The sequence below is a fragment of the Akebia trifoliata genome, chromosome 4, assembly GCF_017979445.1.
Source record: "Akebia trifoliata isolate Shusen 1 chromosome 4, ASM1797944v1, whole genome shotgun sequence".
In the NCBI taxonomy this organism is placed as follows: Eukaryota; Viridiplantae; Streptophyta; class Magnoliopsida; order Ranunculales; family Lardizabalaceae; genus Akebia; species Akebia trifoliata.
This window is the reverse complement of record NC_141378.1, coordinates 23119396-23191484: the sequence shown is the minus strand read 5'-3', so window position 1 is coordinate 23191484 and position 72089 is coordinate 23119396. Positions and strand designations below refer to the sequence as shown.

Sequence of the window (72089 nt, the reverse complement as noted above, 5' to 3'; positions counted from 1 at the left end):
AAGCGGGCTGTTCGCAATGAATCTGATGTTGAAAATCAGAGAAAAAATGATTTTTTTTTAAAAAGGTTGGCTGATTTTGGGTCATTTAAAATGAAGGTGAAAGTGAAAAAAAAAATTTTAAAATTATTTACATATATCTTGGGATGAAATAGGTATTTTGCCTATTGTTTCGATCGACGATAACTTGACCGTCCAGACTCCAAAAGTGACGAATGAATACTCTATTTCGCTTAAGTTTTTATTCTAGATCTAATGGTGTAGTCAATTTCTACAAATTTTATCTCTAACAAAAGTTTACATTTTGTCCTGAGGTGACCCCTAAAATTGACGTCATTTTCATTTTTGACGATAATTCAACTTTTATTTTTCAAAAATGACAAATAAATAATACATGTTCGATAATTTTTCGTTATGAATCCAATGGTGTAATCGAATCTTAATAATTCTTGCTCTACCAAAAAGTCGTTATTTTAGTCTGGTCCGACTCGATAATCGAGGATTTTTACAACTTTTCTATTTGGACTCGCATTTGAGCGTGCTTACAAACTAAAGTATATTTTTTGATCATTTTGAATCTAGTAGTGAGGTTGAATTCCATTAAAAATGATCACAAACATCCTAAAGTTCTACTCCTAAATCCCACTTTCAGGATTTTTTCAAAATTTCATTATTTATTTTTTCTCGAGATACGAATCAAAAACTCAAGGTTTTACATTCTCCCCCCCTTAATAAAAATTTCATCCTCGAAATTGAAATCATACCTTATCAACTTTGTTGCCATTCCACTAACACGACATGTATAATTATCTTATATTCTTAATTCTAAGCTAATCTCATTTATAACTCATAACCTTATGTCACCTATTTTTCATCAATCCAATACGACCATTAACTAATCACTCCAAATCATTCTCATATTCCAATTGATTCATTATTTGTATAATCCTAAGATAACAATCAATTCACCTTATATCACTTCCTTGCTAATATCTATCAATAACAACTCTTTCAAATATTCTATATTCTTTATATTTACTTCTCTCACCAATTACACCGTCTATTATGTTTTACTCATATTTTTTCTAATTATTACTCCTCATTGCATAGACTTACCGCAAACACATCACTACTATTTACATACTATTTAATACTCCTTAATAAAATAATACACAACCTCTACACTTATTATATCCCTACTATAATACAAATATCTACTAACACTAAATTCGCAAACTGCATTAAAATCTCTATTCCCAATACACCAATATCTTTATATTCAATGCAGTATTCCATTTCTGCTTACCGTGACATCTCCTCAAGGCCTTTGTCATAATTTTCATGATTTAAAACATTAATCAAGAGGGTAAATCTTACATCAAATAAATTGTTTCGCAACTAACCACGTATGAAGGGCCTGGCAAATACTTCTTCAACATGGACACGTGGAACATCTGGTGAACTTGCTCAAAATCTGTTCAACTACTTCAAACGGCACCATAAGCTCACACGCTTTCTTTCTATAGTCCCAAAATTACAGTATTGACTAGTTATTGTTTAAATATCATTGTAATATCAATTAAACCTTATTCATGTAACTTTGTATTTTGTTTGAATCATACATATTTCCACTTATCATCCCATATTGACAGTACTACAATTAACGTTTACAAATCTCACAACTATCTCTCATGACTTTCAATTCATAAGCAATATTGCTATCTTACTTTCTTCATCTATTTCTCACAATTTCATTAAATCACCATTAATGCAGCCTTGTCACAAAATCATTCATTCTCGCATTTTACATTGACCTACTTGCTTTCAAAATACCTTTTCTATATAACTCTTCCCTACTATAATTCTAATCTTTTTAATGCTACTTTTAGCTTATCCAATTGTCAAATCCAACATGTTTCACTATTCATAAATCTACCCCTTAACTCTCCTAATGAAATTCATCATTCACACGTCGAGTTTACCTCCAAATATTCATTTATTTTGATCGCCTACCAAATTTTAATTTTAGATTGCATACCTATACTCTGTAGGTTCTTACTTAATATTTCTGAAAAAATCTCCTTCTTTCTTCATAAGGTATCATCCTAAACATCACTTACCAACAAATATTTTTAGTCTTTACGCACGCAAACCCAATATCATATTATTACTACGTTATAAATGTACTCATCCCCACAACACATATTTCCCTATGTAATGTTCTTTTCTACCCTACTCTACTGTGCATATCTTGTCAGCATTCTTTGTCTCCTACTACTCAACAACCTTTTGTCAATTATACTTCTAGTGGCGTAGACAATTTTATTACTCAGCCTATCTCGACAATTTCTAACTTTAGTAAGTGTGCATAATCTTATCAGAAGCATATGATTTAAAGGAAACAACATTGGATAGAAGTCCAATTTTCTAACATCATAATTAGAAATCGTACCTTCCAAAATTTTGTTGGAAACAGGTACTTTCTTCTAGGTTACCACACCTGCTTGAGAGTGTGATAGATGGCATTCTCTCAGGATATGTCCCTCCTGACCACACGCGAAACATGTCGATGATTTTTTCTTCATAGATTTATGTGGAGTGGGTAGTTGGTAAGCTGGAGCTTGTAATCTCTAGACCTATCTCGTTGGTACTCTTAGCCCCACTGGCCTCATTGAAGTCCCAATTGTTCTCTGACTGGTAATGAGGGAATCTTACACCTCGATAGTGAAGTAGCTCTATATTGTAGGTAAATTAATCCAAGGGTGGGTGGCCTCAAATACATCGGCCTTTTGGCCTGGTCTGATTTGAAAGGAAGAGAGGTCAAGGGTTGACTGGTCTGTCCCTGGGACATTTGTAATTCCATTCCCTCTCGTTTTCTACTACTAGTTCGGTCCACTTGCGATGGTGTAGGCATGTTATCAATCCTGTTAAAATTCGATGGCTTTATTATTTCTTCAATTGGCCCATCCAACATCCTTCTGAGCCATGCATCTTTTATCAGTCAACGTGAACCCGAGCATTGCTTTCCTTTATGCCTCAACTTCCCACATTCATAGTATGCTACTACTCTTTTTTTGACTGGTTTAGGAGCATATGTTGTTGTTCTCTTACAAATTCTTTCATCTCTTGAACGGGTATTTATATAGTCTCGTTTCTTATGCATGGTTGTTTTTCCCACAATGTTGATAGTTTCATAATTGTTTACCTCTTATTGGATCCTAACTGCTTTTCTTCTACTAGACTTTGAGACGGTGCTTGTACTGTCCCTATTTCTTTTTCTAGTCCTTCTTGTGGTGGGATATTTACTCCTTGATCCTTTCGAGTTTATCCTTAAAATAGTGGTCGAGCCTTTCTTCTATCCTCTCTAATCTTTTTGTTAATTGACCCACCATGATCATTTGGATTCAAACATCTCCGATTGTCTTATTTCTGTACGTGCTTGACTTTAAGATAACTCAGACACTACTTCTATAAATCGTTCTATCTTGGTGAGTTTACTAGACGCAGGTAGATCTTCCCAACCAGTTTGACTCCTTATTACGAGTCCATTTGCACCTATATTTCCTTGCATCTTTCCTAACCTGCAAGTCCAGTAATCTTCAATTTATCAGAAATAAGGCACTTCTTAGAATAACGCCAACATCATTCTTATGGAAGTCTTAACTACTAGTATAATAAGGAATCTACTAATGAACACCATTTTTATTACTGACAGAATTAACTTTTACCATCTGTGGCGCCCCGCCAAATACTAACACAAGTCCCCATGTCAGATCTCGAGGTACTAGGTAGCACCTCAAAATTTCGACATGGTATCCTCTGTTTATGTTAGCATTCCAAGGCGTTTAACCTGTACCTGATAAACGACATACAATATTACATATAAACAAATAAAATATAAAACTAACGGAAGTCAATATACGTCTAATAATGTATGATAGATCAGAGTACGGAAGAAAAAAATTAACAAAATTCCTAATGCTCAAAATAAAAATCAATATTACTCTTGGACGAATCGACACCACTAGGGGTAATAATCCTAGTACTCACCAGGTAATGGACTCTGATCCACCAGATGGTCCCCACTAGCTGATTTTACTCCCACCTTACCAACTACAATATCTGAAACAAAAAAAAAAGGAAGGAACGGGTGAGTAACAATGGTTACCTAGTAAGGAAACAAACAATTTTTTCTAATAACCCCTCCTAACATGAACGAATAAACATACTGAATCATTTTAAAATATATAAAATTTTACAGAAGAAACTACGATTAACTGATACATATAGCTAGGGATGGGCAACTAAACATTTTAAAACTGACATTACATCAACCAACAGTACTCACTATAGCATTTTCTTTATATAAAAATCTAACTGACCAAATAGAAACATTAAACATGCATTTCATTTTATATATCAAAGTAAGACAACAGATACATAATACATTATGGTGAAGCATTAGAATTAAAGAGTTGGGATTCACGACTGGATTGCTCCCAGTCGGGATATAATGTTACAATTCTTCTTTAGCTTTTTGTTCTTGATTTTGTGGTCGGTCGCTACACTTACCATGCATGGTTGACCATTTATCCTGCTCAGGCTAACCGTTTGACATGATCGTAAGCAATGGGTCTCTTTTCGATCTGTTAGAACGTTCGACTACTATATTATTAGTAATCAATGACTAATCATCTTCGTCTATGCCTATCTGGCATGCATGTGATTATCAAATATACAAACCATTCGTATATGAACACCTTTATATTACAAGTTCACTGGTAAAAATAGAGAGGAATAAACTCGGATTCCAGTTGTGACTCCACTCTCATACGCGTCCCATACCATGTATGAGCTTGGTGGTCCCTACCGTACATCTCAGGATAGTACATCAGTCCGGATGATATGACGCACTATCGTTTTAGGTATTCACAGACTCTTTAACAGCTTACAAAATAGCTACATATATATTATTTTCATTTGAAAATAAAAGAAAAATTAACAATACAAGGTTAATAATGGATATCCAATTTCCTACCATGCAACTGTGGCCACCTGATCTAAAATAAATAACAGAACGGAAAAGTAAATAGTGCCTCGCACTAACAGAAAGTAAGTAAACATGCAACCAGTAGTATTATCCTTGGATATCTATTCACCAACATGCACATAACACAACAATGTAAAATGCAAACATCACCCCTCGGGTGTGACTTTGACATTTTATCGTTTCATACATTTTTTCCCTTTTTTCAATTTTTTCACAATTTTCAATCTCTCAAATAAAATATCCACTTTTTGATATTCATCAACTCAATATGAGTTCATTGAATATTAAATCATTTTTTCAACTATGTAATTCATTTTTATCAATAACATTGAAAAAGTAAAAAACTTAAACCAAAACGGGATTCGAGTAATGTACAAGACCCAACTGATGGAAATAACCCGATGAAATATCCTACCCACGTATAATTTGTTATAAAATATAGTTAAACATATCAAACATGTAAGTTCTGGTATAAATTTGAAATAATCAATTGAATTTGATATTTTTGAAAACTCACCACAAATTTTTAATGAAATCTTATATGTAATTTTCACAATTTACGATTACTAATAGAAATTGAGAGTTTCTTACAATCTCTAGGTGATGGAATTGAAATACGTGCGTAGAAATCGAGGTGATCTGCACAAAAATCGAGATGAATCAAATTTTAAAGCAGTTAATTTTTGAATCTGACCAGGTGATTTTGAAGATATCGATGCCATCGTCATTTTTCCCTTCTACGGTAGAAGACGGTTTGACCCCGTAATAGGCGAAGTCCGAGGTCAATGTTTCGAAACTCCTGTATATATATACGGCTAATTTTTGACGATACGAGGTGAAAGAGAAGATGAAATGAAGAGATATTGGGTAGGTTTTATAGATGTCGAGGCTGCAGACCTTTTTTCCTTCTGCGTTGGTCGTCGAAAGCGGGCCGTTCACAATGAATCTGTGGTTGAAAATTAGAGAAAAAATGAATTATGTTTTTTTAAAAAGATTGACTAATTTTGGATCGTTTCAAACGAAGGTAAAAGTGAAAAAAAAATTTATTTATATATATCTTAGGACGAAATCTATATTTTGCCTATTATTTCGATCGACGATAACTTTACCGTCCGAGCTCCAAAAGTGACAAATGGATACTTTATTTAGTCTAATTTTTTGTTTCGAATCAAATGGTGTAGTCAATTTTTTCAAATTCTGTCTCTAAGAAAAGTTTATATTTTTGGCCTGAGGTGACCCCTAAAATTGATGTTATTTTCATTTTTGACGATAATTTGACTTTTTATCTTCGAAAAATGACAAATAAATAGTCCATGTTTGATAAGTTTTCGTTACGAATCCAATGGTCTAATCAAATCTTAATAATTCTTGTTCTACCAAAAAGTCATTATTTTAGTTTGATCTAACTCGGTAATCGAGAATTTTTATAACTTTTCTATTCGGACTCGCATTTGAGCATGCTTATAAACTAATTTATATTTTTTGATTATTTTCAATCCAATGGTGAGGTCAGATTCCATTAAAAATGATTATTAATATCATAAAATGTTACCCCTAAGTCCCACTTTCAGGATTTTATCAAAATTTCATTATTTATTTTTTCTTGAGATACGAATCGAAAACTCAAAATTTTACAAGATAGACAGTATGTATCATCTGAGGTTAGATCGAAGGGCTTGTAGCTCGTGGTGAAAATTACGTCGGTGAAAGCTATTCCGACAATGGGGTAATTGGGTGGTTTGACTTGGATGGGATGGATGAGAGATATAGGGTCAAATGGTAATTAGGTGTTAGAAACCATGTTTAAGGTTGATGGAGGTTGACAGGTAGGTAATGGATTAGTGGTGACATTTGGTGATGTTGGGTTAGGGATTGTGACCTTTTTGTTGTCAATAAAGTTTTGAATGACATGGCGTAAGGTGATACATTGATCAGTATGATGGTAAGGATTTTGATGGAATTCGCAAACTAAGTTCGGGTTGGATCGGGGTAAGAAGCCCTTTTTTCAACAGTTTTTGAAAGGCTACGGTAAGAGTCATCCCTAAATTAGTAAATTGATGCGGAATTCGCGGTTGACTTGGGTGAGTTTGATTATTGGTCTGGCCTGGAGCCTGAACTGGGGTAGCTAACGTGTTGACTATGTAAACATAGTTGGTATTATGATGAGACTATCGTTGTTCTTCTCACCGGAGTTAATATAATCTTAGTTTTACCTTACTTGTGGGGCAAGTAGGGGATCGAACCCAAGAGAAAGGAGGAATAGAGCTAAGCTAAGAAGATAAAATTCAAATTAACTAAAAGGAATTAAAACTGTTTTTCTTTGTATTTTTGAACTTATAAGAAGATGTAAAATTGCTAGAAAATAAACTAAAGTAAATGAAATTAAAAGCAAGTAAACTTATGAATTAAAACACCATTGGAGGTGGATCTACCTAAAACATGTTAATGAGCAATTTCTAGTCTCTAGCCTTTTTATAACTCAATCATAAGGGCTTGATGTTAGCTCCTTAGATCGGAAAGTTTTACAATTAAAATGAAATAAAGGAACAAAAACAAAGTAGAATTTCTTGAGAACTTCTTACTACAAATTATCTAATTTAAGCATACTTTATCTTGATCTAATCTAAGCATAAAGTATCTATATTAAGAATAAAATGTGCAAGAAACTTAAAGAGAATTCATAAGCATTTTAAATAAAAGAATGGCATAAAATTAGAAATAACACAAAAACTTGCTCTAGGCTTTTCCACTCTCCAATGGAGGGGAACTTAGCCTAATGTCATTGCAAGAGAGGGAAGACAAGAGATGAAAGAACTTTTCTTCATTTCATGGAGAAAATTACAACTTCTTCTTCTTCTACTTCTTACAAGACTAGTTAACCAAAAGAAAATAACTAGAAAATGAAAATACAAAAAATAAGAGAATAGGCAAAGAGCCTTAGATTAAAGGAGTCTTGGATAAGAGAACCAAGATGGGATCCTTTCTCTAGAAATGAAGGCTCTATTTATAGAGAAAAATGTGTGTAGAAGAGTCTAAAAGTAGCCTCCACTTTTCTTTGCATAAAAAGAAAAAAAAGGAGAATATGAGTTAAGGATTAGGGCATTCCAAAGGATTAGGGCATTCCAAAGTGGGCCCAAATGCTTTTGCCTTGAGATTTTGATTCCAAATTGTTGATTTTCTGCACAAGAAACACACGTCATTAGATTTATCTAGTAAATGAATTTATTTATATATAATTAAGCCTAATTAACATGCAACGTGGTGGTTTGAGGCTTATCATGATTATTATCTTAATATAGAGAAATAGGTACAAAAATCAAGATAAATATCCGGAAAATGTGCGTATAATTGAGTGTTTGGAGACACTCATCACACCCCCAAACTTACCATTTTCTAGTCCCTAGAAAATAAAACTGCCACTTTCGTAGGCACCTCGACTGCATTTAGCGAATGCAGCAAGCCCTTGAACCTCTAGGTTACCCCTAGTGGACGAGTTTGACTCGTGAGGGTTTGCAGAAAATATACCCACAAAATTTGAAGACAACTTTGAAGTAAAAATAGTCAAAATCAAAACTTATATTGAAAAGCACAAGTTTTTTTTTTTTTTTTGTCAATCAATTAGAAGAAGTACTTGCTTGGTATAGAGTCCCAACCCTTATTTCTCTACGACAAAACTTAGACTTAAATTGACCTTTAAGCGATAGTGATTCTAACTCAGAAATTTAAGAGATTCGATTTCCCCAAAATGAGTTTCAACCTTCTAACTACTCAAGAATAACTGGAGTAACTTAGGGTTTAATTCTAAACTTAGCATCCTGTCTGGGGTAGTGAGAAGTGTGGATATTCACTTTAATACCTCTAAGGGCTTTATCTGTGATATTCCAGTATACTCACATTTTTACACTTGATGGCTTTCACCCTACTAAAACTTTACATAAACTTTTGGATCTTTGACTTTTTCTCTTTTTTTTTTTTTTTTTTTTTTTTTTTTTTTGTTTTGTTATATATTACTTCTTCACTATTTTTCTAAGAAAAGTAGGCAGCCCTTTTCAAGGTACCCAGTCTAATTCAATGGTTGCTGTACAAGGTGTATACATCCAGTTCTGTGTTTTCTTCTAATCAACCAACCAATTGAACAAGGAAGTCAAAGTTCATCAAACCTAGTTTTTCCTTAAACTCTAGGTAGAAAGAAGGTAACAAGCTCTTTTAATACAATCTAGACTCTTGGTAACCTTATTAGAAGTGACTAAACCAAAAGATAACTTTGCTCTAATTTTTGCCTAAGAGAAACATAAATGGGGACTCCAGATCATAGCTTCCAATGAAAGACTGATTAAATATTTTCACTAAGGGTATGTTTGATTGCATGGAAAGTCACTTTCCATGGAATTTGAAATCCATGGAAAATTAGTAGTGGAAAATAGGTAGGGTTGGAAAATCAAATTTCATTGTTTGATTTCACTTGGATAAAATCATGAAAAAAATATGAGAAAAAAGAAGAAAAGGAGAAGGAGGAAGAAGATGAGAGGAGGGGGAGAGGAAGAAGAAGATGACGAGGAAGAGGAAAAGGGGAGGATGTGGCGACGGTGACGGCGAAGGCGACAGTGGCGGCGACGACGGCGACTGTAGCGGCGGCGACGGCGACGGTAGTGGCGGCGACAAATGAGGTAAGTAAGGAAGATGGGGGGAAAACGTGGTGGTGGTGGTGGTGGCAGAGGAGGTGAGGGATGGAGAATAAGAAGAAGAAGATAGAGATAGAGAGAGAGAGAGAGAAAGAAGGTGGTCGGAGCCGACGGCGACGATGACGGTGACGATGACGATGACGGCGATGTTAGTGTAATGGTGGTGGTGGTGGTGGTGATAGTGGTGGTGGTAGGGAAGAATTGAGGATGGAAAATAGGTGGATTCATTTTCCCACCCATATAGGTGGGAAAGTGAAATCCATGATTTAGTGGACTTTTTGAATGGGGTGGAAAATGATTTCCATTTCATGTGCAATCAAAACACTTGAAAAATGTCATTTTCCATGGAAATTGATTTTCCACCCTATTTTCCATGTGCAATCAAACATACCCTAAGTGCTTAAAAGATACAAGCTAAGACTTTGAGAAAAATACAACAAAGTTGCCAACCAAATATTTTTCAATTTTTTTTGTATAAAAGAAGAAAATAATAAGTGGAAATCCAACCCATACACCCCCAAACTTAAACATTATATTGTCCTCAATATTTCAACATATACATGCAAAGGTAAAATTGAAATTGACAAAATGAAATGAAGTGGGTTAGATAGCACCTGAGAAAGACCTTATAGTCCTGTTGATATTTAACACAATGTCCCTTGAAGTGCATGGATTGCCTCCCAGAAGCGCTAAGTTTAACGTCTTTAGCTAGACGAAAACATAGTTAATTTTGATAGACGGGATCATCGAGAAAAAGAACTTCCTCCTGCGGAACATACTCGAGAAACGGTTTGAGACGTTGGCCATTCACTTTGAAAGTGGATCCGTCCTTAGGATTAAGGACTTCAACAGCACCATGGGGGTAAACTGTTTGGATAATATATGGGCCAGTCCATCGAGACTTAAGTTTTCCAGGAAAAAGGTGGAGTCTATTATCATACAACAAAACTTTTTGATTAGGAATGAAATTCCTCCTAAGAATGTGCCTATCGTGAAAGAATTTGGTACGCTCTTTGTACCTTTTGGCACAATCATACGAGTCATTTCTAATCTCTTCTAACTCGTCTAGTTGTAACTTTCGCTTCTCACCGGCTTTATCAAAATCAAAGTTGAGGCGTTTGATCGCCCAATATGCACGATGTTCTAGTTCTACAGGGAGATGGCAGGCCTTGCCAAAAACTAACCGGTAGGGAGACATCCCTATGGGTGTCTTGAATGCAGTCCTATAGGCCCAGAGTGAATCACTCAATCTCAAAGACCAATCTTTCCTTGAAGGATTGACTGTTTTTTCTAAGATAGTCTTTATTTCCCTGTTAGAAATCTCCACTTGTCCACTTGTTTGTGGGTGGTAAGGTGTGGCAACCTTATGCGTTATGAGGTATTTCTTCATCAACGCAGCAAATATCTTGTTGCAAAAATGCGAGCCACCATCACTTATGATAGCTCGTGGAGTACCAAATCTTGAAAAAATCGTCTCCTTGATGAATTTTATCACAACTTTGTGATCGTTAGTTCTACATGCCACAGCTTCGACCCATTTTGACACATAGTCAACGGCAAGTAGGATGTATTGGTAACCCTGGGAGATAGGAAATGGTCCCACACGTCAAAAATTTCGATGATCAGGATAGGATTTTGAGGCATTTCATTTCTCTTAGAGATTTTTCCTAATCTCTGACATCTATCACAAGATTTGCTAAACTCGTGGGCATCACGAAAAATACTAGGCCAGAAAAAACCGCATTGTAAGATTTTCATGGCGGTCTTCTTACCACTGAAGTGCCCTCCGCAGGCATGATTATGGCAAAACTCTAGGATACTGACTTGCTCATAGGTTGAAATACAACGTCTAATGATTTGATCGGGACAATACTTAAATAAGTATGGTTCATCCCAGAAATACCATTTTGTTTTTGACAAAAGACGAAGTTTCTCTTGACTAGTCATTTTGACTGGGAATTGACCTGTAACTAGGTAGTTGACAATGTCCGCATACCATGGAGCATTGGCTTGAGAGATTTGCATAAGTTGCTCATCGGGAAAGGATTCAGAGATGGGTAAGGATTCCTCGGATGGCTTGTTAACTATCCTAGACAAGTGATCAGCTACGACATTTTCTGCCCCTTTTTTATCTCGGATCTCGAGATCAAACTCTTGTAGAAGTAGAATCCAACGGATTAATCTTGCTTTAGCATCTTTCTTTGATAGAAGGTACTTCAATGCTGCGTGGTCTGTGTAGATCACAACTTTAGATCCTATAAGGTAGGGGCGGAATTTTTCAACGGCATAGACCACTGCTAGCATTTCCTTCTCCGTTGTAGAGTAGTTAAGCTGAGCATCGTTAAGGGTTTTACTAGCATATTGGATAACATGAGGTTGTTTTTCAATTCGCTGACCCAAAACAGCGCCTATTGCATAATCTGAAGCGTCGCACATAACTTCGAATGGAATGCTCCAGTTTGGAGGTTGAATAATGGGTGCCGAGGTTAACTCGGACTTGAGTTTGTTGAACGCAGAGAGACATGACTCATGAAAAGTCGAAAGGAACATCCTTTCCCAATAGCTCACATAAAGGCTTCGAGATTTTCCCGAAATCTTTAATGAATCTACGATAAAAACCCGCATGGCCTAGGAATGACCTAATTTCTTTGACCGTTCTAGGAGGTGGTAATTTTTCAATTAGACCTACCTTTGCCTTATCTACCTCAATCCCTTTAGCAGAAACAATGTGCCCTAGCACAATCCCCGATGTTACCATGAAATGGCATTTTTCCCAATTGAGGACTAGATTGACCTCTTTGCAACGTTGAAGGACCAAAGTCAAGTGATGGAGACATTCCTCAAAACTTGGTCCGAAAATTGAAAAATCGTCCATGAACACTTCGAGATATCTTTCTAGCATGTCAGAAAATATACTCATCATGCACCGTTGAAAAGTAGCGGGTGCATTGCATAATCCAAAAGGCATGCGACGATACGCGAAAGTTCCAAAGGGACAGGTGAACGTTGTTTTCTCTTGATCGATTGGAGCAACAGGTATCTGGTTGTACCCGGAATAACCATCTAAGAAGCAATAATAAGAATGTCCTGCTAGACGCTCTAACATTTGATCAATGAAAGGTAAGGGAAAATGATCCTTAGGAGTCATCGAGTTGAGTTTCCTATAATCGATACACACTCTCCATCCATTTTGGACTCGAGTGGGGATTAATTCGTCGTCTTGGTTCACTACCACAGTGATACCAGATTTCTTAGGAACTACTTGTATAGGACTCACCCAACGACTATCAGAGATAGGATAGATAATACCCGCATCTAGTAATTTCATCACTTCCATCCGAACCACGTCTTTCATGACAGGATTTAGTCGTCTCTGAGGTTCTAAGGAAGGTTTAGCAAAATCCTCTATACGAATGTGGTGCATCACCACAGATGGACTAATTCCCTTGATGTCAGCTATGCTCCAACCAATAGCTTCTTGATGTTCCCTTAATACTCCTACCAACTTTCCCTCTTGGACTACATTGAGGTGAGAGAAAATGATCACAGGCAAGGTTTGATTCTTGCCAAGAAATGCATATCTCAAGGTCTCTGGAAGAGACTTGAGTTCTAATTTTGGAGGCTCGACATGAGAAGGAACAAGATTGGATGTGCGCACAGGAAGACTTTCAGCTTTTGCGTGCCACCGCACAGAATCTAAGAGTGGAACGGATTCAAGCAAAGCATTGACTTCGCTTATAGACTCTTCTACGTCCAAGTCAAGGCCAAAATGAGCCAAACATTTCGTTAGGGGATCAGAGTACCCTAATTCTTGATACGTTTGATTGACTAGCGTATCTATCATGTTCACTTCCTCCATACCATCATCTACATCAATTCCTTGGAAATTGTGGAAGACGTTCAGTTTCACTTTCATATCCCCAAATGCTAAAGTCATAATTCCGTTTCTACAACGAATGACTGCGTCAGACGTGGCTAAGAATGGACGTCCTAAGATGATAGGAATATGACTGTTCGAATTGATGACTGGCTCTGTGTCTAAGACAACAAAGTCAACAGGAAAATAGAAATCTTTGACTTTAACTATCACGTCCTCAACTATACCCTTTGGAATTTTTATGGACCTATCGGCTAGACTCAACGTGATATCTGTGGGTTTCAAAACCCCCAAACCTAATTGTTTATAAACCGAATATGGTAAAAGGTTCACACTGGCCCCTAAGTCTAAGAGACATTTTTCGACCACTTGATTTCCAATATGAATAGAAATTGTCGGACATCCAGGATCCTTAAATTTTGGTGCAATCGTTTGTTGGATGAGTGACGAAGCTTGGGCTGCCATAATAGCTTCCCGAGGAAATGGTGTTTTCCTTTTAGCTGTGGTCAAATCCTTTAAGAATTTCGCATAAGAAGGTATCTGCTTAATGGCATCTAGGAATGGGATATTGATATGCACATTTTGGAAGACTTCTAAGACACCCTCAAACTGCTTACCTTTTTTAGAATCTCTAAGGCGATGGGGAAATGGAGCTTTTGGAATTGGCAAAATGATAGGAGGATTTTCCAAATCTTTCTTCTTCTCTGTTGGAGACTCTATGACTTTTTTGTGAACTTTGTCCTTTTCTAAGACCTTTTCTCCCGTGTCAATAGGTTGGACCTTGTTGTCCACCTTCTTTCCCGAACGCAAGGTGTGGATAGCCTGGACTGAGTCTTGTGGAGCTCCAGAATGGCTTCCTACTTCGTATTGACCTTTTGATCCGTTTGGAATCAAAGGTTGACCTCTAGGGTTAGGGATAGTTTGACTAGGAAATTGACCTTTCTCTCTCCCACTCAAGGAAAGAGCTAACTGCCCCAACTGAACTTCCATCTTAGCTATGGATTGCGCAGTGACCTGGTTAATCTGAGTTTGATTTTGATGGGTTTGCTGTTGAGTTTGGATGAACTGCTGTTGCTGCCTCATCAACTCGGCAATCATAGATTCTAAAGACGACTGTTGTTGGGCAGGCTGTTGGTAATTGGTCATGGGATATGGTATGATGGCTCTGCAATCGTAGATTGTTGGGGTTGATAAGGGACTTGAGGAACAATGGCTTGGTTTGTGGAAGAACCAGATTGCCTAGAAAAACTCCTATTGTAACCTGACGGACTACTAGATTGAATAGGTTCGTTCTGTCTGTATGAGAAATTAGAATGAAACCTATTATCTGGGTGATACGTTTGGCTAAAGGAGTTTGGAGTTTGCTTCTTAAAAGCACTATAGCCATTAATCGCATTTGCTTGTTCAGCTTTGATTTGAGGCAAGGTGGGACAACACTCGACCAAATGGTCATTGTCGTCGCATATGACACACAAAGAACTCTGTTCGACAGTCACTTGCGAAATTGTACGAGGGTCTAGGTGAGGTTTGGATGCTGAGATGGTAAAGGCATCTAACTTCTTCGTGAGATTATTCATCCCACTCACTAGACTACACATGACATTTTTGAGATCAGGGTCTGCCTTCATCTCATACATGCCTGTCTTCCTAACCGGATCGTCTCTATCAAATTCTTCTTGGTTAGTACTCCAGTTTTGAGCACTCTCAGCTAACTCTACGAGGAAATCGTACGCTTGGTTGGGAGTCTGGTTCATGAACTGACCCTTATGCATTGACTCGACTAAGGTACGTTGATTCATTGTTAATCCTCTATAAAAACTTTGCACCAACTGTGCTTTGTCAATGCCATGGTGTGGGCATTTGACCAATAAATCATTGAATTTTTCCCAAGTTTGGGAAAATTCATCATCAGGACGGGCTCTAAAATTTCTAATAGAGTCCTTCATTTTCTCAGTTTTGGCCACGGGGTAGAATTTGGCTATAAATTTTTTTGATAGAACATCCCAAGTAGATATGGAATTGGGTGTTAGGGAGTTCAACCACGCAGCTGCATGGTCTTCCAAGGATAACGGGAACAGAATAAGCTTGATACTCTCCTCATCTAGATTCTGATTTCTAAAAGTTTGACATATAGTCAAGAATCGATTAAGATGGGTGTAAGGTTGTTCACGCTCTAAACCGTGGAACTTAGGGAGCATATTGATGGTGGCAGCCCTAATTTCAAACTGAGGTGCATTGTTCAACGGTAAAACAATGCATGTGGGAGGAGATGCGGAAGCTGGAGCGAAGAGCTCATTGAGAGTTCGCTCTCGATCACCCATCATAACTACTGATGGTGTCTTGCGTATCCTACTGATGGTACGTTCGATCTCAGGATCAAATGGTTCTAACACGTTATTTTGTGAACGTCTACCAAGCATACAAATCACACAGTCGATCAAACAATCACGAAAAGAAAAGACTGGACCTAGATAGGTTGCCTAAAGCTAGACAGCTCCTAACTGGGTAGAAATAACGCAACTAGCCTTCCAACTCGGTTCTATGAAGTCAAGTTTGAATCATTCGGATCTCCAGATCGGAGGAGGCGCATAATGCATAAGCAAGAGCACGCTTAAATACCTTCCTTTCTTGAATAGACTGAGTCTATCCCCTCAAAGGGCAAGATCTTACTAGATACAAAAATGACCAAGAAGCGCAATTGGCACAACTTGAAGCGGAATTTCTCCTATTGAGCTCGTGGGCCCTATAGTCAAGTCTAATTGATTTTAATTAATTTGATTGGATGACTAGTGAATTGATTATCCTAATTAGAGCAAGGAATTGGTAATGACTTCCAATCCTTATCTTATCATGCCATCCCTAGGAGAGGGGTGCTCTTTACTACCTAATTAACTATTCCAAGTGTGTGCAAATTGGAAAAATAACATACAAAGGCAAGGAGTAACCCACTAGCAAAGAGAGGCGTGGGTGTTTCGGGATTACCTCCCGTGCTAGATGGGGTGAAGACGGTTTGAGTCGACTTAGGCCACCAACTCCAATTTTGGTGTGCGAACCTAAGGAGCCGTGACGGTATTGTCCACCCGTCGTCCTTCCTTAGTCTATTACAATCCAAGCCTTCTTGGATAATTAATAAAAATTACAAGAAATCCTATACAAGAGTTTCTAAAACAGAAAAATAAACCTAACTAAAGATTAAAGAAAATTGAAAGAAAAAAGAAAAAAGAAAAAAAAATGTTCACCTACAAGAAGCAAAACAGAAATGTTAGCAGAAATGATAGTAAATGGACTCAAAAACAGAATCTGACTAACCGCTATCTTGCTGACTTTGTCACATTTTATAGAAAATTTCGTTCTACCCCAAATCGATATACACTAATAGATAATCGGAGATCGGAGTAGAAAGTTACAGTTAGTTTAAGTTCTGCTGTCAAGGGTTAAAAAGAAAACGAAAATGACTTTTTTTTTTAATGTTTTTTTTTTCTTCTTTCTTCTCTCTTAAAATCTCAAGAACACTTGAACTTATAGAAAGAAACCAAAAGAAAAAAAAAGAAAATAAAATAAAAATGAAAAATAAATAAATTTTAAATCAAAACTTACTACTACTACCTTTACCTTTCCCCGGCAGCGGCGCCAAAATTCTGATGAGACTATCGTTGTTCTTCTCACCGGAGTTAATAATAATCTTAGTTTTACCTTACTTGTGGGGCAAGTAGGGGATCGAACCCAAGATAAAGGAGGAATAGAGCTAAGCTAAGAAGATAAAATTCAAATTAACTAAAAGGAATTAAAACTGTTTTTCTTTGTATTTTTGAACTTATAAGAAGATGTAAAATTGCTAGAAAATAAACTAAAGTAAATGAAATTAAAAGCAAGTAAACTTATGAATTAAAACACCATTGGAGGTGGATCTACCTAAAACATGTTAATGAGCAATTTCTAGTCTCTAGCCTTTTTATAACTCAATCATAAGGGCTTGATGTTAGCTCCTTAGATCGGAAAGTTTTGCAATTAAAATGAAATAAAGGAACAAAAACAAAGTAGAATTTCTTGAGAACTTCTTACTACAAATTATCTAATTTAAGCATACTTTATCTTGATCTAATCTAAGCATAAAGTATCTATATTAAGAATAAAATGTGCAAGAAACTTAAAGAGAATTCATAAGCATTTTAAATAAAAGAAAGGCATAAAATTAGAAATAACACAAAAACTTGCTCTAGGCTTTTCCACTCTCCAATGGAGGTGAACTTAGCCTAATGTCATTGCAAGAGAGGAAAGACAAGAGATGAAAGAACTTTTCTTCATTTCATGGAGAAAATTACAACTTCTTCTTCTTCTACTTCTTACAAGACTAGTTAACCAAAAGAAAATAACTAGAAAATGAAAATACAAAAAATAAGAGAATATGCAAAGAGCCTTAGATTAAAGGAGTCTTGGATAAGAGAACCAAGATGGGATCCTTTCTCTAGAAATGAAGGCTCTATTTATAGAGAAAAATGTGTGTAGAAGAGTCTAAAAGTAGCCTCCACTTTTCTTTGCATAAAAAGACAAAAGAGGAGAATATGAGTTAAGGATTAGGGCATTCCAAAGTGGGCCCAAATGCTTTTGCCTTGAGATTTTGATTCCAAATTGTTGATTTTCTGCACAAGAAACACACGTCATTAGATTTATCTAGTAAATGAATTTATTTATATATAATTAAGTCTAATTAACATGCAACGTGGTGGTTTGAGGCTTATCATGATTATTATCTTAATATAGAGAAATAGGTACAAAAATCAAGATAAATATCCGGAAAATGTGCGTATAATTGAGTGTTTGGAGACACTCATCATATTAGGTTTGGGAATATATGGTTTCTTAGACTTATTTCCGAGGGGTTAGAAAGAACTACAAAGGCAAAGGCGTCATCAAGTTGGCTTTCGACTTGTAATAAGGACTCAAAAATAGGGAGATATTGGGTGATTAGGTGCTGAGCATATCCTTATATAAGGTTTTTCAAGATAATTGCCACTTGTTCCTTTTTCTGAGAGTCGATCCCACATTTGGGTAGCCTTGGCTCTCCAACGGTCAATGAAATCGGTAAAAGTTTCCCCATTCTTCTGTTTAGTTAACTCCAAATCCCTTCTTAAAGTTTCAATCTTGGTACTATACCTATACTGATGCCAGAAAGTCTTTGACATTTTCTCCCATATACCTACTGCAGTTGGATCTTAAGACATCAGCCATTGTAGAGCTGATCCTGATAGAGTCCGTTGAAATAACAATGTCATATGTTCATCGCTAAGCCCCATAGTGCGCATGTTAGTGACATACACTTTAAGATACGTTTTTGCACAACCTACCCCACTGAACTTCTCCATTTCAGGCATCACAAACTTCTTTGGCAAATGGATTCTAGGGATACGGTTCAAAGCCTCAATGTCTACTGTAATTTCATCGATACCCTTTATACTTTTCAAAGTTGACTCCAACTGAGACATCATGTTTGCTAGTATCAGATTTCCATCAACAGGTTCTTCATCTCTGTCAAGTTCAAAGACATCATGTGCACTCCTCGTTGCATTTTCTTCTACCATTTTTCCTTTTGGGTCATCAAGGGGATTGCTCGTTGATTCTAAAATCTGTTCTAAAACTTCCACTTTACCTTTTATACTATTGATATCATTTGCAAAAGTTGCTAAAATCTTATGGATCTCTGTAAGCTCGGACTCTAAAGCCACTTCTGATTGTTGACTTGGCACTAACGTTCTTTCTAACCGACTGGATTTACGACTCCAACTAGGAGGTGGACGCTTGAGTTTGGGCGCAATGATAATCCTATATGACCCCATCAAAGATAGATTTAATCAATTTAGTGTTACCCCCTTGATAACATTTTAATGAATCTTTGAAGTTGTGCACCAATCCATTAAATAATCCATTCATGCAATGTTCATTCTAAATAAATGTTTATCCAAAAGAAAAATAGTTTTACTAAAAGTATTGAAAATTGTTGACAAAGAAATATTCATTGAATAACATCTTTTTAACTTAAACTATTTTTTACATGGACATTTGGCCTTGTCTTGATGGTCATCAAGATTGCTGGAACTATCAAGCTTGATCCTCCTATTCTAGCAACTAGCTCTTTGAATTATGTTGGTTCGTTTGGATACCCTAAGGTGCACTTGTTCCAAGCCTTCTCAATGAGATGCACTAACTTTTCAGTTAATGGCTCGAGAGGGAAAAAAGCTTTGTGTTAAGGTAAGGATAACTCTATAGGTACGTCGTACTGCTCTAAGATCAATGCAGGTTTGTAGAAAGAGGTTTCTTCTTGTCCGATCAAATTGACATAATAGGATCCTTTGGTTCCAAAAATAGGGGATCAGTCATCCACGAAGGGCATCTTAAACTGATATGACGGGCAAGGTGAGAATCCAACCATTTGCTCCAAGCCTTGACTGAATTGTGACACACTAACATGTTTCTTTTGAAAAAGTATTCTGGCCCATACTCGAGGTTTAAAGAGACATCTACAATTTTGAGACAGTCACAAAGTCACATATAGAGTAGGTGAGGGCTTCCTTTGAAGCTTTTCCTCTCACAATTCTTTATGGCATTTAAACCTAAGAAAGTTTCAGCTAGGATAAGAGATACAGGGTTGACTTTCCTTGAGAGTTGGGAGGCTATATCTATGAAAAACTCAGGGACAGTTTGACCATCACTTTTGGAGGTCAGTATGTATTGGGCTAAGATTCCTAAGCACAATCGATAGTTTCTAATGGCTCGTCAGGCTTCTGGTTTTACATTGACGGGATGACTGCGAGAACGAAATGAGCCCAGTAAAGGCACTAAGTCCAATCTCCCCTTATGGACTAGGGAATTGACTTATTCTTTTGAAATGTTCAGCCCTGTGGCGAGGTCACCAGAATATCCTGTCTTCAATGAGGGTCTGACTAGAGATCCTGAAGGGGATATTCCCATAATGCCACAATAATCCTCATGAGTGGGGCACAAGTACATACGTCCAATATGGAATATGTGAAGGTAAGGGTTCCAACGCTTAACCATAGCACATAATAGGTTCTAGTCTATTTCAAACTCGTAGAAGTAAAGAGTACATCTCAGCATGAATTTTCCAAAGTAGATCTTGTCTACAGGGTGCATCCCTATGACGGTTATTTTGATTAACTGGTCGATCGGGTTATTCCTGGTTTGACACAAAAGGGTATCTTAGTACACTTCCAAAGTCCATGTAAAATATCTTTTTAAGTCATTATTCAAACGAATCATATCCTTTATTTTATTTTTTTGGGAAATTCTTTTCTTTGGAAAACATTTTCTTTTGGAAAAGATTCTTACTGAAAAATATTATTATTATTATTATATTTAAAAGAACATTTTTTTCCTGGAAAATACTTTTTTTTTTGGAAAACATTTTCTTCTTTTAAGATGGGTTGGAACTCGAAAGACTTTGATTTCCATTTTGATGTAAATGGCTTGACCCATCATGATCGTTGGATCGATAAGGACTAGGTCATTATAAATCATTGTTAAAAATAGATTCTTTATTGGGTCGGTGCGCCCATTTTAATTTCAAGTCAGGTTAAATAAAAAATCTAGATTCTTGAGGACAATCATACATTTTGATCTCATCATTTTCATATATTCATCATTTATAAGGTCCTATTTAATAAACAACTCAGGAACACCCACGATAAGTTCGAGTCGTGACCTATAGGGGAGGTTTCTAGACTCTAAGCTTTCTACGTGCAATGCATTCTTATCTGACCACCCTTGCCCAAGTACACCTATATACCTCTCGAGCGTACTCAATCAGACGGTATGTGATGACTTGATTTGATATACCGTATAGATGATAATTTAAAACTTCAACTCACTTCTCTAAAGCCAAAAACAGCCAGTTTAATCCCCAGATCAGAGGTGGCGTGTGATGCTTGAGTAAAGCCACTCTTTAATCACCTATTTTCTAGAATAGACGTAGTTTATCTTCCTAGTACCGTAATACATCGGAGCAAGATCTCGCTTAGACACTGGTTTTGATCAAGAAGTGCAATTGATGTATTTATATTATCTTTGATATACCTATGGGTACGAGTCTAGAGTTGTAGCTTTCATAAATGGTTTAGCATCCCACGAGGGAACCGAACATGTTCTAGTACTACGTTGGTAAACGGGACATGTGACTGTGCAGCTTACAATAGGTCAAAGGCTTAGGTCACTCCAGCCTGGGTGCATCGATATAACTTTCAGAGTCACCTGATCAGACAGTACTGATGCCCCAGTTTAATATACCTTAAGGTACGTGACTGGAGTTGTGGTTTTAATGAATGACGTCGCATCTCCGAAGAGACCGGACCATGCATTAGTGCCACGTTTGCTATATTGGGACATGCAAGCGTGCAAAACAGTAAACATGTTTGTGGTGTGTGCAATGCAGGGTAGGGTGTGCCCGGGGCCTTTTTCAAACAAATGGGCCCATGGGCCAGATCAAATCAATCACAATATGGATCTCACATTAATATTAATTAAAGTACACAATTCATAGCATTGAGATCAAAATCAAAACAAGCATATCCAAAATGTATCTGTAGAGATCATAGCATTTTAGATGAGCAATCAATGGGTACAACACAAGGAATAATAATCAAATCCAACATTGAAACAAGCGATTTATATATATATATTTTTAAATCTAAATAAAAGGATTTTTTTTATGGTTCAATCAAGGGTCACTAAATATGAGATTTAAATGAATATTGAACTAAATATGGAATGATAATTGTGGGAGACAGGGAGCGATGAACATTCTTTTTTTTTTTTTTTGATTTTTTTTTTTGAAAGAAAAGAAAGAAAAAAATTATAAAAGAAAAGAAGCTAAAGAAACCTACTATTACTAAACAAATTGATTTTTTTTAAACAAAATAATGTACCATAAAATCATAAAACAAACCAACCTAAGGTTCATTACCTAGAGAAACTATGGAGCAAAAGCTAATGATCTTATGAAACCGATTCACATCTCCAAGCAAATCAGGAACCTTTCTCCAACTACATTTCACTTCGTCAATTTCACAAATGCAAGTTGGGTATATCATGTGATTCTCCTCATTGAAAATATAGATCAAATTTCCTCATCCTACACACTTCAAGCAAATTTATAGTCCTTGTCACTAGCAAACAAGCTATAAAGAAGATCTTGAAGCATAATTCCAATCGTACTAAACTCCATTGTTCTATCATCAATGTTCCATAGATTAAACGAAGGTCCACGTGGGCTATTACATAGGCCAACAAGAACAAGCTAATCCTTACAATCAAATGAGAAGAGAATCCCTGGGGGTCTCATGGTCTGAACCTCACTCCAAACTCGAAAATTGAAATCGAATGAAAAAATGAAATATACAAAAAATCCTGAAAATGCAGAATTTGCCTCTAAATGATGCTGATAATAACTACTAAGATGAATTTCTCAATCTGAAATTTACAAGAAGAGGTAGGCAAAGAACCCATGAATTAATTCGAGGATCATAGATCGATCCTAGATATCAACCAATCCACCAATAAATCTTACCCTACCAACAAAAATGAATCTAAATAAACCAGATTTATCTTTGAAAGTACCTATGAGAGCATTAGATCTAGAGAAGTTTAACTGAGAGGTTTGTTGCCAATATCGTTTAAGAACATGAGAGAAGCTAAATTGAGGGTTTGTTGGAGATGTCATTCTGGCCATCAAAGAAAAAACAAATTTTTTTTTTAATGGCAGAAATAAGAGAAGAGAAAGAGGGATGAATGATGATGGAGTGCCATAGCTTGCAGATAGTTGTGGGTTTGATGATTGAGAGGATTGGAAGCTGGAAGAGGATTAACTTTATTAAATCAGAACTTAGAGATCCCTAATTTGAATTCGAATTGGATTTTGCCATTAATGATAATGAGGAGGAGGCGAAGATGTTTCTGTTCCTCCATCTAATTTCTTCATGATCGAAAGAAGGAATTACAAATCTAATTTTCTTAAATTTGTAATTTTTTCATTCCTTGAAACTCTAAATCTTCTAACCATCATATACTCATGCCCTGAACCATATCTTGAAAAGAATTATGAATTTCTTTGATCTCATGATATTCAGTTTTTTCAGTTTAGAATTAAAAGCAAGAAGGAGTCTTTTGTGAGTGTTCCAAAGGAGCCATCACGGAGGCTTCGAAAGTCATCCTTCCATAGAGACGAAAAAGGATTCAGAGATAACTCGCTCCTCGAGATCAAGAGGGAGAGAAAAAGAGATTAAAGAGAGAGAGAGACGTCTCTCTTTCTTGGTGTTTCCATTGGAGAAGAAGATAATAAAAGACAAAAAATAAAATTTCTAACAACACACCACCTTAAGGGTTCGACAATTAAAAAAGGTTTCTGCTATGGGCACACCACCCTTAAAATCGTCATTCAAACAGTGGGTAGATGTTGTTTGCTAACAGGACTTTGAAAATGTTCCTTTTTATTTCTATTTGCTTGCTGCTATTAGGCATATCAAAGTATAAAAAAAAAAATTTGTTGTTTTATTTTTATATCAAAAAAAAATACTGCCTAAAGACATATTAACATACCTAACAAATTTTAAAATACTGTCAAAAAACTATGACCCAATAATCATTATTCCATTCTCATTAAAATCGATTTCTTGAAATCTTGCACCATTTAGAGGCATCCTAAGTAACCTTCGATTGAACAACAAAAAAAAATTGCCAGATCCACGCACTCAAAATCGAACTAAATGATTAATGATTGGACCAACAAGAATAATAAATAAACAAACAATAGAAAGAATCTAACTAAAAATTATATATAAAAAAAAAACTAGGTCGTTGGCAATGTTCCCGTACTTGGGGCTTTTCAAGTCTGATCCTTAATAGTCCTGTGGCGCCCCGTCAAACGCTAACACAAATCCCCATGTCAGATCTCAAGGTACAAGGTGGCACCTCGAAATTTCGGCATAGTCTTCTCTGTTTATGTTAACATTCCAAGGCGTTCAACCTACACTTGATAAATAACATACAATCCTGCATACATACATACAAAATATAATACTAGGGGAAACATATATACATCAAATAATGTACGAAAGATCAGAGTGAGAAAGAAGAAATTTATACACAGGATTATACAGAAATACCTCACTCTAACAAAATTCCTAACACTCAATACTGAATCCAAAGTACATTTAGACGAACTGACACCACTAGGGGATATAGTCCCAGTACTCACTAGGTAACAGACTCTAGTCGTCTATCTGACCCACCAAATGGTTTTCATTCTTTGATTCTACTCCCGTCTCGCCAACTAAAAGTTCTGAAGCTAAAAAAATAGAGAAAGAACAGGTGAGTAACAATGGTTACCCAATAAGGAAGCAAACAATTTCTTTCAATAACCTCTCCTAACATGAACGAATAAACATACTGAATCATTTTAAAATATGTAAAATTTTACAGAAGAAACTACAATTAACAGGTACATATAGCCAGGGATGGGTAACTAAATATTTTAAAACTCACATTACATCGATCAGTAGTACTAAATATGACATTCTCTTTTTACACAAATCTAATTGATCAAATGGAAACATTAAACTTGCTTTTCATTTTATATATCAAAATAAGGCAACAGATACATAATACAAAATGGTGGAATAGTGAAATTGCAGAGTTTGAATTCACGACTGGATCGTTTCCAGTCGGGACATGAGCTATTTATCACACTTGTAGGACTATTTATCAATTTGATGTGATTGTAAGCAATAGGTATCTTTTCAATGTGTTAGAACATTTGACTAATATATATTGTTAGTAATCACTAACTAATCATCTTCGTCCATGCCTATCAGGCGTGCATATGATTCCTAAATAAACAAACCATTCGTATATAACCACATTTACATTACAAGTTCACTGGTAAAGATAGAAAGGAATAAATCCGAATTCCAATTGCTCCACTCTCATATGCATCTCATACCATGTATGAGCTTGGTGGTCCCTACCGTACATCCCAGGATAGTACACTACTCCGGATGATATGACGCACTATCCCTTTAGGCATTCACAGACTCTTTAACAACTAACAAAATAACTACATATATATTATTTTCATTTGAAAATAAAATAGAAATTATCAATACAAGGTTGAGAATAGATATCCAATTTTCTATCATGCAACTGTGGTCAGTTGGCCTAAAATAAATAACAGAACGAAAATGTAAACAACGCCTCATGCTAACAAAAAGTAAATAAACATGCAACCAGTAATATTATCCCTAGATATTTGTTCACCAACCTACACACAACACAATAATATAAAATGCAGACATCATCTCTCGAGTGTGACTCTGACATTTTACCGTTGCATACCTTTTTTTTCTTTTTCAATTTCTTTTTACAGTTTTCAATCTCTCAAATAAAATATTCACTTTCTGATATTCATCAACTCAATATGAGTTCAATGAATATTAAATCATTTTTTAACTATGAAATTCTTCTTTATCAATGACATTGAAAAAGTACAAAACTTAAATCAAAACGGGGTCCAAACGATGCATAGGGCCCAACTGATGAAAATAATCCGATGAAATATCCTGCCCATGTATAATTTATTATAAAATACAATTAAACATATTAAACATGCAAGTTCTGACATGCATTTGAAATAACCAATTGAATTCGATATTTTTAGAAACTCACCACAAATTTTTAATAAAATCATGCAATTTTCATAATCTACGATTACTAATAGAAATTAAGAGTTCCTTACAATCTCTAGGAGACGGAATTGAAACACGTGAACAAAAATCGAGGTAATCGGTGCAAAAATTGACATAGATCAGATTTTGAAGTAGTTGATTTTTGAATCTAACCTAGTAATTTTGAAAATCTCGACGCCGTCGTCCTTTCTCCGTTCTACGGTGGAGAACGGTTTGATCCTGAAACCGATGAAATCCGAGGTCAAAGTTTCGAAATCCCCCTATATGAATATGGTTGATTTTTGATGATACGGGATGAAAGAGAAGATGAAATGAAGATATCTTGGGTGAATTTTGTAGATGTCGAGATTGCGGACTATTTTCCCTTCTGCGTCGGTCGTCGAAAGCTGACCGTTCGCAATAAATCTAAGGTTGAAAATAAAAAATAAAACGAAAATTATTTTTGAAAAGGTTGGCTAATTTTTGGGTCATTTAAAATGAAAGTGAAAGTGACAAAAAATTAAAAAATATATTTATATATATCTTGGGACGAACTCGGTATTTTACCTATTATTTTGATCGATGATAACTTGACCGTTTAGACTCCAAAAATGATGAATGAATACTCTATTCGTCTAATTTTTCATTCCGGATCTAATGGTGAGATTAATTTTTAGAAATTCTCTCTCTAACAAAGATTTACATTTGTGGCCTGAGGTGACCTTTAAAATTGACGTCATTTTCGTTTTTGACGATAATTCGATTTTTTGGGCTCTAAAAATGATAAGTAAATAGTCCATGTTCAATAATTTTTTTTTACGAACCCAATGGTGTAATTGAATCTTAACAATTCTTCCTCTATCAAAAAGTCATTATTTTAGCCTAATTTGATCTGACTCGGTAATCGAGAATTTTGTAATTTTTTTTATTTGGACTCGCATTTGAGCATGCTTATAGGCTAAAGTATGTTTTTTGATCATTTTGAATCCAATGGTAAGATCAAATTTTCTTAAAAATGATTAGAAATCTCTTAAAGTTTTACCCCTAAGTCCCCTTTCAAGATTTTTTAAAAATTTTACTATTTATTTTTTCTCGTGATACGAATTAAAAACTTGGGATTTTACATTTTCCCCCCTTAATAAAAATTTTGTCCTCAAAATTAAAATCATACCTTATCGAGCTTTGTCGTGATTCCACTAACACGACATGTATACTAAACAACACCTATTTTCGATTACCATCTATTCTTAATCCCAAGTCAATCTCATTTATAACTTGTAGACTTATGTCTCCCATATTCTGTCAACCCAACAAATTCATTAATTAATCACTCTAATTCAAACTCATACTCCAACTAATCCATTATTTGTATAACCCTAAGATAACAATCAATTCACGTTGTATCACTTCCCCACCAATGTCTATCAACCATAATCCTTTCATATCTTCTTTATTCTTCATCTTTACTTTTCTCATCAATTACACCATCTATTATGTTTTACTCATAATTGTTGTGAATATTACTCCTCAATGCATAGTCTTACCACAAATACACTACTATCTTTATATTCAATTCAATATTACATTTTCTACTTATTGTGATATTTCTTCAAAACCTCTGTCATAACCTTTATAATTTAAAATCTTATTCGAGGGGATAAATCCTATATCTATTTTCTCACAATTCTATTAAGTCATCATTAATGCAATATTACCACAAGATTATTTTTTATTACATTTTACATCGGCCCACCTCCTAACTTATACTCTACTAAATCTCTTTTCTTTTACATACCACATGTGCTTTCAAAATTGTACGATACCTTTTCCAAATTTCACCAGTTCCTCAACTCAACCATATATAGTATTAGTTATTACCCATACCTTCACTTGCTATATAGTCACATTACTAGTCTTATAAATCGCACTCGCCTTTTTACACTTTATACCTAAAACATATATATCAATTATCAAAATGCAGTCTAGTTAATTCACAGTTAACTTTTTATTTTTATTTTTATTTTTTCTAAGCTTGCACATTTTCAATCTATTTCCAAATTAGTTTCATTCATTCACCCCCTTACTATTAGTTGAGTAGTTTCTACTCCGCCCACTTTTAAACGTTTCGCAATTCCAAATTATAATAAATATCAAATTACTAGAAAAAGGGTGAGGTTAAAGATGAGGATGGGATGATAGCATAGAAAGTGGAAAGTGGTAGGAGAAAGGTTGGTAGTTTATTTCGATCCAAATATTATACTAGAATAATGAATAGTGGGAAGAACATCTCTAGCAAGTATGCAAACTTTTAGCAGAATTATATGGTCTAGAAGAATCGGTATTGAATAATACTCTAATTTTTAACATTATAATTAGAAATTGTACTTTTCAAAACTTCGTCGGAGACAGATACTTTCTCCTAGGTTATAACCCTTGCTCGCACCTGTGATAAAGGACATTTTCTCTTGATATCTCCCACTTGATCACACGCATAACATGTCAATGATCTTGTCTTCGTAGATCTCTATGGAGTAGGCAGTTGGTAGACTGGGGTCTGTAGGCTCTAAACCTGCCTTGTTGATTCCTTTGACCCTGTTGGCATCATTGGAGCTCCAACTGCTCTCTAACTCAGTGATGGAAAACTCTACAACTCAGTAGTGGAGGAATTCTATATTATAGATATACTGATCCGGAAGAGATTGGCCTTGAATACATCAACCTCTTGCCTGGATCTAATTTGGGAAGAAAAGAAGTCTAAGGTCGACTAATTTGCCCTTTGGAGGTTTGTAACTCCATTTCTCATCGTTCTACCCTTAAAGCTTGATTCATCGTATCTCTATAATTGGTAGTCTCAATCATCGACCTCCTGACCCTTACATAGGGTTATAGTCCTTCAAAGAATTTACGGACCTTCTATAGATTTGTTAGGATAAGCTTGGGTGCATATCATGATAACCTAGTGAACATCATATCATAGTCTGTAATCGATAGATTATACTGCACTAATATCAAAAAATCCTAGTGCTTGATTTCTCGAGCAATCTTGGATATAAATCTATTGAGAAATATCCTCTCGAAGTCTACCCACTCAAACAATCCATCTTCCAATACATTACTTTCAAAACGTTACTAATGACTGACATCCCTGTCCAACTGGAATGTAGTCACCATCACCTACTGATCTCTCGGGCACTACATGGCACCAAAATCTCTCAGGTCTTCAAAATCTACTCATTGATCTCAACTGACTAAGCTCTATGAACTTCTAGATAAGAAGAACTCGTAATTCTAATACGGAACTAGTAATGAGTTTGGATACAGAATTCCTAATGACACTCTATGATTAACTCCAATGTCTGTGGTATCAGCCTATTCCTCAAAACATAGTAGATCTGTATCCCATACAAAACTAATACTATGCTTTAATACCATCTGTGGTACCCCGTTAAACGCTAAAACAAATCCCCATATCAGATCTCGAGGTACTAGGTGGCATCTCGAAATTTCGGTATGGTCTCCTCTGTTTATATTAACATTCCAAGGCGTTCAACCTGTACCTGATAAATAACATACAATTCTGCATACATACATACAAAATATAATACTAGTAGAAACCTATATACATCTAATAACATACGAAAGATCAGAGTGTGGAAGAAGAAATTTATACAAAGGATTATAGAAAAATTCCTCACTCTAACAAAATTCCTAACACTCAATACTGAATCCAAAGTACCTTTAGACGAACTGACACCACTAGGGGATATAGCCTCAGTACTCACAAGGTAATGGACTCTGGTCGTCTATCTGACCCACCAGATGGTTTTCACTCGTTGGTTCTACTCCCGCCTCGCCAACTGCAGGTTCTAAAACTAAAGAAATGGAGAAGGAACATGTGAGTAACAATGGTTACCCAGTAAGGAAGCAAACAATTTCTGCCAATAACCTTTCCTAACATGAACGAATAAACATACTGAATCATTTTAAAATATATAAAATTTTATAGAAGAAACTATGATTGACTGGTACATATAGCTAGAGATGAGCAACTAAACTTTTTAAAACTCACATTACATCGATCAATAGTACTCAATAAAACATTCTCTTTTTATATAAATCTAATTGATCAAATGGAAACATTAAACTTGTTTTTCATTTATGTATCAAAATAAGGCAACATATACATAATACACAAGGGTGGAGTAGTGAAATTAAAGAGTTGGGATTCACAACTGGATAGCTCCCAGTCGGGACATGATGTTTCATAATAAATTAGTAATTCTTGATTTTGTGGCTGGTCATTGTTTACCACACTTGTGGGACATTTTACCCGATTCAGCCTGACTGTTTGACGTGACCATAAGCAATGGGTCTCTTTTAGATATTTTAGAATGTTTGACCACTATAGATTGTTAATGATTACTGACTAATCATCTTCGTCCATGCCTATTAGGCGTGCATGTGATTCCCAAATATACAAATCATTCGTATACGACCACCTTTGCATTACAAGTTTACTGATAAAGATAGAAAGGAATAAACCCAGATTCTAGTTGTGACTCCACTCTCATGCGCGTCCCATACCACGTATGAGCTTGGTGGTCCCTATCGTACATGCTAAGATAGTACACCACTCTGGATGATATGACGTACTATCCCTTCAAGCATTAACAGACTCTTTAACAACTCACAAAATACCTACATATATATTATTTTCATTTGAAAATAAAAAAGAAATTAACAATACAATATTCGGAATTGATATCCAGTTTCCTACCATGCAAATGTGGCCTGTTGGGGTAAAATAAATAACGGAATGGAAACGTAAATAGCACCTCGCGTTAACAGAAAGTAAATAAACATGCAACCAGTAACATTATCCTTGGATATCCGTTCACCAACCTACACACAACACAACAATGTAAAATGTAGACATCACTTCTTAGGTGTGACTCTAACATTTTACCGTTTCATACATTTTTTCTCTTTTTTCAATTTTTTTAACAGTTTTCAATCTCTCAAATAAAATATCCACTTTTTGATATTCATCAACTCAATATGAGTTCATTGAATATTAAATCATTTTTCCAACTATGAAATTCTTCTTTATCAATAACATTGAAAAAATACAAAACTTAAACTAAAATGGGGTCTGAGTAATGCACATGACCCAACTGACGGAAATAACTTGGTGAAATATCCTATCACGTATAATTTGTTATAAAATACAATTAAACATATCAAACATGCAAGTTCTGACGTGAATTTGAAATAATCAATTGAATTCAATATTTTTGAAAACTCACCACAAATTTTTAATAAAATCATAAATGTAATTTTCACAATCTACGATTACTAATAAAAATTGAGAGTTTCTTACAATCTCTAGGTGACAAATTTGAAACACGTGCATGAAAATCGAGACGATCGACACGAAAATCGAGATAGATCAAATTTTGAAGTGACTAATTTTTTAATCTAACCCGATAGTTTCGAAAATCTCGACGTCTTCGTCCTTTCTCCCTTCTACGGGGGAGGACGGTTAGATCCCGAAATTGATGAAATCTGAGGTCAAAGTTTCGAAACCCCCGTATATGAATACAATTGATTTTTGATGATACGGGATGAAAGAGAAGATGAAATGAAGAGATCTTGGGTGGATTTTGTAGATGTCGAGGATGCGGACTTTTTTCCCTTCTATGTCGGTCATCGAAAACGGGCCATTCGCAATGAATCTGAGGTTGAAAATAAAAATAAATAAATAAAAAGAGGTTACTGATTTTTGGGTCGTTTAAAATGAAGGTGAAAGTGAAATTTTTTTTTTAAATTTATTTATATATATCTTGGGACGAAATCGGTATTTTGTCTATTGTTTTGATCGACAATAACTTGACCGTTCGGACTAAAAAAATGACGAATGAATACTCTATTTCGTCTAATTTTTCATTCTGAATCTAATGGTGTAGTCAATCTCTAAAAATTATATTTTTAACAAAAATTTACATTTTTGAACTGTGGTGATCCCTAAAATTGACATCATTTTCGTTTTTGACGATAATTCGACTTTTTGGACTTCAAAAAAGATAAGTAACTAGTCCATGTTCAATAATTTTTTGTTATGAACCCAATGGTGTAATTGAATCTTAACAATTCTTTCTTTATCAAAAAATCATTATTTTAACCTGATCTGATCCGACTCGGTAATCGAGGAATTTGTAACTTTTCTATTTATACTCGCATTTGAGCGTGCTTACGAGCTAAAATATATTTAGACTCATTTTTGACTTTTGAGGTTTGGGATTCACCACCTAGTTATTATGGTCTAAGAATCGAACATTGACTCTAAAAGATAAATAACACTAATCTACGAAATAAAATACAGGTCCGAGAATCACGTTACGGGGTTGGAAGGTGATAGGCACCAACCCCGCCTGGCAAATGTCGATGTTTACTTTTTCTAAATAAAACTATATTGCTAAAAGACCAAAATAAAAAAATAAGAATGAAAAATACCTAGATGATTACAATAATAGTTCCCTTAGAGCTGACGAAGAAATTCCTTGCTTCGTTTTCGTTACTAGATCCGCTTCGGATTTCCAAGATGAAGTATCTTCTCCTTAGATATAAGTACTTCCTAATTTTTTATGGATTTCTGGGTATTTTTGAAGGATTTCTCGATTTTTTAGAGCAAAAGTTGGGGTTTGAATGATAGGTAAGGGGTTAGGACTTCAAAATCAGGGTTTTAGGAAGGTTGGGTAGGCTTCTTGACCTACTGTTTCTAGGATTTTTCCTTGGATACGAGATTAGGGTGTGGAGGCTTCTATTTATAAACTTTTTTAAAAACTTTTTAGATAGAGTTAGAGTCAAATTATGTTTCTTTTAGATAGTTTTAGAGTTTAATTAGAATTCTATTAGGGTTATTTGACTTTGGTCTTATTAAATTGATTAGGGTTTTGACTTAAGTCTCACTTGATTGACTAGAATTTAAGGTTTTGACTTAAGTCTTACTTGATTGACTAATTTAGGGTTTTAACCTAAGTTTCACTTAATTGACTAGATTTTAGGATTTTGACTTAAGTCTTTCTTGATTGACTTGACTTAAAAAAAAAAAAATTTAATTAAAATTTCACTTTACATTAATTAATATTTTAATTATTAATTTCAAAAATTTTAATTATTAAAATTGTAAAATTACCATTTTATCCTCGGAGAAGACTTTTTGCATTTTAAGTCATTTTTCAATGTTCCAGGATATTTTGGAGTCGATTTTTTGTAAGAAATTCAATGGGAATATTGGTTTGTGTCATTTATGAAATTTTTTGTGCGAAATAGTCGTGAACTTTATGAGGGACATTTTCGTAATTTTATCGAATTTTGAGAAAATTGGTGAAATAGTTTATTTGGTTTCGATTTATTATTTTATGGGTTTGAAAGGGTTTTTTTAAGCGTAATGTAGGCTCTAGGAATGTTTTGAGGTTAAGGGTATTTTGATAATTTGATCATTTTTTAATGATTTTTATCGTGAAACTTTTTTTTGTCTGAAAAATGATGATTTGTAGGCTTTTGGGGTTATATTTTTCTATCGTAGCGCGATTTCTATAGTTTTGTTAGTTTGAGATACCTCATCTAAATTTCTGAAATATATTTAGTAACAAATAAAACATTGAAATAATCATCTATCATTGGGAATCGTCGGTTGACGAGTTGATTAAGCAAGTAAGTGCAAAAATGAGGTGTCTACACTCTCTCTTTTATTTTACACCTTTAAGCTACTAGTATATTGTTCATCCCTCCATTTTTACACAATTATCAACAACGAAGCTCCATTATTAAGTAAAGAAACTCTATTTTTATGTAACCAAGCTTTTGCTATTGGCTCCAACATCCATACTTTACATACATTTGTCTCCTCTTCCTCATAGTTAAAAATGTAAAAAAGAAAAAATAAATAATGTTACACAGCATGGCACAACGATATAGAAATGATGCCTTTATGAAGACTAATATCATTAGATGATATGCTATGTTACAAATAAATTATGCTACGATACAAAGGTAATACACTTCGTTACCAAGGTGCTTTCCCATTTTCAATTACATTTTCTTCTTCTTCGTACTATGTTTTCAATTTTTTTTTTAAACCTCTATTCCATATGAAATTTTCATCTTCATTTTCTTCAACTATTTCGATGTAAACTTCAGGGAAAATGGCGGTGAGATGAGAGAAATATATTATATTATGAAAAAGTATAATAACTACACCAGCAAACTACGAGTTACATGACTCTTCGACCTTGGCCTTCTCTTATAGGCTAATGGTAAATGATATAAAAACACTTGTTTTTTTTTCTTCCCTTATTTTTTCAAAGATGGAGATAACCCTTGATCTTGGTATTCTCTTATATACTGATACAAAATGATCTAAAAATCTTTACTGCAATTTCTTAACTGTTGTAGCAAAGTTTCCTGCTCATAATAATAGTTTAGCACATTCTTTCTTGCGGGTTCTGAAGCACAAGGTTTGTTCAATACATTGGTGTCAATTAGGCAGTCTGTGGAGTTTTGTTGCTCTCCTTGACTTTTCTTTCCAAAATCAATTATCTTCAACTTTTTTGAGGATGATGACATGACGATCATGGTTTTATTGCATAGATTTAATACTCATCGACTTGAAATTGACTTGACTTGATTGGATTAGATTTTGAGGTGATTTAGCCCTAAAATTCTAGTGAAATCGTGGAATTAATTGACTTCACCTTGGAATATATCAAGTCAATCGTTAGCTAGGAAGAATCAACTCAAAAAATAAACTTGACTTAAGTTAGGTTAGAAACTTGATTGAGTTAGTTAGTACTATGTAATATTTTTGTAGAGAAATATTTTATTTATTTTGAATATTATAAATTATATTTTAAATATTAAAATTTTAATACATTTTTATTTGACCCATTCAAGTCGACTTGACTCGATCCTGACTTGAAAGGTGTCACTGGAAAATACTTTGCCAATTGCTGTGAAACTTAACCTTATTCTCATGCTCAAAATAAAGATTTGGGTACGAAGCTTTGGGATTTCAGTCATGACTTGCTTAAGCTCACTAGTGGCTCAAAATGATACCAAGCCAAAGACCTTTGACACTAATATTTCCCAATCTTTGTTAATGTCACTTGACAATAAAGTACTTGTTTCCATTTTCCCATCAATTGGTTTTATGTCAACCTTTCTTTAAGGTACATAATCTTAAAATTTTGCTTATAAGGTGTAGGTTGATGATATGTCGGGCATTGTTCGAATAGCTTGCACTTAGACCTTGAAAGGGCTTGACACTAACAATTAGGACGGGACAATGATGATGCTTGAATGGTGTATATGAGTTAATTAGTGAGTTTTTTATATTTGGTTTGTATATGTCCTTTGAGATCTTCTATATTTTTTGAACACTCTTATAGTTTTCATCTTAATTTTTTTTTCTTGATCAACTTACGGAGGTTGTATTGTGCATGGTTTGTCCAACATTGTCTCTATCGGAACATTAAGAGGCATATCAAAACAAATTGAAACATTCAATATTCCTACATTAGTGTTTCATTCTAGTTTAGGGTTGGTTGGTGGCATTGACCTTGTTGTCCATGAAGGTTATCTAACTAATAAATTATTCCTAGAGATCGCATTATGGAAAATCTTAATGTTGTAAGGGTAGGAAATGGTGAATCTCCTCTACCAATTATATTCATGAGTTGGAATTGTAAGGAAATTGAACCCAGATCAATATAGAAAAATTAACAAAGATGCAAACATGCGCACACACAGAAAAATATAGAGATATTAGTGGTTCTCTCAAGATTGAGGAATGTCTATGGATCCACACCAATCAACTATGAAGAGAAACTCTAAATTGCACCCTCTCACCAATAAAAGTACGAAAATACCTTTAGGAGGAACCGTAAAATAATTGATAGTACATCCTTTTTGATGACCAATACCATTAAGCTCTACAAATCATAACAAGAACCATGGACTTTGGCAAGTTAATATATTGTAATAAATTTGAAACCCCACGAAGCAATGAATTCTTTGGGGCCACCCTGGAGGGTCAACCCTCGACTGAACCAATTGTACATAGGACTTTCCGAGGGGCGGTGCGTACAACCATGGGATTAGTCTCACCTGAACATAAAAAAAAAATTGTAAAAAAGTGAGAAGAGTCGGGCGAAAAATATAATAATGGCTTTGCATCTATACACACGCACACACAAGGAATGGGGGTCCATTTGGATATCAAATTCCAAAGAGTGATGAACACTCATGTTAACAAAATCCTTAAAAAACATAAGGTATCTCGAAAATTTACCAAAATGTCTAACTACACCATGACCTTTGTCTTCTCCAATAGACTAATGCAAAATGACCTCATTACCCTCGTCTTCAACCCAAAAAAAAAAGAAAAAAAAAGAAAACCCATATCTTTCTCTTCCCAAAATAGTCATCTTCATCCTCTTGGGTATATTTTTAATCCTAGGTTCCAACCTTAAGATTAATCTAATTTAATCTTCAAATCCAAAGAAATTTTTGAAATATAAGATATTGAGATATTTGACAAATTTTTTGGGATTTTGTATAAGTGATTAAAATTTATCTACACAATTTGTAGTCCTAGGCAAGGATTCTGTCCTTCCATGTTACATTCATTGCTCAACCAGGCCATCTAACAGCCATTAGTAGATCATTAAATGAGAGAACCCCTGTGGGGAACGCTGATGTTTGCCCTCACATGGCAGGTCAATACGTGCAGATCATTGAATGTGTTCCTTTTTTTGGGCTTTCAATCAATGAGGTTTAATATTGAGTTCCTAACCATTATAAATAGGTTTCATTCAAAGGGCTTTCACTACGTCATATTGCGGGATAAACGACTGTCTTGAACAGTCGTTTTTGACAAAAACGACTGCCCTTGCAGTCGTTTGCGCAGTCGTTTTAAAAGGAGTCGCGATTAAAATGCGACTGCTGAAGAAAGTCGGTAAAAACGACGGCTTTTGACCGTTAAAAAGACCGTCGAAAACAACGACGGCTTTAGCCCGTTAAAATGACCGTCGAAAAAAACGACGGCTTTTGCTCGTCATAACATATAATTTGGAACGGCTTAAAACCGTTCCAAATCTAAAAGCACTACCAAAAAAAAATATACATTAGACATCGATTGAAATCCGATGTCTATAAGACTGATGTCCTAAGTCTGAGACTTTAGACATCGGTTACAAACCGATATCTAAACTTTTGAAGAAAGAAAGAGATGCCCATACGGATGGGATTTGACAAAAAATGTGGAAGCAATATTTTAGATCACGGATAAAACTTACCAAAGTAGCATCATTAGTAGAACATATATCACCACTTCTTGTTCTCTTGCTTCCATTGGGTCGAGCTTTGTGACTGACACACACGGTTAACACCACAGATGTTATTCTCCATTAATCCACTTGAGTGTGCTTAGAAGATCTCTTCTCCTCAAAGTCTCCTTGCTTCAACACACCCAAGATCTTTTCCTTGAAATCAGACCTGTCCCCTCCTGCATCACCATCCTCCACCTCCATCTCCTCATCATCTCTTCCATCCTCAATCTCCATACTCGGGTCCTCATTGGTATCAGCCAAAGCAGTTATGTCCACGGCCATCTCTATCTCCTCCGATGATCCATTCTGAGAAAGTTGCAATGCTTGTAGTCTTTTATTCTTCCGATGATCCATTCTAGGATATGCTTTCCAACCACATCTACTGATATAAATCTTGCAGAATTGGCAAACCTGTAGAGGCTCATTTTCATCAGTGAAGCCAAGCATCTCATTCACCAAGATCTGACATTCTACAGGACCACCAAAAGCTAAGCACTTCTCCACAACATTAGAAGCAAACTTCTGCTGGCTCATTTGAACTATCTGCCCAGTTAATTTCTTGGTTATGGAAGAGCGTTCGTGTGGCTTGTCATGCTCTATTACATGCTGTTACCAATACAAGCAATAAATCAATTGAAAGAACATGTGAACTATATTATTTTAAGCACACGAAGCTGCAAAGTCAACAGTTTACAAGTATAGATGGTGTGGGGAAGGGCTTAGACCCATAGCTCAGTTGGTTTGCCACATTGCAAAGCAACTTTGAGGTCGTGGGTTCAAGTCCAGCTTACCCATCCCAAATATATATATATATATATATATATATATATATATATATATATGGAGGGGAGAATGAATGAGATCAGTGATATTGTGAGCAGAACTGCTGCATTCTAGAAGGTTGGGGAGCATACAGATCAACTGTATGTGCATGTGTTTCTTCTAGTCTGAAAACGTGATTGAAGCACCCAATAGACTAATTGGTATTATGATATCTTTGCTTTTGTCTTAATTTTTGTTATACCACTGTTTTCCATCTAATTTCATAGTGTGACTCAGGTTTATGTTCCAATAGTCGCTGCAGTCATGCGTGTTGCATTTATTATCACGTACAAAGTTTAAAATATTCTCTTGAGGCGATGTCTTGGGCAGGAAAAAACAAGACTTTAATTCCCACAGATGTTATTCTCAACTTAAAAAGCTTCTGAAAACATAACAAACCTGAACAACATAATTCCCATACTGGTCTTGTGCCAACAGGCAAACAGATTGCAATATCTCATCCATCATGATACGCTGGGTGTTTTGGTCATGGCAATGCTCCAGTACTCTCTGTGACATTAAATTAATACTATTTCAGCATCAAAGGTAGGTTAATCTATATACAAAGAAATGAGAATCGAAGATAGGCAAATCACTTCTAACCTGTATGACACAACAGCCATATGGAAATTGTTGCAGGTGTTAGTACTCTGTTATGAAGGAAGTAAGAGCATCGTAATAGAAGAAGTGGGAATCTGATTAACCTAAGATATCTAAAATTGTGGTTTCTTAAGTTAGAGAAGCTTCCAGAGAGTATAGGCAATCTTCGAAACCTCCAAAATTTGGATATAGATTGTTATTCGCTCAAAAAAGTACCAAGTGGAATTCGGAATCTATTACAATTAAGGCACCTTAAAATAAACAGATACAATTATGGGGAGGAATGAACCTTAGCCCTTATAGGGATAGGGCAATTGACAAACCTCCAGACCTTGAGTGGTTTATACGTCGGTGATGGCATTGCCAGTGAGTTAAGTAACTTTACCCAAATCAGAGAGCTTTGAATTCTTCAGTTAACGGAAGAAGATGCAAGTGAGTTATATGCTTCTATAATGAAGATGACTGGACTTCTCTCCTTATCTCTATCAGCATCAGCTTCGAACAACTATTGTTTCAGCCAAGAAGAGTTGCTACCTTCTTTTGAACCATTCTCGCCTCCGCCTCTCCTTCAAAAGCTTTGTCTAGTAGGGTGCTTACAGGAAATGCCTGATTGCTTCAGCTCCATGAAAAACCTCACTCGATTAGTTTTAAGCTATTCTAATCTATTGGAGACCCAGTTTCTGTCCTTGAGTCTCTTCCTAACTTGTAATTTCAACAGCTTGGCCTTAATCATTGCCACCATCTCCACTTTTTACTTTCAATGGGAAACTATAACCAAATATGCAACCAGATTTGGATTTAGTCAATAAAAAGAAGGATAAATATTACATAAGAATAATGTAATTGCCATCATCACTTATCATGGGTTAAGAACGCTAAGGATAGTGAAAGAAATAGTAATAAAAATAAGCAATACAATTGCTTGTTGTAATGAAAGGGGACTTTCGACCAACATTTAGAACACCCAGAGGAGCCCTAGCCTGCCATAAATATTACACATAAGAATGTAAGATTGTCCCAAATGAAAAGGAATGTCTGTGGGACTAGCATTTCCACATAATCCGTATAAAATTTAACTTGAGACTCAAGACAAGCACATAAATAAATACTACTAAAAATGTGTCAAACTAAATAAGGAACCAAAGTACAGATATATTCTAACATCAACGACTGCAAACTACTAACAATATTGAACCAAGCAAGATAAATCTTAGGTCAGAAAATACAGTGTAAATCAAAACAAAAGCATTCTCCCGGAAGTTGATTGTATCTTTCCTGACACCCATGCACCATTTGATAGTTGACACCAAACCTAAAGTTTCTGAAACAAAACATTTCAGCTCTATGAATCATGTACTTGACGATCACCTTATGGCAGGGGCAGCTTTACAGTGAGGGCACTTGCCCCACAAGAATTTTTAAAAACTATAACAATCAATACAAGTTACAAGATGAAAATAAACAACGTTCCTACAATAAGAACCTGCACCATGGATAAATGCCATGTGGCACATTCAGGCCAACCGGTACCATGGATAAATGCCTCAGCTCTCAGTGGGCCTACACAAAATCAGTCCGATTGGTGATTTCAAGATGTTGATTCGAATACCCAAAACGCATGGTCAAATCAAATGACTGAAGACCACCTACGAGAATGATAAAATTCAAGGGCTAGAAATCACCATTCAGGCCATTGTTTGCTGTCTAGGGTCACCAAAGGGTAAGTCCAATATCCACTAGTAAGTTGGGCACAAAAGAGTGTTTGCCATGGCATTAAGGGATGCAAGTGTCAAACTTATGACACGGACATTCATATAAAAGTTGAACTCCCAATCATGTCCGACTAGTTGAGAATCTCATCTACTCACCATTTTGTTGAGAGAGTTAGGCCCCCAATTGTCTAGTGCTGGCTTCCATTGAATTACTACAGTAATCTTCCCCTTTTCTCCACACGATATGTAACTCGTCAAGAATTTTCTTCAAATTCTTCTTTATTTCCTTCTTTTTCTTTTATTTTTTCTTTTTTTTTCCCTTTTTTTTTTTTTTTGCTAAGCTACACGCTATCCATTTTCAATTTACAATCATTTCTCTATTTCTTGTGTTGCCTGCAAAAATAAAGAAAGATACTTAACAATCTCACACACCATACAACCACTAACAAGATATAAATAAACCAGAACAAAAAGGTGAAATAAAGAAACATTAAATGCTACAGGTAAACACAACACCAATGTGGAGATAAAGTGCATGCTTAACACCTTTAGGGCTTTGGATTCATGCCTGGGTCTATACATAGGAAAGCTGCATGAAAATTATTTAAATTTAGCTATATTCTCCACCAATTGGGGTGGAACAGAGGGTATAAGAATGCCATCTGAACCAAGCCCAAAAAGTGGAAAATGAGCCCCAAGCTCCCAACAAATCATTCCACTGGCAATCCTGCAGAAATAAAAAGAATGTATATACAGATGAGAGATTTAAATTTAGATTACTGAAAATATGTTTAAGAAAGTTACACGAACCAATGTTGTCAGAATCAAATCGGATTTTAAAGTCACAAGGTGTATGATTCAGATCAAATTGGAATTCAAATAAACGAAGCATACGATCCACAAAGTTTTTTCTCTATAAGTTAAACAAATGTGAACCAAGCCTAATTAAATTACTCCTGAATCAATCATATAATGACAAGGTTTTGAATAAATACTCAAATATTAACAAAACAATATACCTTGCAGCCTCTATAAGGACAATATATGAACAAAAGATGTATTCTCGAGAAAATCAAAATCATGTATCAACATGTAAGCAGTCTAAATAGGAAGGGGGGAAAGAACTATTAGCATAACCCTTGCCATCAACGGCATCACTTCAGTCTCAAATTAAACAAGCTTTGATTTCTCATCAACAATCTAAATTATAAACTTTTGAGTTTGCATGGATGGACATGCATGTATTGTCCTTACACCTGTGTGTTAGACTGTTAGGTTATCCAAAAAAACAGAATACACTAATTTTTTTATTTTGTATTATTTAGGGTCAAGAAAAACAAAAACGAATTGAACACTTCAATGTTATTAAATCCTAAGATTGTGTGAATAGAACACTTCAATATGAAGTATGAATTTCTATTAAAATTGTGTGACTAGAACACAAAAAACAATTGGCCCACTTTAGTGAATTGTATGAATTAAAATTGTAGGATTTTTTTTACTTTTTAGATTATAGTATTTAGGTTCTAAGAAAAACAAAAATGAATTTTATTCAGACCATCAAAAATGAATTGTATGTTTGGGTCAAGTTAATCTCCATTTTGAATAGAACACTTGATATCTAAAATGATCTTTACCTTAATTATCTTCGAACATCAAATTTTGATGCAAGGTGAATCTAAGATTGTCTCCCATCACTATGCAAAGGGGGGGAACCAGATACCGAGGAAATTGGAAGATGCCTCTTGACAAATGGATGGTCCAAGAGCTTAGAAGCAGAGGGCCGATCGTTTGGGTTAACTTGTAAGCATTGGTGGATGAAGTCCCGTGCATCACTTGAAAGGGTATTAGGGACTGGTGGTGGGATACCCCTGCCAATCCTAAATAATGATGGCATCTGTCATACAAGAGAAATCTTAAGAGAAAAAACTACTAAAGCTTGAAACCAATACCACATACTTGGGATAAAAACCCCTTCACATTTAAACCTACAAAAAATAAAAAATAAAAATAAAAAGAGGTTGGAAACAATATCCAAAGTGGGTGCATGCAAAATTTGTATGGAAGATTGAAAGGGTGAAATATTTGCCTAAATATTATCAGATATGTGGCACTTGAAGAATTTGGCACTCTTGACACTTGAAGTTCTGAATCATCAGATTGCCAAATAGTGCAAGGGCAGAGATAAAGCAAGTTAAAAAAAATAAACTTAGAAAAGACCAATTGCGTACACATTCCAAAGGAGTGTAAGGAAGTCGACGAGTTAACATCTCTAAGATAGTGCAACCAAGGCTCCATATATCTGCTGCAAGCCCATAGCCATGGCTCTTCTGATTAATAACTTGAGGAACAGATTTGATAATTAGAGAGACAGCTATATCATCCTCATCTGGACAGATTCCATTACAATGAGGTATCTTTATTGGCTGATATTTAACACCATGCTTTGAGATACAGATATATGTTCGATTGACCTGACACAATTGCCAGCACTTGATGCATAATGTAACACTATCATAAAGACAATGCAAACCTCAGGGGCCATCCAGAATGCAGTGCCTTTGCAAGATTTCACATCGTTTAGTTTGGTTGCCTGAGAAGGTGCAAACCAGCAATGTAAGATAAAGAAGTTTACAAATAAGAAACATGGAAGAGATAGCAAGCTGAGAAGAAAGAAACCTTTGCCAATCCAAAATCTGCAAGTTTTACAGATCCATTTGCATCCACCAATATATTAGCACATTTGATATCCCTTGAAAATGAGAAGCAAAAAAGAAGATTACTTAGAGAAAAAAGAATAAAGTTTTTAATGATGTTCCTATATCATCAAACACTGGAAAACTGGCAACACACTTATACATCCAAGTCATCATATGTAAACAATCCTGAATGCTAAAAAAAAGTTCATGATTTAGATGCAAGTGAATGAAAGAAAATATTTATCGAATGCAATCCATTTGATTGGCCTAGGTAAAAAAAAATTGTTTAGCGTTGCAAATGCGTAAGCCTGTTTATAGTGAGATCAGTAACTCAAAAGGTGCAGACAGATCACAAACCCAAGATCTGTTTCTCAACAACTAGGCCGTCACCTACCCAAACAAGTAGGTTTATTCTTAAATGTCTAGTATTGCCATCTCAAGTCAATGTAGGATACCAGGACATGAATCCGAGTAAAAGTTACATGAATGAAAACTAATGGTTCCTTGAACTATATCCAACCTTTCCACAAGGAAAAGCCTAGGTAGAGAAGACCATATTTCCTTAGGTAGTCGTAATCATATAGAGCAAGAAATATTGCATAAAATCAAATCCGACGGAAATGAACCTGAACCAATCACAATAACTAACTCTATATCACATAAAACTAGGTAAATCCTCATACGCTAGCAATTCAAATCATTCAAAAAAAATTATAAGAATAAACTATATGACATAAAAAAAATTTCTCCAATATTTTCGTTTTTTGTTTAGGAGTTAAATCTGTGGACATAAACAAGAAACAATAGAAGGTGACAGTAGTTGGGTATGTTGAGGCAAACAAGGTCTTGAAGAAGGTTAAATCAACAAGACACAACAGTATTTGCTCTAACAAGGAAGAAAACATTTAAAACCCTAAATTAATTATGGAAAATCTGATATTCAATCAAAAACTTTAACATACCTGAAGATTCGATCACAAACCAAGCAAAGGGAAAGAGATCGAACAAAGCCCTAAAGCTTTCGATCAAACGCCGATCGATTTCTTTCAAAAAAAAAAAATCCGATCAATTTACTTTCCAAAATGAAAAAGACTCTGATCGATTCTCAGAGAGAGAGAGTCGAGTGTGAGCGAGAGAGAGATATGCTAGATCGAAATCGAGACAGAGTCGACTAAGAGAGAGAGATAAATTTGAGAAAAGCGACGGATTCAAGAGAAAGCGCGAAGACAAACAAAGTCGAGAGAGAAGAGCAGTAGAGTGAGAGTGAGAGGAGAGACAGAGACAAGTAGAGAGAGAGAAGAGCAGTAGAGTGAGCGTGAGAGCAGTCGAGCGGGAGAGATATAGAGGAGAGCAGTCGAGTGAGAGAAGAGAGAAGAAGTTCGACAGAGATCGAGCTTCTGTAAACGAAGGTCTCGAAACAATTTTTCTTAAGAGTGACTATTGGCACCCCAATTTTTACTTATTAACGTCAGTTTCGTTGAAACGACGGTTAAACGACAGCTAAAAACTGTCGCAAAAAACGACAGCCTTTAGCAGTCGTTTTTAGCGCAATTTTGGCGTCGCAAAAACCCCAATATGACGTAGTGTTTCATATATATATATACCTGCCCTTAGTGCAGTTTGGCCTATATTTCATGGGACACTTGATGTATGTGTGGCTTACATTCTTAGGAGACTTGGCCTACAATATGGCCATGGAACACCTTATATTTTTCACCTCATGTTTATCTTCAATGTTAACATTGTACAGTTAGCTTTTTTGTTCTACGTTTAGTGAAAATAGTGTGGACCCTCGTTTCAGTATCATCACATTCTATTATAAAATGTGTATTGATTTCTTATGGAAAGAGAGAGAAGAAGTTTGAAATAGTTCCTGATTTTTGAATTGAATGTAATAAAAATACGTTACCTAAAAATAATGGTTGAGGTATGCATAAAGCATTGTCTTAAAATAAAATTTGCCACTGCTACGGTACCACAGGGTACTCTTACTTAAATAGTAGTGTTTACTCTCCAGGATACAATAACCCACGTTTCCAAGAGGGTATTTTAATTGGTACGTAATTTCAAACTCGACGATATTGTGTTATCTCACAATGAAGAATGTTAGTATACTGATGGTAATAGAACAACAAAATTTTTTAAGTAAGAAACAAGAGAAACTATGTAGTTAAATTGACTAAATAAAAGTATTTAAATAAAAGAGGAAGTGACTATTTAAAATTGTCACAAACCTCTTCTTTTTATACTGGTTCAGAACAGACACCACCAATACAAATGAATTAAACGACTAGAATTTTAAATAAAATGGACTTTTTAAAGCAAAAAATGAGCTTTTGCGCGCACTCACGCGAAGTATAAATTTGAGATTTTGCACCTCCCTACGCACGCATCGTACCTATACATACGTATTAAGATTTTCGAATCGATGGATCCAAATTCCAATTGGAACCTTAGGTTTTCCTCTTGGGCTCCCATGTATGCATGTGAGCTCGTCCACTACTTTTATCAATTGTAAAACTAATAGAAGTATAACAATTTAAGAGTTGCAAATCAACTCTTCACTTAATCAATGTGAGACTAAAATTACACAAGGCAAAACCAATACTATCAACTAAAGCATAAAGCAAAAGTAAAAAAAACATAAAGCATAAAGCATATAACATAAAATTGGAATTGAGTTTGTACCCTATGGTTTAAACCCATTGAATATTAAAGGGTTTTCAAATTCAAACCTCTAAATTTCAACACATTCTACACTACAATCTCCAACTTTGGCAAGAAAGTGCAAAATAATTCGTCCTTTCAAATGTTTCAAAATAGCTAAGTCATTGCTTTGATACATTTGAAAAGGAAGAAATTGTTATTTTTAAAGAATAAAATTGTGAATTTATTGTTTATATTATTGGCAAAGCAATGTAATTATTGCTTTTTTGGATAACTAAATATTCAAAGGCAACAAAACTATGGTATTCTAAATCATTATTTACCTTTCTCCATTGAATGTCATCCAGAGCATAGTAACAAATAACGACGATTGTTTGAAAAAAAAATGCGTCTTGCATCTCTAACAATTATAATTGTTAAAAATGCAACTTTTTCATTTGTGACAAAAAACACCATTTTATTCCTGATTTTTTCACAGGAAAAAAAAAGTAAACACTTTCTTGTTTTTTCACTGTGGAATTTGATACAAATAACTTGATTTTATGAATTTTCTTTAGATATATATTTTTCATAACTCTTAATATTCTTTTTTATCTTTTATTTTTCTTTTTTTTCATATTTTTTCTCATTTTTTTTTCTCGTTTTCAACGTTTTTTCCTAAGTTTTTCGTTGCCAATTTAAACCTGTGCTCCAACTTTGTGAAGGATCCAGAACGATGAGGGATTAAACATTTATTTTCTTTTTGAAAAAAAAAATTCGATTTGATAATTTATCTTTTCAAGGATCTTTAAATTTCACCCACATCCTTCGTTTCCCTTGTGCCCAAACTATTTTCTGTTTGTGATATAAAATCATAATGTGACATTAAGAAGTCTCAAGTAAGGTGAGAGAAAGAATTAATTATTAGGAGAAAGGGTGTTTTGGATAGTTGGAGTCCTTTTTTTTAATATGAGGGAACATTTATTTGACAAACTTCAATAACTAAATTGTTTAGTTATCAACCAAAATTGAGGGGAATTTAGAAAGAAAAGATCCCCATGATAGAACCCATAAAGTAACTTTTCCATTTAAAAGATTGAAAATTCCCATTGATATTGTCCCATAAGAGGTGTATGTATTAAAAGTAAAGAAGTGTGGATGCATAGCATATTGTTATCCTGGGTGACGTGGTTCATTTATCAATGTGAATTCTAGAGAAGGTGACAAAGGTGGGTGTGACTTGAATTAATTAAGTTGAAGGTCACCCTTATTGTCCCATAGTGGTGTAAGTTTTAGAAGTGTAGATGCATAGCATATTGTTATCAAGGGTGACGTCGTTCATTTATCAATGTGAATTCTACAGAACAGGGTCAGGGCAAGTAAGGAGCTTGTGGGGGGAATTGGCCCCATTGAACTTTGAGACTGTCCTATATTTTCAATTAAATACATGCCTCATTTTCCTCCACTCACTCATTTCCCTCCTTATTTGCCCCCACCGCATCACCTCCCTCCAAATTTTCCCCCTTGCAATTCTTGAAGATACCATTGTCTTTTGATTGGGCCTTCTCTCATGGATTAATTGGAAAAGACCTAAATAGCCTTTTCTTCAACTTCTCACCAAATATCTTTGAATTTCTTCCCAAAACTATTCATATTCAAGCTTTTCAATTGTACCATTAATTATAGTTTGCCCTCACTACAATAAAATCTTGGCTTCGCCCCTACCCGAGAAGGTGAAAAAAGTGGATGTGACTTGTATTAATTATGTTGAAGTTCACCTTTATTGTCCCATAAGAGGTGTATGTATTAGAAGTAAAGACGTGTGGATGCATAACGTATTGTTATCAAGGGTGACATGGTCCATATATCAATGTGAATTCCACAGAAGGTGAAAAAGGTGGGTGTGACTCGTATTAATTATGTTGAAGTTCACCGTTATTGTCCCATAAGAGGTGTATGTATTAGAAGTGAAGAAGTGTGAATGCGTAGCATATTGTTATCAATGTGAATTCTTGAGAAGGTGAAAAAGGTGGGTGTGACTTGTATTAATTATGTTGAAGTTCACCCTTATTCCCCCTCCCCCGCCCCCTCTTTTACTAATGATAAAACAATGCGTTGACACATATGCAATCTATACACGACTGACGTGGTAAGGGCAGATAACCATAGAGCTTTTATCCTTGTGTATCCTAAAGAAAAAGATCTATGATTGTGTGCCTTTGCCATGTTAGTCACGTACAGACCATGTACATTTTTGCACGAACGTTTATCACGACTCTTTTATTTTTCTCCTTGAGATGAGAAATCTAAATTATACATGTTGCATCTAGTGTAAGCACATATATTATTATAAAATTTGGAATGTTGGAAGTTCTCTCAATAGGGGAATTCTTTCGTCCAAGGCATCTTGGAGATGTTAGCAAACCTCACAACTTTTCATAATATCATTGAAATATAACTAATATTTGTCATTAGTGATAAAAACTTAAAAGAGTATTTTGATTCTTGCTTGGTAAACGTTTTTATAAAGTATATAAGGCTGTGTTTGGAAGCGGTAGTTAGTGGGATTTGGAGTTGGAGTGGGTGTTGGTCGGAGTTGGAGTTTATTCTAACACTTTAAATAAACTCTAGTGTTTGGTTTCGTGTAGGAATTCAGTTGTGACTTGTTCGCATTTGACTGAGATCCAATATGACTCCTTTATTACTTGGAAAATATTATTATAGTTAATAAAATTCAATCGAGTCAAAAGGATTTTCTAAATTTTGATAAAATAATTAATTTTTGATAATTTATATATTTATTATCTTAAATAAATATGATTTTGTCATGAAACATACTTGGATCTGAGTATATCTATATCCGAATTTTTTATTTGGATCTGAATCTAAATTCAACTCGGATCTTATTAGCTAAAACTATATCAGAATCATATTGATTACAAAAAATCCATATTCGAATCCATCTGACAGAATTACTTGATTTGGGTTGAATAATTTTGGACTGTTCAACATTTATTTTCTATTTGCTATATTATTCAATTTTACTATTACAATTTATTTATTTTCTAAGAATTCATGTTATATTAACGTAGTAGATAAAAGGTATTTTGAAAAGCAAAAAATAATAATTTTCAAATCAAAATATCATTCGGATCTAAGTGGATTTAGGGATGGATCTGTATTTGACCTAGATCTGACTTAGATTAAAGGACATCAACCCATATCCAACCCATATTTTTGTCTGGATCTACTCCAAATGGTCCAAATCCACTAAATTCATGTTCGGATCAATTGAATTTCGGATAAAATCCGACCCATTTTCTTTTTGTAGGTTGCACGTACCAACCACCCTAACATGTGTTCAACAGTTAAATATAATCACTTTTATGTGAAGGGGTATATAGAGAATCAATGGTGTGACCTGAGGAGAAATTCTTACCCATTTTATGACTTATTCTAATCACTTTATTTTATTAAAAGACTAAAATTATTTAAATAGGAATCTAGATTATAAATAATGTAATGTGAGTTGAATGATTTATGTAATAGATGACTCAGGTGAGCCAACTCGAATTTTTGGATTAAAGATATTTTTTCTGGAGTTGTGAATCCTACCTAAATAGGTGGGAGTTACAACTCCTTTTAAAAATGGGAGTTGAGGACCTTCTTAGAGTTTCAACTCCATGAAATTGATGAACCAAACAACCAATTAGAATTTGAAGGTGGGAGTAGTTGTAAATCCAACTCCCACCAACTACCATTTCCAAACATAACCGGCCTAATTGTAATAAATGTGTGTACAATAGATGGTTATACAAAAGAAATTGCTAGAGTGACCAGAAAAACATTTGAAATAGTACGTGCTACCCGAGGACGAATTGTGCAAGAAAACTATCGATGCTTTTTATCAAGATATGACACTTACACACTTGTAAAATTGATGATTCTTTGCACATGTAGTGCTACGTTGGGTGTTATTTCATGTCACTCTAGCAAAGTTATGTAAAAATAAATAAAAATAAAAATCATTTTGACTTTAGATATTTAGATGATACCATTTTACAAATTCCATGATAATTTTATTTAATTTTCACGAAAAGATAAAATAATAAATACATTAAAAAAAAAAAAACTATATATGATATAATTATGATCTTGCTTGTTGGTTACTGTCACTACTTCTATCTCCCAACAACAAAAGAAGGAAATAAATCTTATTTTGTTCATTTTGTTTTGTTTGTTTTCTAATGTCTTAACAACATTTTTTCAAACAAGTTATCTCCATATTTGTTTTCAGCAACTCTTTTTAGATGTATGGCTTTGATGAATGTATGGGTCAAACTCAGATTTTCTCATCCCTGGCTGTTAGATCGATTCATGTAGCAAGGCAGCAATACCAATCACTCATGCACATCTTGATTTAAATTTAAAAAGGAAAAAAAAAAAAAAAAAAGCAATAAAGAAAAAAAGAGGGAGTTTCATATCTACATTGTTATCAAACTAGGCTACCTACTTCATCCATCAATTATTACACGACAATAATCCATCTTCATCAGAATTTGCATCACAACTGCCATCAATTAAAGCCAATCTTATCAACTTTCGGCGCCCTTGAACTTATTGTACAAGATCTACATCTCCAGATCTCAAAGGACATATTTTCGATCTTAATCATAGATACTTTTGGCCGTGAAATTGAGGGTATATCTTCAGACCCACATACTTAAATATAAGATTGAGGATCCTTAAAAAGGTGGTGTTTGTGACAAACCACCCACTTCGAATTTTTTTTTGCTCACAGAATCTGAGATCCACGAATCAGAAGTGCACGTGTATTTAATGGTATCCCAATTTACAAAATTACCCTTGTTAGGTTTAATGCGAAACATCTTAAGAGAGTTTGTGGGCACTGTGATGAGAAATTCTAAGAGCAAAAAATCACTCCTGTTTCTCATTAGTGAAGGATTAGAAAAGTTAATTATGCTTCAATGCTTCTCACAACACAATAAGAAATTTTTGTTTGCTCTTAGTAATTCTTAAAGGTTAAGCTCATCTCATTGGTCCATTTGACTTGAGTGCCTCATCTTCTATACAAATGGGTATATGATCATCTATCATCCCTCAGGCTATCATCAAATTCTTTAACAAAACCCACCAAGGGTGTGCCTCAGCGGTAAGACGCATGACTAGAGTTTGCTCCTCTAGGTTGTGCGTTCGAAACTCTGGACCATCCTTGATTAACTGCCGCATGTGCTGTGTGGGCCAGGTGCATGAGGCCATGGATTTGTCCTGTTGGGTATGACTGGGAAAAACTAGATCAGACCTGTCCAATGGACTGTCTGATGAACCGGGGCCCAGTCCACTACCAATGGGGATACCATGTCCAAAAAAAAAAAAAAAAATTCTTCAACAAATGAACAAGTGCTGACTTCTAAGTAGAATGGTTATATATTTTTGACCGCCTATGAACAATTTAATTATAGCCACTAAAGACTATTGATGTCAAATATGACCAATCGAATGTCTTTTATTTAACACACATGTGATTGGTGAAGGGTATAAAATATTATATAATAATATATGGGGATGCACCAAATCTTGTTTGTATTCAGTGGTATTTGATCATGTAGTTAGGGTAGTTGCGCCGGTGATTGATTTGGCCAAGAATAGTTAAGGCCTGTGGACCAAAGAAGACTCATATTATTCACACGAGGATTGAGCCTAGACATGTCCCTCCAGTTTTTCTCAATATTAGAGATACCCCTTTTGTTTTCAAATTGATAAGATCTCCCCCTTGACAAAGGTTTTTTCTGAGAGATTAATGTAAATGTTCCAAATACCCTCATATTTAACTCTAGTTGTAACTAGGACTGGCAATGATCTGAAATGTACCCAATGTCCAAATTGATCTTATCAGAAAAAAATGAAAATTCAGATTTTCCGATGGGATTCGGATGTACTCCAATCAGATCCAAACATATTTTAATAATTTTTTTATTCTTAATTTTATATAAATATATATGGATTAAACATTATTAGTTTATTTATTTCCCTTTATATTTGAAGTAGGAAAGTTGATTTTCTAAAATTTTATATGATTTTATATTTTTAAAATTTTTGAACATTGATAATTTGAAAATACGGCATGTGTTTGGATCGGTTTTGGATTAAGGATGAAACGAAACAGATCAAATTTGCTTCACAGATTCATTAATTCATTCAAATCAGTATTGGAGTGGCATTGATCTGGTACCGAATTCATCTGTTACCAGACATATACTTTTCTCTCTACTACCAATCATCTTCAACCTTAGAATTCTATATTTTTCAACCTTTCAAACTTTAAGAATAAGACCAAAGATTCGGACAAGTGGAAAGTCAGATTTTTTGGAATGTGATTTTGAAGACCTTGAGAGACCCCATGTTCTAATCATGCATGTTTATTAAAGACCAAACCAACGTGATCTAATATTTTTGTAATTTTGAAATGCCTTTCAATATACGCGGACCAATGAGAATGTGGGTGTCTCCAAAATGTGGGACTTCAAAAATGAACTTGATTTTTGAGTAGAAAAATCAAGTGTTGCCTACAAGACATTAAAGAGTAAGGTTGAACGCATTAAAAATAATTCATCAATTGATGGATGATTAGTTTTCTATCTCATACAACCTTCAATCAGAACAAGATAAAATCTTTAGATGAAAAAAAGGGTGTGTGCGGGGTGGCTCTAGAAGACATTGAAGATGAGGTTGAATAGATTAGAAACTGAAGTTTCAACGGGTTCCAAGGCTAGAGGTCGATCAAAGATGAGGGCATTTAAGTTATTTACGTTAGTCTCTGATAAAAGACCTAGGTCAACAAGGGTATCTCTAACATTGACCAAAACATGGAGGGGGCATATCTAAAACTTAATCACCCAATAATTTTCATCTCATCTGTTTGATGGCAACAACACGAATAGCTGCAGCCTTTGATTCAGTTGACAGTGAAGATGGTGGATGGAGAGGACCCCTTTGTAATCTTCCTTCTACAACCCTAGAAAGAACTACAAAAAGCCTTTTGGTATCCAACTTTAGCTAGATAGTGTTAAAGATAAACGATATGGGTGTTAGGAGCTGGTTTGGGTGGGGAAACTCGACCCGGTTTGGTTCATCCTCTACCGCTGAAGAAGTCACTGATGGGATCGACGCAAACGGGCTTACTGCCATTGTCACTGGTTCACTCTTCCTTCCATTGCTCAATATTCTATATATGTTGTCTTTCATTTTCATTCTCATTCTCACTTTCATTTTATTTGGAAGTTTAAAAACAGTACTGATCTCTAGTAAATCTATGTTTCTCTCATCTTTATCTCAACTAGTGTTTATTTTATTGAGAGCCTCAACCATGGTTTAGGCTTAGAAAAAGTCCAAAATTTAATATAATATATTATATGACTTTTGTTCATGTTAACCAACAGGCTTTGTTTCATTAATACAATACTATTTATCAAAAAAAAAATATTCCAAATGATCGATCTGTTCATTATGTAAAAAATACTATGTGAAAAAATGAAAAAATGGAATTTACTCAGTGTTGAGAATATATTTTTCCTCCTCTCACCCCGGCCAAGTCCCATTAACAGTTAAATTATCTTTTTTTTTTTTCAACTGTAAGACAATATTAAATATGTAAAGTTTATACTGCTATATCCCGAGAGATGAGGATAAAAGTTCTGTTTTGTTTTATTTTGTTTTTTAACACCATCCACTCTTCTCCTTCATGTCCAAAACACGTGAAGGGGAGAGAACTGTGTGTATGTGTTTGTATTTGTACGAGAAAGAATCTTTGAAGAAAATGAAAAGGAGTTTTATGGATTTTAAGGGAGATAGAAAGAGAGAAAATGATTGTGTGTGGTGTTCTTCAAGGAGAATCAATTTCAAATGATTGATAAAGAAATGATTTTTTTTCTTCTCACTTAAGATTTTGAAATCTCTCTCTTTTCTCTATAATTCTTGAAGAAGAGTTATTTTTCTAATATTTATTTTTTATAAAAAAAAATACAAGGAAATGATGAAGAGATACAGGTATTAATGTTGATTCGTATTTATTGTTATTTGATTTGTTTCGTACGTCCAACTTCATTAATGGAAAATGTATGATATAAAAGAAGAGTAGGGAGCCAGTAGGGTGTCCCGTTCCTAACCGTATAGATATTTGATTCATTTCATTTGTGAATCTATACACAAAAGATCAGTTTGATTGTTGATATGATAATAGCATTGCCTTAAAAATGATTTCTAGTAGTTCAATGATTAGAACCGGTGGATAAAAATTATCCAAAGTTATAATTTTGCGTACATAGGTTTACCAAGGGATGGACCACATATCCATACGCTCTGTAGGTCCAAAAAAAATGGCTAGATGGAATAAAATGGGGTTGCCACCCGACTTTGGCTAGGAATGAGAGATCTGACTCGATCACTAATCATAAAAGAAATTGGTGTTGCAATAAACACTCTAAGAGTTCTGATTTTGTAATTTAATTTGACCGAATAAGTCAAAAATTCACTGACGTGTTGTGTGCAAGAACCATAGATTTTTCTCTTAGGATACACAATTGCACATGTTTATGGGGATGTGCAGTTGTGTATCTGAGCGCAAAATATTTTGTTCTTACACATGCCACGTCAGTGAGATTTTGAGTTATTATGTCTGAGTTAGAGTTAGAAAATCATTACACAATACTCAATATGATACGGATCTTTGAATAATAATCTTTTCTACGGTTTATATTGAAAATGAAATTTTATCATTTTAGCTCATAATAGAGTCATAGTCTTTCCAAGGACTCATATATTTTAAATAAGTGGTCTTGTTTATGTGTTCCCCTTAACTTTAAAGTTCAATAAATACACATTGAAAATTGAATTTTCTATCGAAAATACCCTTAAAAAAATTATTTTTACTAAAATATTCTTAGATTCTAATTTCCAAAATGTACTTTTGTGAGAGAAGATCTTTAGGTCATGGAGGCACATCATGTGGATCATTTAATTAAAATCTTTCTAAGTTTGATCATTTTCCATTAATATGTGAGAGAAGATCTTAAGGTTAAGGGAGCATATCTTGTGGATACTTTAATTAAAATCTTTCTAAGTTTGATCATTTTCTATTAATATGTGAGAGAAGATCTTAAGGTCAAGGGGGCATATCATGTGGATACTTTTAATTAAAATCTTTCCAAGTTTGATCATTTTTCATTAATCTGTTAGAAGATATTTCGGTAAGGAGGCACATCAAAATGGACATCTCGACATTCACCGAATGAATTAAAAGGGCATGTTAAAATACACCCAGAAATTGGATCCATCCGTACACAAATCCGGGTGGGTCTCTATTTAAATCAATGAAACTAGTCGGGTCAATTGGTTTTTATAAAATTGAGTATTACCAGTTGACTCAACCTATGGAAGCTATTAGGTTTGGTCAAACCCCATCCGGTTTTTAAAACATTGCTTTTAATAGAGCATGAAATGTCTAAAATATATACCATCATGAATTTGAGATTAAAAAAGTGCCTATCATCTAAATCACCCCTCACCTTATAATTCTTATGGATCTCAACCTAATATGAGAAATCAATGGTGTAAATTTGCTTTGTTTTTCTTATTTTTGTTTTGGTTCTCTTTTAGTTAGATTTTAGATGGTAGAAACGTATGTTGAATAGCATTTTTATTAAATTAAATTCTGGAGGAGTATTTAGAAAATGCAACATTATCTAAACAAACATAATACAACCTTCGAGGTTGGGTCAAGGGGGTAGATCTACTCTTGCATTTTGCAGGGGTGAATCTACTATCGTCAATTTCGCAGATGGTTTTACTGAAATTCCCTACAATCTAACCACAACAAATAAGCATGATTGGTGATCTCTGCCCCTTTGATTTGATTTGATTATTTCTCATTAGTATCATAATAATCTGACTACCCCACACGGCACACTCAATGACTCTCCTTGACATGACAAGTTCGGGAATTGTAGATCTATATGTTTCAGGATACAAAATTACAATTCCCCATAAATATGTGTATCCCACGAAAATCGTGTATCTCAAGACATACAGATCTATGCTGAAGTGACCTTAAACATTGGTACATAGATGTCTTTAATTGAAATACGAGTGAAGCATTTATGATTCTGTGTGCACCTCGAGCTAAGGAATGTTGGAAATGAAGTCAATACTCTTTGGGATTTGAGAATTTGTTTTGATCCTTTCGGGTTTTTTTTGGTAAGTAACATTTTATTTATAGAAAACAGAGTTAGGCCAGTCGAGATAACCAACCGAACAGCACCTTGTAAGCCTAAGGTTGTCGAACCGATTCTTTAAAAAAAAAAAAAAAAGAGAGTGCCAACGGGTTGATTCCAATTCTCATCCGGTTTCGATTTGGGTTGTTGTTGTGGTTGACGGGGATGGATAATTGTTTATGTAAGAAGCACAGAAAGGGAGATCCATACTATAATAATCTTTTATTTTCTCCTCTCTTCGGATAATTGTTTATGTTAGAAGCAATGGTGCCATAAATTATATAATATTTTGAAGTGAAAGAGTTTATTTATGTATGGCAGGAGCAACAAGTGGGCTTGGAGAAGAAACCGTTAGAGTTATGGCTTTAAGAGGGGCAAAAGTCATCATCCCTTGTAGAAATTTGGAGAGTGGTTTGAGAACTAAAGAAAGAATTCTCAAAGACAACCCCAAAGCTAAGCTTCAAGTGATGAAATTGGACCTCAGCTCCATCAACTCTGTCACTTCTTTTGCTCAATCGTTCAATTCATCCAACCAACCCTTGAATATACTCATGTACGTAAACTCACTTAACTAATTAGTAAAAATTACTTTTTCTTTCTTTATGAGATTGATGATTCAAATTGTCAAGGTCAATAAATTCAAATCATTAAGATCAATCTTTGATTCAATGACATTTGAACATGAATTATTGAAAAATCTACAATTCAAATTATCAAGATCGACTATTTCAATGGCTCATTTTTGACAATTTGAATTTAGGTTATTAATAAGAAACCCCAAAACTCAGGGTACACAGTAAGGGCTATTAAGTAACATTTTCCTAACTAATTTGTATGTTTGTATTTTCTTGTTCCATGATAACTTGTTCTTTGTTTGGATAGTAACAATGCAGGAGTTATGGCTTGCCCATTCCAACTATCTGTGGATGGAATGGAGTTACAGTTTGCTACCAATCACCTAGGTAACTCAAATTATGAGTGGTTTCATTCCTAGTTACAAAATTCGGATTGAGTAATTATTTACTAAGGGTTCAATTCGGTTAATTCAGACAAATTCGATAAAATTTTGGAGATTATAAATTTTTTATTTTTAATTTGATTTCTTAACTAAATCTATCATCTTGAAAAAGTCGAAATTTTGGAGGTGAAAGGTAAAAATGTTACCACATTCCATGATCAATTTTGGGGGGGAGTTCTTGTACACATTGGAAATTGAGTTTTGCACCGAAAATGCCCCCTAAAAATTATTCTTTACAGAAATATCCTCACATTCCCATTCCCGAGAAGTGTATTTATTGCACTTTAACATGTTCCCAGGGACACTAAATTGAAATAAAAACAATTTGGAAATTGAGTTTTATACCAAAAATGCCCCCTAATAATTATTCTTTACAGAAATATCCTCACATTCCCATTCCCAAGAAGTGTATATATTGCACTTTAACATTTTCCTGGGGCACACGTTAACAAAATCTATTTTTTTACCTACCAAAAACACCGTCAAATGCTTATTTTCCAGGTATTTTAACTAATCTTATTAAGTTAGTAAAGATTCCACCTTTACTAAGGGTACTTGGGTCAGCTTGTGGCATCCTAAAACATGATCCCATGCTTAAGGTTGTAGAGGACGAAATTTTACGAACTTAAAAAAAAATAATTTCTAAACTAAAAATTTATTTTCACAGTTGACTTATAGATTTTAACTTTAAGAGAGCGGTATTGTTTCGCGAAATTGATTTTTTTTTTTAATTAAAAGGTGACATATGCAAACGTACATGTATCAAAAGGACTTATTTATAATTTTAAACGTCAATTAAAGGATTTTTTTTTTATTATTATTATTATTAAGATTGTATAATGAAAATAATATTATTATAATTGTGAAAATAAAAGTACTAAATAAAAGTACTCATAAGTTGCAATTTTCTAAGTTTTTAGCCAAAATGACCCTAATTATATTAAGTTTAAATATGAAGGTGGTAAGATCCAAGTTTTTGTGTTCAACCACTTCTACTCCTTCTCTCATTATAATATAAAGATTTTAAAATACGAAAGTACCCTTGCAATTTTTTTAATTTTTTATGAGGGGTTTTAGACCCGTAAACTCAACTAGCTCCTTAGAGCATCATATCTCACCCAAATCCCAACTGGTATATAGATTAGTAAGTACCCTTGCATATTACCTTTATATATAGGATTATTGTTAAACTATTTTAATTAGAGTTAATATCTGGTGACTCATAAAAAAAATAATGATCCCAATTGTTAAAGTAAGACATCTAATGATCAGTATCCAAATAATACATAACCCGAGGCATTGCACGTGCCCTGAGAGTGAGCACTAGTTCTTGGACAAGACCATGGACTATGGACTGGGCAAAATCCAAATATGGGCTTGGTCCACTGTTTATAGGGATACCCGATTATTAAAAAAAAAACAATATAAACTCATGGTAAACCCTATAATTGAATTTCTTACTTTTACAATTGAAGTCACCTGTTTTTTTTTTTTTTTTTTTTTTTAAATCAAATCAATCAGGTCAATAACAAATGTCAAACTTCTAAGATTCGTCGAAGCTTCTTATGTTTTATTATATTTTGATTCACATTTACATTTTGAGTCACATGCATCCCATGTTAAATCAGCACATGTGACTAGGTGATCGTATTAAAATAAAAAAATATAAAAAAAAAAGCTTTTCATCGTCCAAGCTTACCAACTATGTTAACAAACTTAAATAAATTAAAACAAATTTGTTTTAATTTTTTAGTTATTTGATATTAAATTCAATCGATTAAAACTTCATAAATTTAAGTAAAATATATAATATAATTTACTTAATTTCTCACATTTTATAGGATTGTGACATTGCTATCAAAATCCAAATCTTCAATCAGGACTGAAATTTTTGGATCAGATCAAAAAAAATTTTGCTGATCTGATCCACTGACAGTCCTATCATGACCAAAATAATATTTCTCATTTTTCTATATTGCATGATGCAGGGCATTTCTTACTAACAAATTTATTATTAGACAAGCTTAAAGCCACAGCTAAAGAAACTGGGATAGAGGGTAGAATAGTCAATGTCTCCTCTCTTGCTCATGTGGCTTCTGTGAGATCATGGATGAGTCTTGACGAACTAAACGACCCAAAGAGGTAAAGCTCTTTCACACATTTTTTATTTAAATTCTACAACTTTTACTAAGAGCATCCATTTTACATTATATTTTTATTAAATCATATCGGATTGGTTAGGACCAATTCTAAAATATTGATTTTTGGGATTGGATCAAATCTATAACTATACACATCATATTGGATTGGGTCTGGATTTAAAATTGACAGATTCCATTGGATCCAGATTAAGTCTAGGTCAAATAAATTGCTTTTTGTATCGGTACCAATTTAGTACAATCCGATCCATGGGAACCATACCAATCATTCAACTTTACTCCTTTGGGCTATGAGAAAAAATAACATATCAGGTGGTTGAAAATAGTTTGATCATGTTGATTTTTTTGGTCCAAAGATCTCTTATTTTTGGGCCCATTCAGTATTGGGTTCTGATCCACTGTAGACTTATGTTAAGATATTGCAATCAAAGACACACTTTCTTTCTTAATGATGGCTTTTAACTTATTTATTTATTCTAATTTTCTTTGGGGGTGTAGGTACAATGGTTATGATGCTTATAGTCGATCTAAGCTCGCAAACTTGCTACATGCAAATGAGCTATCTAGACAGTTACAGGTAACTCTACTAAGATCACTGTCACAAAATTGAGAATAAATGTCCTGAGTCCTCACCTATGTTATTGGATTCGTGCCTACGAACACATGTCTTTATGTTGGAAGTGAGTCCCACTAGTGTTATTAACTTGGTAAGATTTTAACTTGGTTCGTTGAACTCACCTTGTGGCATTCAAAAACATGATTTGATGACACAAGTTTGTAGAGGATAAAGTTCTATGAACATGAAAAACGAAATAAAAAATGTTATTTTTCACCATTGAATTTTAATTTTAATTTTAGGAGTTCTGTAGCCATCTTTTTTCAAAATCTTGGATAAAGCTCAAAAAATGAAAAAAAAAATTATTGAATTTTTATTTTCCTCTTTTGATATAATTTTTTCCATGAAATCTAAAGGTCTGTGGTGTTGGATTGCCAGTGTGATTATCCATTTGAGCTTAAAGAATCTTAGTAAGAGTTAAAATCTTATTAAATTAGTAAGGAAAGTGTGTTTATTTATTTAGTGGAAGACAATTGTTAAAACTTTGAACCAGGATACAAAAAATTCATGAAAAAATTCAGATAAATTTTTTTTTTTTTTTTTAAATACATCTTTTTCGATGTTGATCCAGGGTGTTTAAACTTAATGGCTACCGAACTCCCAAATTTAAAATTAAAGTTAACAATGAAAATTAATTTTTTTAAGAAAAATTTAAAGTTCTAATAATTTTTTCCTCCACAACCTTGTGACACTAGATCATGTTTTTGGATGACACAAGATGATGCGGTTAAGAAAACTTTTCTTATAGAAATTAGTAAGGGAAGCATTTTTTTCTCAAATTTTTAAGAGCAATTGATCTTACTGGCAGCACTTTAATTTTTTATATTACAAAATACCAATATTACCCCCTCTCTTCTCAACAATGATTCTTTCTCCTAAAATCATGGATCAAGTCCAAAAATATATACATATATTTTTTTAATCTGAATTTTACCATAGAATTTGGAGCATTGGGATGTTGGATTGGCAATGTTACCCACATTGTCAATAATGTCTTTTGGACAGAGAGAGTGGATGTTGAGAGGAGAGAAGATATCATAAGTATTTGATATAAATAATAAAAATAAAAAAAAGAGTATTTTAAGTATTTAATATTTTAAAATGATGTGGGTTCCATTCCAAGATTTGTTAGATAACAAACTTAATAAAGAGTCGGAAGTTGTCAAAATTTCAAAGGAATTGTTGTAATAAAAATGCAACAAATATGCCTCCAAGGTAAATCTCTCAACTTTATAAATCAATTTTTAATCTCAATGTCACATATCAATTTTATGTCACTTCGAGGCAAAATGTACTATTGCCCAATATTATCATCAAAAACTTTAAACTTTTGGAATATGTATATTCATACTATAATATCACAATTAAAATTCGTCGGTGATTTATTTGATATAGGATCATATTTAGTTTGCTTGTGTATACACTTTTAAATCATATATATATATATATATATATGGGATCAGGATTTGTGATCTGTGCACACTTTTATCTACAACATGTTTTTCCCTATGTGGGTTAAAATTTTTTGATTGAGCTGATTTTTGGCGAGACTGATCTTTATGATAAGGAGTTTGTCCTCACAAAAAATCAGTTCAATATGAAACTTTTAACCTCGTCAAAAGTGATTTACAAAAATTGGACTATTCATAATTCTTCAATTCATAAATATAGGGTTAGAAGTTTTAGAATTAGTTTATTTTTTGTGAGGATGATCTCCTCAGCTCAATCCAAAAATTTTAACCCACATAGGACAAAACATGTTGTAGATATATATATATATATATATATATATATATATATATAGGGTCACGTTATTACGACCCCCTTTGCGACCCCCTTTGCGACACACCTTTTTGTCTTATATGGGCAAAAATGTTTGGAATGGGCTGATTTTTGTGAGGATGATCTCTATGGTGAGGGGATCATCCTGGCAAAAAATCATCCCATTCCAAAACTTCTAACCCCATCAAAATTGATTTACAAAAATTGGACGGTCTATAATTTTTCAACAAAAATCGGACGGTCTAGAAGTTTTGGAATAGGCTGATTTTTTCCAGGATGATCCCCTCACCATAGAGATCATCCTCACAAAAAATCAGCCCATTCCAAACATTTTTTCCCATATAAGACAAAAAGGTGTGTCGCAAAGGGGGTCGCAAAGGGGGTCGTAATAACGCTGTTCATATATATATATATATATATATATATATATATATATAGGGAAATGTTTAGCAACAAACATTTTGGCAAAACATTTTTCAAAACATGGGTTAGAAGTTTTGGAATGGGCTGATTTTTTGTGAGGATGATCTCTACGGTGAGGAGATCATCATAACCAAAAATCAGCCCATTCCAAAACTTCTAACCCCATCAAAAATGGTTTACAAAAAATGGACGGTCCATGACTTTTCAACTTGTAAACATGGGGCTAGAAGTTTTAGAATGGGCTGATTTTTTGTGAGGATGATCTCCTCACCGTAGAGATCATCCTCACCAAAAATCAGCCATTTCAAAACTTCTATCCCATGTTTTGAAAAATGTTTTGTCAAAATGTTTGTTGCTGAACGGGACCCATATATATATATATATATATATATATGTATATATGTATGTATGTATGTATTCGGATCTTGACCCATTTATATATAACAGGTTTATAGTTAACGATACAAATGCACACAACCGATATATTAATCTATTAATATTTTTTAATAATCAAAATTAGCATATCACATAGCAAGATTAAGATTCAAGACAAACTCTCTCTAACTACTGTAAAATAAATAATTTTAAATAATAAGAAAAGTGGCCTTGAGAAATATTAAATATACTTATAAATTGGAGAGAAATATATAATCAGATAATTTCAAATATTGAAATAAGTGTCATCATTCATATTTATATAATAATCTAATATTCACATGCAACGCATGTGCATTTTGCTAGTTTCAAGAAAATTAATAAAAAATATCACAACAAAATTTATTTAGGGTGAAGTTAAACAATTCAAAGTTTCTAACTATAGCTTATCAAAAAAAAATTCTAAATGGTCAAAGGGACAGCCTATTAAGTCTTAGAGTTATGGGTCCAAGTATGGTCCATTTCTCTTTCAACACATGCGATAAGTTGATTGGTCGATGGACACTTTTTATGTCCATCGATATTGAATACTGTAATCAGTATTACATAATCCTAATAAACCTGCTTTTGTTCGAACAAATTGAATCAGGAAGAAGGAGCTAATGTGACAGCAAACTCCTTACATCCAGGAGTTATAATTACAGATTTAATCCGTCATTCGTCAAGTATAAAATGTGAGTATGATAGAGTTTTTTTTTCTCTTTTTGAAAACAAAATATTACCACCAAATTTTATTTGTTATATCTTTTTCTTTCCTTTCTTTTTTTTTTCAGCCATTCTTTGGGCTTCTCCCTTAGGGAAGGCTTTCTTGAAAAGCATAGCACAGGTATGTAAACACTTCATTTACACAAATTCTCTGATTCTTTTTCTTAAGGATTCTCATAATTGTGTAAAATAATTTTCTCAAGAAAATATGATTTCTTGGACGTCTGACCATGCATTTTTGTTAAAGAACCACTTTTCCCAAAAAAGTTTTTCTCGCCTCCAAAGAAAATGGTATTCTTGGATGAAAATTCTAACGTTTTTACCATATATATTTTGATAGAGTAAGACTAGCCTTACCAACTTATTAAGTTTTCAAATCTTACTAAGGGTCCTTGAGCTCAGCTTGTGGCATCCAAAAACATGATCCCTTGGTATAGGATTGTAGAGGACAAAATTCTATGAACTTTGAAAAAAATTCTAAAAAATTATTCTTCTTGGTTTAATTTTCATTTTAAATTTGTAAGTTTTGGTAATCATTCACTTTCAAAACCTTGGTTCAATACCAAAAAAAATGTTTTTTTTTATTTTGTTGAGCTAAGTTTTTACATGAAACCTAGAGGGCTGTAGTGTTGGATTGCCGTTGTGGTAATCAATTTTAGCAAAACGACCATGGTAAGATTTAAAATCTTACCTAGTTAGAAAGGAAAATGTTTTTCATTTTGATATGTTCTTATGAGCAATGAAATACTGGCGCATATTTCTTCTCAAAATCTATAATCCAATGATCACTTTCCTAGGAATTTGATTTTTCTAAGAAAACACTTTTTCTCTCCAATCATGCACGCACTTTATCGTTGTTTTTGCAATTTTTACTCATTTTGTAGAAAAAATATTCCTTTAGATAGTTACTTATTTTCATAGATTCACCATAATCATCATCAAATTTTATCCCACATACTTGATGTCAACTAAGACAAAATATGTCCCTCCATCCAATTCAATCAAAAGCCATGTCTAAGTTAATTCCTCATTGCATTTTAAAACTATGTTGTTTTAGTTTTGGGGTGGGGGTTAAGTAGAGAGAGAATGACATTACAAGGTGGAGAAATCATTTACCAAACAATTCTCCATGCGCAATCAAACAGACCATTAGAACTTGACCTGATTGACTAAGGTTGTGGAATTTGATATCTTGTAGGGTGCGTCAACAACTTGTTATGTGGCTCTCCATCCGGACTTAAAAGGTGTTACTGGAAAATACTTTGCCAATTGTAGTGAAACTCAACCTTCTTCTCAGGCTCAAGACAAGGATTTGGGCGTCAAACTATGGAAATTCAGCGTTGACTTGCTTAAGAAAACTAGTGGGCCAAAATGATAGACCGAACCCTAGACCTTTGACTCTATATATTTCCGAATCTTTCAAGTTATAATTGCTAAGTTGAAGGAACTATATTTTATATTTTTCATTTAGAAAATTTGTATTTGACTGGTTGTGATTATAATATTTAAATTAGTCCCTGGATATCTAATAAAGCATTAATACTGATTCATCCATATCTCCAAGTAAAAAACAATCAATCCAATTAATTGATCCAAATAGGTTTAAGCGTGAAGGTGGGGCTTTATCCTTGGCCTATGGTATTATGAGATACAAACTTTAATTATCACCTCACCGAAGGAGTGCCTTTGATTCTAATAATTCAATTTAGGGTGCTTGTGAAGGGTTTTCTAGACTTCCACTCCTTGAGATGAACCTTGATGCTAATGATGGTGAAGATTTTGATCAAGTGGCTTCACTTCAAAATTTCTTCACCTTTTGGATGAAGTGAAGGGCTTTTTGGGCTTCCACTCTTCGAGATGAATCTTGATGCTGATGATGGTGAAGATTTTGATCAAGAGGCTTCACTTCAAAATTTCTTCACCTTTTGGATGGTAGAAGGAAGAAGGATTGAGGCCTTGATGTGGTGCATGCCAACAATCCTCAGATGATTTTGTTAGTAAACTAAGTAATTAAAAAAAAAAGTTGAAGAATAGAGAAGAAGATGAATAGGGATATTGCAGATAGATTTTTCTCCAAAGTCCTTAGATCTAACTTTTTCTCTCTCCCCTTCTCTCATTCTTGGATGGGGTTCTTATAACTAAAATTTAGAGACATGTGTCACCATACGACTGATCTAAGTATAAAAAATGAGCTGGCAATTGAGACACACTTGTATGCTTCGGAAGATGGATCCATCACTTGTCAATAAAAACTCGATTTTGATGTGTAAGCGTTGCAATTCATAAATGCAAAGTGAAAAAGAAAATAATCATTGACACTTGATGTCCCATCAATTTAATAAGATCTATTTTGCATTTTACTTAATGTGAAAGAGTACACTTGAATTTAAATACTTACTTAGTATTATCTATGCGTTAGGGACTAGGTTGGATAGGAGCTAAGGATTAGATCGAAAACGAGCTAGGGATCAAATACGATTTTGGATCTAGGTTACATATGAGCTAGGGGTATGGGTGGCAATGGGTTGGATCGGGTCGTGTTTGTGTCATGTTGAAGTAAGGGTATTATGAAAATTTACCAAACCCAAGCCCAACCCATTTAATAATGGTATCAAAAACTTAAACCCAGACCCAACCCATTTATAAATAGGTATACTTGACCCAACCCATATATAACCTATTTAATAAAATTCTAATATTTATTGGAAAACATAAGTTCCATTTCCACAAACAAAAATAAAATATCATTACTAAAAATAATGTCACACAATTGTAAATTAAGTTTAATGGTGAAAAAATAACCTTCTTTTGAAAAAAAATTCAAAGTTCATTGAATTTTGTCCTTTACAACTATGTGACATCAAATGATGTTTTTTGGATGCCATATGATGATGTGGTCAAAACATTTCCTTACCAACTTAGTAAGAAAAGTGTTTTTCAATATTATTATTATTATACCTTACAAAACAAAATTATTATTACTACTACTACTATTATTGGCTAAGCAAAGTGTATTTTATTACCACATGAGATATAATAGTCTTACTTGGTGAGATCTTAAATCTTACTGAGGGTCATTTTGCCAATATTAGGAATCAAACACTATATACCTCTAGATTTAATGAAAAAATGGAGTAAAAAAAATATAAATATAAATAAATAATTATTAAGAAAAGTGTTTTTTATTTCCCAAAGTAAAGCTTAACCATTTATTAATTTTAAGATAAACACCATTGATATTTCATAGAGTTTGATAATAATAAAAATGTTTTACGAAAAAGTTCTAGGGAATTCTAAAAAAAATGAGTAATTTAAAAAAATTATTAAATAATTATTAATATATTTAAAATTACACGTTAATGATAGAATAACTAAATGGGTTAGGAGGGTTGACGCCTATAACTCAAACCCAACCCATTTAATAATTGTGTTAGACTGGTTGATACTATAATGACCCAAACCCAATTAGGCTTGACCCAAACTCACTAACTCCGTGTCATTTTTGAGTCGTATTTGCGGGACGTGTTGATATTGCCACCCCTGCCTAGGGATCAAGTAGGAACTCGGAGTTAGATTCCTATGTGACATTGTTTAGACATGAATAGATCTTGAATAAGCTTTGGAGTTCAAGTTCCACTTTTCTTGTGAGCATAAGTCAATATTTTTGGGGTGGGCAAGTTAGGGTGTGTCATTTTCCCGTCTTTGGTAAGCTCAACATACATTGTTGAGAATGATAAGGCTTGGTGTATGGGAGGACTCTTATCTTATTAGAGTTCGTCTTTGTTAGTTACAGACTCTAAGTCTGAGCTGAGGTTCGACCGATCTAATTGATTTTCTTTAAACTAACAAAGCTTATCGTCCTACACTTATCAACCCAAGGTTTTACCCATACTCTATATAGATGATCTCGGGTTGTACCGAACTTACTTCGAACCTGATGGGTTAGATTCAATTCTTTCATTGTCGTCCTTGTCCCTACTAAGACGTTTGATTGCATTCCTTCATCTTTTACCTTGATCTATAATAGTTTTTATGGAACCATTCTCATAACTCGATCATGAGTGATGATCCCCTGATACCTTATTGTGTCTTGAGGAAGTGATGGTCGTACCTCTAGTGCTCAGTTTGAAATTGTACCTTGTACTTCCTTCGACAGGAAGATCAATTTATACTCTCTTCTTACTGTAATGTAATTTTGTTCAGGATGAGTGCTCAATAATTTCCTTTTTATTGATTTGATTTTAAACCTTGACTTATAACTTTTAGTGGCCCCCCCTTTGTTTCTTTATGGTATGTGTCCTTATCGTGTTATGTGACACAAATGATCTCCACGGTGCTTATAAAATCCGTTCCTTGAGAAATTAGTCCTCAAACTAATTGACTTTCCATAAGAATGTATCTCTAATTAAAATCATTTGGTTGATTCAATTTTTTTTTCCATTTTGATGAGAAAATCATGGTATCCAGAAAATGTTCCCCCCCCCCCCCCCCCCCCCCCCCGCCTCCTCTCCCTCCCTCCCAAATATGCATCATTCCTTCCCAAATATGCATGGTTAGTTGCATATGTGAAACAATAGATGATGAGAGATAGTGATGCATATTTTTATTGTGTATCTAATTGTATAATATCATTGTATCATGGGTTATATTGTGATCTAGCTAGGGTTGGAGGTAGAATTGAACATTCTTCTCCCCTTCAATTTGTCCTCTTTAAACTCTTTGTTTTTGTTCTGCAAATCTAGAATCTTGTCTTTATTATAGGTTGACATGGTATCAGAGCAAGGTAAATCTGAGGTTTTAAACTCCAAGAAGGCTTCGATTTTCTGTGAAAAAGGTGTAAATTTTTCTTCAGATCTGAATCAATTAACAAACATCACATCCAAATTCAGTTCTGAATCGTTTTATGAATATTCATATTCAAATCTGAATTTATTTTAAATAATTTAGATTCAACACAGATCTAACTTTGTTTCACAAATATAAGGAGGGTTAGGGCCTAAACTATTCTGGGGTTATTCGGTATTGTTTTTCATTTATTTTGTAGGTGTTTTGATCTCAACTCTGACCTTATTTTGAGGACTTGTCACATTTAGGATTTTAAAATCTAAAACTTTGTTTTCTTTTGGATGATTCAATGGCTTCTGACAAGGGCGATGTTATCTCTATTAAATTTGATGGTTGAAACTACGTTGTTTGGTGCTTTTATTTTAAGTTCTTTGTTGAAATAAAAGGATTATGGGGTTATTTAGATGGATCTAAAGTTCAACTAGTCAATGAACATTCGATGCTAAGGGTGTTCGGCAATAGAGGATTGATAATGCCTAGATTGTTCCTTGGATCTTGGGTTCATTGGGTACAAGCATTGGGATTCCGATGAGAGGGTTTCAAACAGCTAAGGAGATATAAGATTATTTGGCTAAAGTATACTAGCAATCAAATCTTTTTAAATTGAACATGATCTTTTTTGTTTTAGTCAAGGAAAGAAGAAAATACAAGAGTATTATGCTGGATTTATGACCCTTTGGATAGAATATGAACAAGCTCATATCGATGATGTTACATCTCAATGTTGCGTTCAAATACTCAAAAAGTTACATGATGAAAGAAAAGTGATGCAATTTCCTATTATGAAGTTGATACAACGAATATTCTTAATCGAAGCACTTTACCAGTCATGGACACTATTCTTAGCGAACTTCTTCAAGAGGAGACTCACATTATGACGCAAGCTACATTAGAGGGTAAGAAGGATATTGAATTTGTATTTTTAACTTCTAAAACCAAGGGCAAGTCTGCTTGAAAAGATTTTTCTCGCATGTAATGTCATGTAGGCAAGGAATATGGTCATATTGCTTCTCATCGCCAAAAGAGGACTTATCATGTCTATTGCAATACAACAGGGCATATATTGTTGTTGAATGTTCAAATCATCCTCAAAAAGGTGAACAACAAAAGGTGTTTCATAAAGCTTATCAACCTTCTACTGAGGTACAAAACGTGGAAAGTCATTCAAACGTGACACCATCATCCCAATCAACGATTCTCACTGATGAGATGCGAAATCTTGTCTGAAACCCAGGATCTTCCATTATTTCCTTTACATTTTCAACAATTGGCTTATCTAGTAAGTGCGCTTATTCTTGTTCTTCGATTAGTCCATTGTGGATAATTGATTCTGGTGCTTCGAATCACATGTCTTGTGCATATCCCATTTAGTCTTCTTATAAACCTTATCTTGAAAATAAGAAAATTTTCACTGCTACTAGTAGAGAAAATGAATATTAGTGGCATTGAAATTTGTCCTTGTCTATTTCATCATCTAGTCCACTCAAGTTACCTAATATTTTCTTTCTTCCCAAATTAGTACTAATCTTATATCTATAGAAAAAGTAATTTAAATGGAAATAATTTTATTTTATTTCATGACAGATGTCTTATTCAGGACTAACCCACTAGGAAAGTGAAAGGGAGAGGTCGTAAGATTGGATGCCTATTTGCCTTGGAATTTGAGAAGACCAATTCTCTGCATTTTTTTCTTGTTTCCTTACTAATTCTATTAGTGATAGATCAAATAATGTTTGGCATGTATGGCACAAACGTTTAGGACATCCACATTCTAATAAACTTGAAGCTTTGTTTCATTTTGGATTTTTGAATAATAAATTATCTTCAGTCCAATCCATTGATAAATCTGGTGTTAGTTGTTCTTCAAGTAAAATTCGTATTTTACCTTTTTCTTTTCTATTAAAATTACTATTTTAACTACTCCATTTAAGAGGATATACTGTGATGTACAACCGTTATACCTTGACCTGTTTTACCTTGGTTAAGCTTTTCTTATTTTGTGTTGTTTATTGATGATTACAACTGTTATACCTTAGTCTATTTTTTGAGACAAAAATCAGAAGTATTCCATATTTTAGGATTTTTCGGGCGATGGTTTGTACACAATTTTTTGTTGAAATAAAAATGTTACAAACCGATTTAAAAGGAAAGTACATTAATGGAAGATTTTTACAATTCTTGGAATCACATGAGATTCACAAACGACATTCTTATCCAGATACCCCACAACAAAATGGGGTAGTTGAAAGGAAAAATTGTCATATTTTAAGTGTTGTTAGAACCTTATTACACAATTCACATGTCCCTTCTTCATTCTGGGTGGAGGCAACCTCTACAACTGTGTTTCTAATCAACTGACTTCCTACACTTGTTGTGGATAATCTCTCTCCTTTTCAAAATTATTTAATCACCCCCTACTTATTCCATGATTAATGTATTTGGGTGCGTATGTTATTTTCATTTACCTACTCATGAATGTACTAAATTTTCTTCTCAACCGGTTATGTGTTCATTTATGGGTTACAGTCTAGATCATAAAGGCTGCCTTTGCTATGATCCAAGACTTTGTCGTATTCATATATCTAGGAATGTTGATTTTCTTAAACATATTTGCACAATCTCCTAAGACTTCAATTTCCACTGTACATGATTTTTATGGTATTGATTCTATTCAAGATGCAACTTCATCTGTCATAGATAAACCTCTTTAGATCTATCACAAGAGAAGGAAAGTGCAACCAATTGAAGACACCTCCCTTCCTCCTCTAGAGAGTGGTTATTCATCTACTTCCTTATTGATAGTAGTATTCCATTTTGAGAACTTCCTTTAGATTCGTCTATTCTTGTTCATAGATCCTCTTGAGTTTCAAGTACTCCTAACAGATTTTCATATCCTGTCCATAGTTCTTTGTCTGCCACTCTTGATTCTATAGATATTCCCAATACCTACCAACAAGCTATTGCCATTCCGCATTCGAAAGAAATTATGGATGCCGAAATTCAAGCTCTCATTGAGAATGATACATGGGATATGGTTTGTCCACTTCCTTCTACATCAATTATTGGTAGTAAATGGGTTTTTACTATCAAATTGAAGTCTGATAACAACATTGATAGAGTATGGGATATAAATAAGAGTATGGCTCAAGGTTATAAACAAGTGTATGGGATAGACTACAAGGAAACATTTGCTCTTGTGGCAAAAATGACATCAGTTCATATGGTCCTTGCTTGGTCTACCATAAGTCAATGGATAGTCTTTCAAATGGATGTAAAGAATGCTTTTCTTCATGGCCATTTGCAAGAAATTTTCTATATGGAAGCTCTTCCTGGCTACTACACTGATAAGTTCGTAGTTTGTAAGTTGAAAAGACTCTATATGGTCTTAAGCAACCCCAGAGCATGGTTTGAGAGGTTCCACGAAGTCATATTAAATGCAGGGTTTACACAAAGTTGTCATGATTCATCTTTATTCACTCACCATCGGCCAAAAGGTGTGGCACTTCTCCTATTATATGTTGATAATATGTTTATAACTGGAAGCAATGATAAGGGTATCCAGTGCCTCAAGTATATTTTTCATCATTCATTCAAAATGAAAGACCTTGGACCGT

General features: G+C 34.2%; 2 protein-coding genes and 1 long non-coding RNA gene across 6 annotated transcripts; 1 reads left to right on the top strand and 2 right to left on the bottom strand.

The window, feature by feature from the left end:
• Positions 1-37465: 37465 nt before the first annotated feature.
• Positions 37466-39167, bottom strand: LOC147404527 (pumilio homolog 2-like). Its single transcript, XM_086440535.1, has 2 exons — positions 38946-39167; positions 37466-38330 (listed from the first exon to the last, which is right to left on the bottom strand). The coding sequence occupies exons 1-2, from the start codon at positions 39063-39065 to the stop codon at positions 37803-37805; spliced, it is 648 nt and encodes a 215-aa protein (XP_086296661.1). The 5' UTR covers positions 39066-39167; the 3' UTR covers positions 37466-37802.
• Positions 39168-39990: 823 nt separating this feature from the next.
• LOC147404526 (uncharacterized) lies at positions 39991-45137 on the bottom strand. Of its 3 annotated transcripts, none has more exons than XR_015177813.1 (5): positions 44520-45137; positions 43538-43610; positions 43392-43451; positions 43090-43199; positions 39991-41251 (listed from the first exon to the last, which is right to left on the bottom strand). It is a non-coding gene; the product is annotated as an uncharacterized LOC147404526 (long non-coding RNA). The 3 variants fall into 3 exon arrangements; XR_015177815.1 differs by having other exon boundaries at positions 43090-43163; XR_015177814.1 differs by having other exon boundaries at positions 43090-43160.
• An 8143-nt stretch (positions 45138-53280) lies between these two features.
• Positions 53281-65038, top strand: LOC147404525 (short-chain dehydrogenase TIC 32, chloroplastic-like). Of its 2 annotated transcripts, none has more exons than XM_086440534.1 (8): positions 53281-53420; positions 56814-57045; positions 57375-57454; positions 59529-59652; positions 60168-60246; positions 63515-63599; positions 63699-63751; positions 64829-65038. In XM_086440534.1, exons 1-8 carry the CDS (start codon positions 53306-53308, stop codon positions 65003-65005), a joined length of 945 nt encoding a protein of 314 aa, XP_086296660.1. In that variant the 5' UTR covers positions 53281-53305; the 3' UTR covers positions 65006-65038. The 2 variants fall into 2 exon arrangements, with proteins under 2 accessions (XP_086296660.1, XP_086296659.1); XM_086440533.1 differs by having other exon boundaries at positions 59499-59652; positions 64829-65037.
• Positions 65039-72089: the final 7051 nt, after the last annotated feature.

Excerpts from the sequence above, each read along its gene's own strand:
- LOC147404527 (XM_086440535.1), bottom strand. The coding sequence starts at position 39,065 with ATGTCACAGAGAGTACTGGAGCATTGCCATGACCAAAACACCCAGCGT. Across the intron at positions 38,331-38,945 it reads ATGGGAATTATGTTGTTCAG|CATGTAATAGAGCATGACAA; the intron begins GTTTGTTATGTT and ends TATTGGTAACAG.
- LOC147404525 (XM_086440533.1), top strand. The coding sequence starts at position 53,306 with ATGGGTGTTAGGAGCTGGTTTGGGTGGGGAAACTCGACCCGGTTTGGT. Across the intron at positions 57,046-57,374 it reads CAACCCTTGAATATACTCAT|TAACAATGCAGGAGTTATGG; the intron begins GTACGTAAACTC and ends TTGTTTGGATAG. Across the intron at positions 59,653-60,167 it reads GAACTAAACGACCCAAAGAG|GTACAATGGTTATGATGCTT; the intron begins GTAAAGCTCTTT and ends TTGGGGGTGTAG.